General features: G+C 36.4%; 3 protein-coding genes and 1 long non-coding RNA gene across 5 annotated transcripts; 1 reads left to right on the forward strand and 3 right to left on the reverse strand.

The window, feature by feature from the left end:
• Positions 1–20,902: 20,902 nt before the first annotated feature.
• Positions 20,903–21,873, reverse strand: LOC130463038 (protein FAR1-RELATED SEQUENCE 9-like). The gene is made up of 3 exons (XM_056832056.1): positions 21,717–21,873; positions 21,381–21,632; positions 20,903–21,270 (listed from the first exon to the last, which is right to left on the reverse strand). The coding sequence occupies exons 1-3, from the start codon at positions 21,871–21,873 to the stop codon at positions 20,903–20,905; spliced, it is 777 nt and encodes a 258-aa protein (XP_056688034.1).
• A 154-nt stretch (positions 21,874–22,027) lies between these two features.
• On the reverse strand, positions 22,028–22,822 carry LOC130463039 (protein FAR1-RELATED SEQUENCE 5-like). Its single transcript, XM_056832057.1, has 2 exons — positions 22,723–22,822; positions 22,028–22,318 (listed from the first exon to the last, which is right to left on the reverse strand). The coding sequence occupies exons 1-2, from the start codon at positions 22,789–22,791 to the stop codon at positions 22,028–22,030; spliced, it is 360 nt and encodes a 119-aa protein (XP_056688035.1). The 5' UTR covers positions 22,792–22,822.
• Positions 22,823–22,827: 5 nt separating this feature from the next.
• Positions 22,828–23,280, reverse strand: LOC130463040 (protein FAR1-RELATED SEQUENCE 5-like). The gene has a single exon (XM_056832058.1). The coding sequence runs from the start codon at positions 23,278–23,280 to the stop codon at positions 22,828–22,830; it is 453 nt and encodes a 150-aa protein (XP_056688036.1).
• A 4,296-nt stretch (positions 23,281–27,576) lies between these two features.
• On the forward strand, positions 27,577–30,140 carry LOC110804714 (uncharacterized). Of its 2 annotated transcripts, XR_002537811.2 has the most exons (3): positions 27,734–28,160; positions 28,402–29,227; positions 29,512–30,140. It is a non-coding gene; the product is annotated as an uncharacterized lncRNA (long non-coding RNA). The 2 variants fall into 2 exon arrangements; XR_002537809.2 differs by having other exon boundaries at positions 27,577–28,160; positions 28,402–30,140.
• Positions 30,141–54,659: the final 24,519 nt, after the last annotated feature.

Raw genomic sequence — 54,659 nt, forward strand, 5'->3', positions numbered from 1 at the left:
CCTCAGGCTCTTGAGGGGTGGTGTCAATGAGAGCATACCCGGGCCAAGTTTCAGTGAAGAGGTCCTGGCCCGAGACTTGAGATAGGTAAATATCTTTAGCATCATCGTTCCACACACCGCACACTTCCCCCTCGATTCGATCCATAGGTACCACAGCGAGTGGTGCACCTTGAGGTGTAATATACACCGTGGGGTCGAAATTTTCTGGTTGGTCGAGAGAGATGTGACAAGAGCCGAGTGGGCTCTTGTTGTTGTTGGGTTTGCCAACGTTAGGGAGAGGTATTACTTCATCCTCTATCATGTCCTGGATCGTATGTTTTAGATTCCAGCAGTTTTCAGTGTCATGCCCATTTCCTTGATGGAATTTGCAGTAAGTACCTTCGACCCAATATTTGTTTTTGACAGGAGGGTCACGGGTGGGGCCTATAGGTCTCAACTTTCCTTGATTGGTTAGTCTTTCAAAGGCTTGTACCAAAGTTGACCCGAGTGGGGCAAACTTTCGGTCTCGGACCCATCTTACAGGGTATCTTCGGGCGGGAGCCTCTTCTACAGCATGGACTTCTTGGGCTTGGGATGTGTTACCCCGATTATAGGTGTTGGTCTTATATGTAGGTTTGCTCTGTATGGTTTTGGCGAGGTCGTCCTCGATTTTTATTCCCACATCATAAAATCTTTTGAAAGTGTCGAGTCCCAGGTACCTAAGGTGTTGTCTGTAAGCCGGGTCAAAGTTGTCAATGAATTTTTGGACCAATTCTGTTTCGGGAGGCCTATTGATTAGCTGGGCCGCCTGGTCCCTCCATCTAGCAAAGTAGGTTGTGAAACCCTCATTTTTCTTTTGGAAGAGAACTTCCAGCTCGCGCATGGTGACTTGGAAATCCATGTTCGACGAGTATTGCTTGATGAAGACATTGACAAAGTCTTCCCAAGTGGGGAAGGGCTTAGGGTCCTGGTGATAGTACCATTTGAGCGGCACAGGTTCCAAGGACAAAGGAAAGGCAGGTAGGTACATGGACTTGTCCACGCCTTTCAAGTTCATGGTATTCACAAAGCTCAGTAGATGATCACGGGGGTTGTCCGTGGCCTTGAACTTTGGTAAGTCAGATGAACTGAACTTTTCTGGTAATTTGCCAGAAAAAGGTTCAGGCTGGAGGGAGAAGTATTTGCTCCCCATGGTTTGCTGTAGGACCATTTTTTCAATCTTCTTCTCGTTTTCGAGGTCATTTTTGGCTTGCGCAGCCGCTAAGGCTTCGTTTTCCATTTTCAGTTGTCCCATAAGTTGGGTCATTTTGACCATCTGGTCTCGTAAATCTTCGATGGAAATGTTTGAAGGTGCGAATCGAGGTTGGGGAAGCGGAGATCCTTGAAATGAGGGACGACGGACGGAGCTTGGAGTTACTAAACTTGATGTTGGTGATGTATCTTCGAGACGCACTAGCCGTTGATTCCCTTATCGGCACCAAGTGGCAGGACCAGTCCTAGGCATAAGATAAGCTAAAGTTTAGGTTCCCAAAGTTTCAAGCATTACTTAGTCTAGACTTCGACTCTCTAAATTGGTGTTTTCTTTTTGCTCTTTCTTCTGTCGGTACACTTTTTGGGGGTTTTTTTTATTTTGGTCATTCTTTGGATTTTCGAAACACTTGCCCGTGTGACATTCATAGTTGTTAGCATGTTCGGTTTCGGTGCCGAGCATTGCCGTCGTATGAGGCCTAACGACGACACAAAGAGTTATTAATTTTTCGCGAGTCGCCTTTTGAAATCGAGTGCTTTTCTTACGCCCTCGTAGCAATTCTTTTGATGAACATTTTTTGTGCTACGTACTTTCTTTTTGCTTGGGCACCGAGGCTGCTGCGCCTGACCAGAAAGCCAAGCAGCAACTTCAGCGCCCAGCAGTGGGCGTGAGAAATTTTGGCGCCCAGCCAGGGGCGTTGAAAATGCGTCCCTGGCTGGTTCTCGTTTTCTGTTTTCTGTTTATGCGACTTCGATTTGCGTGCTTGCCCGATAACGTCCTTTACGCGTAACAGCGTTTGTGGGATTCGTTACAGGCCATCCCGAGCGTCGCTTATTTTGTGGCGATCATTCGGGTTTGCGGAACACGTGTTTCGGTATAACTCTTTGGCAAATTAGTCTATGAACGTTTGGGTAATTTTTAAGGTCATTGGTTTTCTAGGATAGTTTGTCACACACAATCACATATTTCGCTACACATAACTACATTACAAACATGGATTTGAAAATTAAATATGCCACGTAGTTTATGATAGGCTTCTATGGGTAGTATTTGCGCCTGGCTTGGTACCGCTTCTATCGTAGATCCGACACATGCCCCGGTCGAGGTAGTGTCTTCAACAGACGAATTTCGCTCAAGAGGCCAACCCGCAAGTGCAAGCCAAGGGGGCATGCATGTTAGGTTATGATACATATGACAATTCATAAATCATGCGGAAAAACCATAAACCCGGGAAAACATATTATTTACACATAATCATTTAGCATAGATTAGATGCATACTCTTTGTTGCGTGCCTTCCCTAGCTGCGCCCGAACCGAACAAGAACAAGTCTTTAGGACTCCAAGTGTCGTCCCTCCGTAGATAGTCCACAGCACGTCCGGATCCGCCTTAAGATTGACCAACTAGAATCGCCCTTAAGGTACTATTATTTTCGGCACTTTATAGGCAAATGTGTGACTGAATTTTTCTCTCAAAAACTCACTTTGAATACTTTGAAACTTGTGTTATAAATTGTGAGCCCTAGCCTCATATTTATAGCGGTATGGAAAGGGAATCGAAATCCTATTCAGATACAAATTAATTAAACCTAGAATCCTACAAGAACTCTAATTTAATTAATTTATCAAATAGAATTAGGAATTTAATCATTAACCGAACTCTGCATGTTTTAGGAAACGTGCACGAACACAAACACTTGCACACACACGCACGGCAGCCACGATGGGCCCCATGCGTGCGCGCGAGCAGCAGCCCACTCAGCGCCCGCGCGCGCTGCGCGCTGCGCGTGCTGTGCGCGCTGTGCGCGCTGCGCGCTGCGCGCAGCCTGCTGGGCCTGGCCTTGCGCTGGGCCTGGCGTTGCTGTTTGTTCGGCGCGCTTGGCTTGCTAGGCGATGGCCTGGCTTCGTGCTGGGCCTCGTCCAGCAGGCCTCGTCCGATGCTTATTCGTACGATGCGCTTCCGATTAAATTTTCCGATTCCGGAATTCATTTCCGATACGAACAATATTTAATATTTCCGATTCCGGAATTAATTTCCGTTTCGAACAAATATTTAATATTTCCGTTTCCGGAATTATTTTCCGATTCCGGTAATATTTCCGATTCTAACAATATTTCCGTTTCCGGCAATATTTCCGATTCTGGCAATATTTCCATTTCCGATAATATTTTCCGACACGTACCATGTTTCCGTTTCCGGCAACATCTACGACTTGGATAATATTTATATTTCCGATACGATCCATATTTCCGTTTCCGGCAATATCATCGTTTCCGGAGTATTCATTCCTTGCCTGTGACGATCTTAGCTCCCACTGAAACCAAGATCCGTCGGTTCCGAATATTCATAGATGGAGTATTTAATGCTATTAAATACTTGATCCGTTTACGTACTATTTGTGTGACCCTACGGGTTCAGTCAAGAGTAAGCTGTGGATTAATATCATTAATTCCACTTGAACTGAAGCGGCCTCTAGCTAGGCATTCAGCTCACTTGATCTCACTGAATTTTTAACTTGTTAATTAATACTGAACCGCATTTATTAGACTTATCATAGAATGCATACTTGGACCAAGGGCATTATTTCCTTCAGTCTCCCACTTGTCCTTAGGGACAAGTGTGCATTTCCTAATTCCTTTGTCGCTCGATGCTTGCTCTTGAACATAAGGTAAGAGTTGTCATCCTTATTATGTCCAGAGGTGTTCCTCGGTTTCAGAGTTCAACTGATCAAATAAACAGATAATCATAGCCTATGATTCATCCGAGCACGGCCATGCATTTCACAGTTTCTAGCTCTCCGAGTGGCCTTGTACAACTTTTAAGCATCTCATCCCGATTTATGGGAGGACAATCCCAATCTTGCGATCTTGAGATTAGACTTCGTTTGATAGGTGATTACCTGAGCGTTGCCTTTATAGCCTCCTTTTACGGTGCGACGGTTGGTCAACGTCAAAGCAACCAGTTCTCAAACAAGTAATCTCAAATCACTCAGGTATTGAGGATTTAGTGTCTAATAATTTAATGAAATTTACTTATGACAGACTTTCATCTCTTACAGTAAAGTTTCATAGGTCTCGTCCGATACTAGTCTTCCCAAAGTAAGTATCTATGCAAATGATTATGACATTGCCATGTCCACATAGTTCAAGAAACAGAACTACTAGTCATCTTGCATTCTAATCGTCTAACGTTTTCTATGCGTCCAATTTTATAGAAAACTCCGACTAGGGACCATTTTCAACTTTTGACATTCAAGTTCACTTGATAGATATTTCTTAGTCACAGGACTGGTCCTAACAGTCTATCTTGAATATATCGTCAAATTTGAAGGGACTCATCATTTAATACTAAACCAAGATTAAATGGAATATGAAAATACATTTCATATATGATAAATGTTCAACCCCAATGTTTTATAACCATGGGCCTCTAACCCATCTTTAAAACATTTCATGGAATTCAAAGCTATGCTTGATTTCCAGTGCTACAACGTGAGTGTTGCTTCTCACTTGTTGCATAGGTTTAGTTATCATGCTTTGCTAATCTTAATATCCTTTTCATCGAATGATATTCGAGATAGGATGATAAGATCTTTTCGAGTTTGTTTATTATGTGATCTAGTCTTTCTTACTTCGATGGTGGTTTTACTCATTTTGCAATGAAGAACCATCAAGTTAGCAGATGTGTTTCTTGCTTCAAGAGTGGTTCTACGCATTTTTCAATGAAGAACCATCAAGCCAGCAGATAGGTGATCTACCCAAGTTCAGTGAAGAACTTTAAACAACCCTGTTTTATTGCTTCTTAGGCAATAATTACTTTTACTTCAACTGTATAGGTTGCTAGTGATGCTTTGTTTGGATTTACCTATCCAAGCAGTTCACAGATATGTGGAATACTTTCCAGCTGTATCTTAGAACATAGAAATTAATATTTTAATATCCCACGCAACAACTCATGGTCTCCAATCCATGTTGCCATTTCAAAACACGATGCTCTATAGCTCGTCCTTATCAATGGTTAACTCCAAAGGGTCTTGCTTGATCCTTTGCCAGTGTTTATGCGTGTAGCATCAATATTTAGCATATCTTTATTTCCTTGAGTCAAGAACTAATCTTATGTACCTTTTCAAGTACCATAAGTTTTTCTTGATCTCAATCTAGTTTATCTTCACTTAGATCAATAGAGATTGGTATATGTTCGTCATGCCCAAAGTCATACGATACGTTTTTGGCGATCCTCATATTATATCATACATGATAATTCTTTTGTAGAATAATTCCCAATTGAATTCTATTCATGTAACTTTAGCTCATTCAATTTCAGTAGATACTGAATCCAGCTAAATTCTTTGACATATAATATAGGTGAAGAATCTCATTAGATTCTTTGATGTTAACTTAGTAAATGCTTATACATAGTTCAAACATCCTTTACTTAGATTTATTCACATGGGTCGAATATCTCCAATGGAGACTTTCGTGTTTGATTTAGTAAATGCCATTACTTAATCCAAAATAATATCATAAGATCTTTGTAAATAGATCTTAATACCCAGTATGTACTAAGTTTCGCCATGGTCCATCATTGATGAATAATCTCAAATCTAAGTCATTAGCATTTGAATGTTATTTTACAATAGAGAGATATGTGTGTGATACACATAGGACCAATTAAGTTTTTATGTACTCCCACTAAACTTCTTATATATGTATAAGAATCATGTATATTTTATGAAACTAAAATGCTTATTAGCTTCACTTAAAATACAGTTCCAATTCCCAATTGCTTGCTTAAATCTGTACTTAGATTTTATAAGCTAGCTTTCTCTTTCAAGCATTTATTTGGATCCACAAATCCTATGACATACCATGTACATAGTTTATTCCAACATTTGATTGAGGAATACGTTTTGTCATCCAATTGCTATATGTACCAATATGCAATCATTGCTTGAATTATAGACTTGAGCATTACGATTATGCATGAGGTTTCAACACAATTTACACCATGAATTTGCTTGTAACCTTTAGCAACTAATCTAGCTTTGTGTGTGAACACAATTCCATGTTTGATGGTTTTTATCCTTAAAACAAACTTGCAACCAATAGGTGTGAAACTATTCTTGCAAATCAACAAAAATTTCAATTTTGTCATCAAAACATTGAGTATGTTTTATGGCCTCTAACCATTTAAAACATTTGAGTCTATATATGGCCTCTAACCATTTTAGGGAATCTGGGTTTCGTCATAGCTTTCTTACAAGTCACAAACTCATTAATCTACATGATAATAGTTTGACTGCAAGTTGTAGGTTTCTTCACTATTTAATAGAAGAATCTCATAGTTTCATTGACCTGATCTCTATGTTTCTTCACTATCTAATAGAAGAATCTCATAGTTTCAGTGACTTGAATTCTATGCCTACTTGGGTATAGAACATCAAACAATAGAATATCAATAGCCACTTAAAGTCCTTTGAATATTCTGTTCTCCTTGAAGCACTTGTAAAGTCTTCTAAGAGATGTCTATTCTTTAAAGCTACTTCTAAAGTCTTAAAGAATAAGTTCGGATTTTCTGAAGCACTTCGAAAAGCCTCCGGAATGTCCGTTTATGTTTGTTGTTCGCCTCGAAGATTTTCGAGGTCTATTTTCTCCCACTTGTCATTTTGGAAACGAATCTCCAAAAGGACATTATTTCGAGCAAACAAACATTATGTTCTCAAAAATTCGTGGTAGAAACAATACCCTTGTGTCTCATTTGAATAAATCACAATGAAACATATATCTAGACTTGGGCCTTAGTTTGTTGAATAACAAACACTAAGCTCCCACTGAGTTTAGCAACTCTTTAGATATATATAATTGAAAAGATATCCTGAAATTACTTTTCAATAGCTTTGACGAATTTGGTTTAGTTTGGTGGTAGTTGAGCATTTTGTTTTAGAAATTATAGGAAAAGTCTTTATGATTCATCATTGATCGAATCAAGTACTAATTGACTTCGATCATTCCAACGTAGATATGCCATATCTTATGGAGCTAGATTGTGAAATTACAACACACAATCATTGATGATCATATTTGGTCTCAAGTAATCATCAACATGATCTAACCTAGATCTTTATGATTTCTTGCCGAGTGGATTTTATACTTCTGAATCTTTGAACTAGCCAAACAGATTCATCTTATATCACATTTGAGTAAATAAACCTATATTCACTCAAATCCATGTGAAATAATAAAGTCATAAAACCTTTCTTTAGCTTTGAACTCTATTGTCTTGGCGTTCTAACAATAGTTCATATCTTTTGTTACTTTCAACAAGTAAGACTAGTTGTCTTAAATTGATCTAGAAATCAACCAACTTTCAAAAGTCCATCAAAATAGAGCTTTTGAATGTTAACTTGTTGATATGGTCTAAGCAACAATGCCAAAGATTAGTGGAACTCAAATCAAGAAGTTGATTTGAACCTAGTAAAGTTCTTTAAAGAGTTGTTTGTTTTAATCAAGCATATTGACTCAACCTGTAATTGACCATTTCATTCAAATAAACAAACAAACATTGCTTTTGTTTTTCTTGAATGTGAGTCTTTCTGTGTTTGAAGCAGAAATTTAGGTATGCTGATTATGGAACAAAATATCCATTTAGTTCCAGCCTTGAAAGGACTTAAAACAAACTAGATGACCCTACAACTAATGTAGCATTGCCATGCTTCATTTCCCACTTGTAGGCCATTAGTGTAGCCTAGCTTCCATTATTTGAGTTATTACCGAAGTAAGAACCTCAAGCGGTATATGATACCAAGGAAGTTTGATTGCTAGGTCACTTCTCTTTAAACATAAACTTATAGGTAGAAACGGAATCGTAAATTCCTTTCATTTGTTCCTTGTTTCCTATTTCTTGTACCCTTTCTTATAGTTCTTAAGAATTGAATTCTTTAGTGTTGACTTTTATACTTGTTAGACATGTCCAATGTCACCCCAACAAGGTTCTTAACATTTAATTTATGTTGAATATTAAGTTTCAACTAGATGATCTTACCAGAAGCTTCTAAAGTTCTCTAAGCATCGATCTATTCGAATGTCTAGGGACTAGACTCATTCGAGAATTAAATGGACAAAGATATTAGGTTGTTAACCATTGGTAAAGCTGAGCGTTTAAGCTCAATGCTTTATGATCTCAAAACTACAGTGTATTTTGAATTCACAAGCACCAATTGGTTTGCCATTCGAATTTGATATTCGAAAACAACCATAAAAGTCGATATAAGAAACGTACATTTTAAATTGCTCACTTTCTCTCTTTTCCGTGAATCGTTCTTGGATTCACTACCAATCGAGGAAATTTACTGTTACCTTTCTAAAAGGATTTATTGCAGTGCAAGATATTTAATTATAAACAATAATTAAAACATACATTGAAGCATGCAAAGTCTAAACATTTATCAAGAATAATAACTTGAAATTAAAGCAACCATGCAATTCAAACAAGTTATTAGCATTTTATTCGATTTTATTGTTCCGGCAGGTGTGAATAAAATGATTCCAAGATCCTAAAACCATTGAAGAATTAAGCACAGTTTGTCGACTCAATTCTAAAACATTTTAGGTAAGCAAAAGCCTTTTGCTAATAGTCTAAAAACTACTCTTGGTTGATAGGTACGTCTAAGAACTTATTAGGTAAACCTATCGATTTTGCCACGACATAAAAGGACTCCTTACTTATATCGTTGACTACTCACCAAAACTAACATGTACTCACAATTATTTGTGTACCTTGCCCCTTTAGGACCAATAAGTAACACCTCGCTGAGCGAAAACTATTACTAGATTGATGTAAAGGATATCCAAGCAAGTGTATATTTTGGCATGGCACCTTTTAACTCAATTTTTAAGTTTGGAACTTAAGGCTCTTACTATGTTGGTTAGATTTTAAGTGAACTAAAATCCTTAATCATGCAACATAATCAAGCTTTTGATCTCATGCATTTTAAGACATATTTAAAACAATAAATAACTTAAAACATGCATAAGATATTTGTGATCTAGTATGGCCCGACTTCATCTTGAAGCTTTGACTTCAAAGTCCGTCTTGAAAATCTCCGTGGGAGTCACCATTTTCTTCAAATAGGATAAGCTATAACTAATTACAACTATTTGATGGTTCGCAGACCATATTTGAATTGAAAAATAACTTTGGTACTTTAGACCAATTACATTCAAATTAATGGTACGCAGACCATATTTTCTATCCTATTTGGGCCATACTAGTCACTTCATAACCTGCAAAACAGTACATATACAATATATACCATTCACCCATTCATTATCATGAATGGCCCACATAGCTGGTTAGTAAAAAACATTATGCATCACGTAAACATTTGCTGCAATTAATCAAGGGCACCAATAATCTACCAATTATTCAGTCCTTATTAATTCTAATCAAGTTGTTTTAACCTTAAGGATTTGTAGACCTAATCAAGAGTTTATGACTAAAAAGCGCTCCCACTTAACCAATAAATTCATATGCTTTACCAATTTTAAACATAAAAATGTATTTCTAGTCTAACCGGAAACATACAAATTTAATTAAAATTTAAAGCTCATATCAATTTATAATTGAATCCAAAAGTTTAATTTAATTTCAGTCGTATTTAAATTAATTCATGATTTTAATTTTAGTAAAATAATTAGAATAAATAAAATTTATTATAATTACAATATTCAAAATTAAAATCCAAGAAAATAATTTAAATTATTAATTTTAAAATTAATTAAAATTACGTGAACTGAAATTTTCAAATTAACCATTCAAAACGATCTAATCGTAACGCAAACACCCTACGCGTTGCACGCCCATGGGCCGCACGCACACAGCCATTGCTGGCCATGCGCGCGCAGCCCATGCGCTCGTCGCATAGCTGCTGCATCCCTATCGCAAGCCTCCGCACGCATTGGTGCTCGCTGCGCGCGCCAGCGCTCATCGCACGCGAGCTATCGCTCGCTGGGCGCGCGACATCGCTCGCTGGTCGGGCGACATCGCTCGCTGTGCGCGCGAGCAATGCTAGGCGCAGCGCTCGTGGCACGCGAGCTTGCGCTCGCTGCGCGCGAGGCTGCGCGCTCTTGTGCGAGGCAGCGCGCGTTGTGGCGCAGCTCGCTTGCTGCCCACACGCGACTGCCTTGGCTCGCCCTTCGCCCATGCCCATTCGTCCATTGCTCGTGGCACACGACACAAGGCAGGGCTGCTGCCTTGTGCTCGTGCGCTACGCCCTTGCTCATTGCATTCGTGCCGCACGGGCGACGAGCTCCCTTGCTCGTCGTCGCATGCCCGCATTATACAACACCCCTTAAGGGTAACACGAAGCGTCCATTGCTTCGTGCGTGCAAGTTTTATGAACGAATCGCATAAAAATTTAAAATTTATATTTAAAATTAATGACAAATTAATAAATAATATTAATTTCATAATTTTAGGGCGAAAAAATCGAAAATTTATTATCCAATTGATTTCCGATTGTTATGGATTCAAGTCTAGGTCATAAAAATTTAAAATTTATCGTAAATTTACAATTTTTATGGTGGTTTTTAATCATAGGTTTCTAATTAAATTACAATTAATTATGAAAATCAAATTAATTCTAAATTATTCTAATTTTCAACAAATTAATCATAATTACAAATTAGATTGCATAATTAACAAGACTAGGCATTCAAACTTGTTAAACATATGCAGTAGGTCAATCAAAAATTCAAGATTTATCAACAAGAATCGCAAATATTTAATTTAACATCTTAAATTTACGAAATTTTGCATTCGAAAAACTAAAACCTTCGAAAAGTCATAGTTAGGCTTCGAATTTGAGAATTCTGGGTTCGGCAGAAAAAAAATATTTTTGTCAAAATTTTAGAATGCCTTTTACATGCGGAATTGACACAAAAATCACTCAATTCGGATGAGTAACGAAGAAACTGCCGAAAAACTGCGTACGTATAATTAAATAAACGCAATTTGCAATTAATTAACAATTACGAAAATTAACCTTTTAATTCTTGCAAATTTGTAATATTTAACCATGTTCATGCAATTTAGATTATGAAAATAATAAGGGGCTCGTGATACCACTGTTAGGTTATGATACATATGACAATTCATAAATCATGCGGAAAAACCATAAACCCAGGAAAACATATTATTTACACATAATCATTTAGCATAGATTAGATGCATACTCTTTGTTGCGTGCCTTCCCTAGCTGCGCCCGAACCGAACAAGAACAAGTCTTTAGGACTCCAAGTGTCGTCCCTCCGTAGATAGTCCACAGCACGTCCGGATCCGCCTTAAGATTGACCAACTAGAATCGCCCTTAAGGTACTATTATTTTCGGCACTTTATAGGCAAATGTGTGACTGAATTTTTCTCTCAAAAACTCACTTTGAATACTTTGAAACTTGTGTTATAAATTGTGAGCCCTAGCCTCATATTTATAGCGGTATGGAAAGGGAATCGAAATCCTATTCAGATACAAATTAATTAAACCTAGAATCCTACAAGAACTCTAATTTAATTAATTTATCAAATAGAATTAGGAATTTAATCATTAACCGAACTCTGCATGTTTTAGGAAACGTGCACGAACACAAACACTTGCACACACACGCACGGCAGCCACGATGGGCCCCATGCGTGCGCGCGAGCAGCAGCCCACTCAGCGCCCGCGCGCGCTGCGCGCAGCCTGCTGGGCCTGGCCTTGCGCTGGGCCTGGCGTTGCTGTTTGTGCGGCGCGCTTGGCTTGCTGGGCGATGGCCTGGCTTCGTGCTGGGCCTCGTCCGGCAGGCCTCGTCCGATGCTTATTCGTACGATGCGCTTCCGATTAAATTTTCCGATTCCGGAATTCATTTCCGATACGAACAATATTTAATATTTCCGATTCCGGAATTAATTTCCGTTTCGAACAAATATTTAATATTTCCGTTTCCGGAATTATTTTCCGATTCCGGTAATATTTCCGATTCTGACAATATTTCCGTTTCCGGCAATATTTCCGATTCTGGCAATATTTCCATTTCCGATAATATTTTCCGACACGTACCATGTCTCCGTTTCCGACAACATCTACGACTTGGATAATATTTATATTTCCGATACGATCCATATTTCCGTTTCCGGCAATATCATCGTTTCCGGAGTATTCATTCCTTGCCTGTGACGATCTTAGCTCCCACTGAAACCAAGATCCGTCGGTTCCGAATATTCATAGATGGAGTATTTAATGCTATTAAATACTTGATCCGTTTACGTACTATTTGTGTGACCCTACGGGTTCAGTCAAGAGTAAGCTGTGGATTAATATCATTAATTCCACTTGAACTTAAGCGGCCTCTAGCTAGGCATTCAGCTCACTTGATCTCACTGAATTTTTAACTTGTTAATTAATACTGAACCGCATTTATTAGACTTATCATAGAATGCATACTTGGACCAAGGGCATTATTTCCTTCAATGCAGGCGAGAGGGACCTAATGGGCGAGCGATTGGGTTCGGGATAGGTGTACTACCTGCACAAGTACCGAGTGGGAAACATGCGCGGCGTATGCACCCCCCTATTGGCGAAAAAAGGTATCCTTAGTCCCAACTCCCGAGGGAGCCGAGATTCGTTATGATGTTCTGCCCGTTCACATTAATATGCTGATTTTCAGGTCTTCCCAACTTGATGGGGAAATAAACGCGGGGTAGGATCGTTTCACCCTTTGGCTATTTTGATTACCTACAAGCACGAGTATTTCCTTCACTATCCCCAGTGGAGTCGCCACTGTGAGGGGGTCGAAAAAGCGCGAGGCTAATGCGTGACCTTGTCCCTCGTGGGCGTGACGATTCTTTTTATTCAATCAAGTGTAATTGTATTTCCTGTGAGTATACACCCAATTGACTAGTAATATAGGAGTCGCCATTCAGTTTTTAACGACAATGAGAAAAACTGACAAAACCCGGTTATCGTGACATAAAGGGAGTGCAATTATGTTTGACCACGATGGCCGTAGGTTCCCTTGTGATCCCTGGTGTGGGGATCTCTCAATATACACCCGCAAGGTAGAGATTGAGGGTTCGGGGGACTGTAACTACCGAGAGGAGTAATTCGCTCGTCGATAACTCCAGAGGCAGGATATCCTTACTAGCTCAGCATAAATAATTGAAGGGACATGCATTAACTATTAAACTAATCTGAATTGATTTTAGTAATATGCAACATATAATACTAATTCGATTGTGATTATCTGATTTAAATAGCATTAAGGGACCTAGCATGATAATCCAATTTCCCAAAAATATTATATTTGTTAGGCGTGATAGAACAATCATATTAGGTTAGTTTAACAGTTCATAAAAAGGGCGAGGAAAGCAGTTAAATCATCGAAAAGGGACACATTACGACGCACCCTTGAGAGGTGCGTCACGGTTCTCAGAAAACTAACCACTTTGACTTTGCTATTTATCCTTTTTATTTAACGAATCTCAATTATGGGACAGGATACGTTCTGTTCGATTTATGGATCGATTGCGACAGAACGCGTGAACAGTTTCGCGGCGAGAGGCTTAGGCTAAGGGGTTTAGAGTCAATACTCAGAATATATTATGTGTTGTTGTGTCTTTTCACGTCGAAACTAGGGGCCTATTTATAGGGAAGAGTTCGTGGAAAGATAGAATTGCAGAGTTCTAATCCACAAAGAATTAGGAAAAGAGACGTACCTAGGTATTTTCAGCGCCCAGACCTGGGCGCCGAAGATTTCAGCGCCCAGAACCAGGCGTTGAAAATAGGGTCTGGGCAGTTTTGTTTAGTCAGATTCGGATTCCTAAAATCCGTAGAGTTTGAGATTAATTCGAGTCTTTTAGCGCGTATCAATTTTGTGACGGAATGCGTCTGGGCCCGTTACGAACTCTAGGCTCGTTAGGATTTTAATTAATACATAACTCTTATTTCCGGATCCTATTAGAAATAGGATTCTCGCAGTTTTCTATCTCATTTAGGATTTATGTTGGAATGCAACACCTAATTCTGACAGGTTTCTATCTTTTATGATTTGCCACTTTTAGAAGTTACCTTTTACGGCAGTTACTATTTTTAGCAGGTTTCCATAAATAGCAGGTTTCGGGTGAAATGAAATGGGGAATCGAGATTCGTTTATTTTATAGGAGATGCGTTGTCAAGTGGAGTTTTTATGCTTTCATCGTCGAACCTTTCCCTTGCGGGAATGGGGACAAAAGTAGGTGTCTACAGTAACCGATCGGATTCATGCTGAAAATGCCAATATGAGTGCATTATATGGTTCTGGTATATTGGAGAAGGAGAAGTATCCAATTTCCAAAAAGTTTGTTTTTGTTGATGGTCAAATATATTTGACCCAAATCAAATCTATTTCGAAAGAAAATGAAGCTGGCAGCAGTGGGGGAAGAGCTGAACAGCCGTATGTTGGGCGTCGAATTCCAAGTCGGCGTCCTAGGATTCTTCAGTTTGAAATCCCTAATTCTCATCCTACAGATGAAGAAATTTTCTCTAAAGCCACTGATGTAAGTTTACTTTATTATTGATATATTTGTCAATATATAGTATAGTTATTTTTTATATGCTATAGTTATCTTTTATACACTATTGTTATCAATATCTTTGGTTTAGTAAATGTAGGTATATATAGTTATCTTTTATATTCTATAGTTATCTTTTATATTCTATAGTTATCTTTTATGTACTATAGTTATCTTTCATACACTAAGTTACCATTACTTTGTTTATTAAATAGTAACTATATGTTTTAAACAGTTACTATATGGTATAAATAGTTACTATATGTTTTTATGTACTATAGTTATCTTGTGTATACTATAGATATCTTTTATATACTATAGTTACCTTTTATTTACTATAGTTATCTTTTATTTTCTATAGTTATCTTTTATATTCTATAGTTACTTTTCATATACTATAGTTAACTTTTATACAGTTATCTTTATATACTATAGATACCTTTTCTTATAATATTTTTTGTATTTTTAGTTAAATTTTCATATTATGTTCCATATTTAAATTTATGTATTTTGTTATTAGGATTTTCATGGTCAGTGGTTGTTGATGAAGAGAGATCTGGATGTAGTTTCAGCCATCCATGCTGAAGAGCTGTTCAAATTAAAGGCTTCAATGCCTTCGCAGAACCATGGCGATGATATTTTGGAAAATTCCACTTATCAAAAGATGGTTGATGAGTTGGTGGAGATTCATCAATTGGTGAAGAATCTACCAAATGGTTGGGATGACATTTTTGGTTCAAGTAACAATCCAGTTGTTACTGCTGCCCCTCAACCTTCTGCCGTTGTTCCAACTGAGCCTGCAGTTGTTACAGCTGCTATTGTTGATGCAACAACATCTACCGAAGCAATTATTCGAGAAGTTGATCCTGACACTCAAATAAATGCAGTTCTTGATTATTTGAAAAGCAAAGCTAAATAAATTACGGAGGATGATGATGAAGAAATAGAAGAATATGAGCGCGTGTGGGCTGCATTTCAAAAATGCATCATTAACAACCATGCTGTATCAAGAGTGAATGTCAGTGTCTATGGCATAGAGGAAAATGTGATGTTTATGTCTCCGTTTATGATAGCATTTGAAGATTTAATGAGGCATCTTCCAGCATTTGTTCAAGAAGTTGTGGACTTTGCTGCTCTGACTGATGGAGAGGGTATTTTGACTGAGTAAGTAGAAGTTTTCTCATTTAATAATTTATAGTTACCTTTCATATAATATAGTTACCATTCATATATTATAGTTACCTTTCATATAAAATAGATACCTTTCATATATTATAGTTACCTTTCATATATTATAGTTACCTTTCATATAATGTAGTTACCTTTCATATAATATAGTTACTTTTCATTATTTATAGTAACCCTTCATATAATATAGTTACCTTTCTTAAAAGTGAAGTTGTTGCCCTAACTTTATAGTAACCTTTCATATAATATAGTTACTATTTGTATACTATAGTATCCTTTTGTTTACTATATTTACCTTTTATATTCTATTGTTACCTTTTATTTATTATAGTAACCTTTATAATTCTTCTGACATATTTATTGTTTCTTTTTATGTTTTTCAGTGATAAAGTTATAGAATACAATCATTTTATTGCGGTAGGAAGAGATGACATGTGGAAACTTCCTTCCACATTTGATATTCTTTTGATTCATATTGAAGCTTGGGCTTTTTTATTGAATGAAAATGAAAGGAATCCTGCTGGTTCTCCTCAGAAGCTGTTTTTAGGTGGCACATATTGTGTAAGTTATATTTTTAATAATATAAAATGTTAATTATTTGGAAAATTTGGTAATATTAATCCAACCTTTGGCCGATTTTCTTTTATTAATCCCACCTACGACATATTTTTTAATAATCCCACCTTTACTACCCGACGACTTTTATTGGGCTTAAGTGGCCGGTAATCGGTGAAAAAGTCAACGAGATGGTGATGAATTGATGATGATGACTGAATATATCGAGAGAGAGTACTGCCATGTAGAGAAATAATGCCGCTTACAACAGTTTTATGACCTGTTGGGCCCAATAAAAGTTGTTGGGTAATAAAGGTGGGATTATTAAAAAATATGTCGTAGTTGGGCTTAATAAAAGAAAATCGGTCAAAGATTGGATTAATATTACCAAATTTAAATTTTTTTGGCCTTTGTTTAATTTTTCTTTTAATATTGATTTGCAGAAATATGTTGCTGATTTGATTGAGAAACCAGGCAATGAAAAAATCTTGTCTGAATTGTGTGTTTGTCTTAATTATGGTGTGAAAGATGTAAATGGAGTTCAATCGTTGAAAGATTGTAATATGGTATGATTTATATTTTCTTTATATAACCATATTATCTTTTTTTTTTTGTCTCCTTTCTTGTAGTTGTAATCTGTTGTTTTTCTTTTTTATATAGATTTTTGCTCCTGTTCTGATTGAAGACCCAAAGCATTATTACATGTTTGTCATTAGTATGAAAGACAAAAGTGTCTATTTCTTTGATAATATGCTTCTGGAACCAAAAGATATGGAACAAAGGAAGAAAGCTTATTCTGTCTTGGTAAGTTTTTTTTATAGTTACCTTTTTTGTTGTTGTAGTTACTCTATAAATGTTATAGTTACCTTTATATTAGTCTTTCTTTTTTAGAGGAACTATATTTTTGACAAGGTTACTATTTGTTTAAAACAGTAACTATGTTTTTAAAACGGTTTTTTCATGAAATACCCCCGAGGTTTACAAAAACGCACCAAATACCCTCGCGTGTTTCGATTAACATAATATACCCCTATTTATCCGTATTGTTCATGAGATGCACCTAACAGTTAACGGCGTTAGTCTACCGTTAGTGGAGTTTTACTATTTTGCCCTTAATTGTGTTATGACCCCATTTACTTACCTTCCCTTTGACAGAAACTCAAAAAAAAAAATCTCATATTCTTCTATTTCTCTCTCCTCTCCCCTGTTCTTCAAGCTTCAACCTACTCGAAACCCAGTAATTCTGGGTAGATCCTCCTGCTCTCTGGTCGCCGGCGACGTCCGATCTCCGCTCTCTGGTCGCCGGCGGAGGCCGATCTCTGGTCGCCGACAGTGATCCGGAGGATCACTTAAATCAGATGTTGATGGTGGTCGACTTGGCTTCGCGGAGGGTGGTCGTTCTCCGGTGGCCGCATTGGGAAGGTTGTCGATTCTCCGGTGGTGCGGAAGTTTCGCGGCGGTGCAAAAAACGAAGTTGTTCTTCCTCCTGCTCTCTGATAGCCGACGACGTCCGATTTCCGTTCTCTGGTCGTCGGCGGAGGCCGATCTCGGCCCAGGGTTCAACATCCTCGGTTGCACCGTCGATTCATTGACCCACTCAAGTGCAACGAGCAATAGAGAAAGAAGGGATTCGGAGGACGAATCCCTTAGTTTCTGCAAAGGTAAGGGAGTTGAAGAAGATGAAGAGGAGAGAGAGTCTTCAAAAGTTTCTGCAATTTGAAGCACAAAAGGGTCAAAAAGTGCTGCATTTAGGGTTAGAATTGAAGCTGATTTTGACGAAATTGGGTATTTTGATTTGCAATTGAATGAAATTCGAGAAGTTGAGGGTGTTGGGAATTCGGAATTGGGAGAGTGAGTTAAGGAATTCTCTGTAAATGTTGTTGTAAGTGTTGTTGATCTGAATATCTTTGATAAAGTGGTTTAATTCTTGCAGCCTTTGTGTTTTAAGTAGCTCAATCCCGTATGTTCTTCTCTGGGTCCGCCCTTCTTGTTTCTCCAATCTCAGTCCAATTTGTGGGCGATTAGTGTGAATGGAAGTAATTGATTTTTCGAATTTGATTGTTTGCACGTTGATTCTTATGTTGGCGGTTGTAGAACAATGGAGTGCACCGGAGAAGATGGATCAGGAAAAGAGAAGGAAGGGATGGAGAGAAAAGAAAAAAAAAAAAGCAGTTTGGATATTTAGTGCAACTTAGTTTACAAATAGGTGTATATTGTGCAATAAGTTTAAAAATAGGGGCATTCTGTGAATTATAAACATGACTTAACGGAGGACTAACGGAAGGTCGGATTAGGGGTATTTGGTGTAAACTTAGGCAAAAATAGGGGTATATTATGTGATTCGAAAGACACGAGGGTATTTGGTGCGTTTTTGCAAACCTCGGGGGCATTTCATGAAAAAACCGTTTTTAAAATAGTTACTATCTTTATAAAATAGTTACTATATGATTCCAAAGGTTACTATATGTTGGTAATGGTTACTATATGTTTTTAATGGTTCCTATATGATTCTAATAGTTACTATATGATTTTAATAGTTACTATATGATTTTAATAGTTACTATATGATTTTAATAGTTACTATATGATTTTTAACCAACTGGTAATAGTTACTATATGATTTTAATAGTTACTATATGATTTTAATTCTTACTATATGTTGGTAATAGTTACTATATGATTTCAAAGGTTACTATATGTTGATAATACTTACTATATGTTTTGTACAGTGTTCTTCATTGGAAAAACTACTGAAAAATATGGATAACATTCATCATGAAGATATTAAAAGCTTCAAATTTATCCCGGTCGGTGGTAATTGGAAGCGAGGTGCTTATGACAAAGACTGTTGTGTCTATTTGATGATGTTCATGATGGTTTTTCATGGTGTTGAAACGGTACAAGATGGTGTTGGGATTTTTGACTTTGATCCCTTGGCAGATGTAAGTTTTTGTGTTAAAAATAATTAATGTTATTCATATTTTTCTTTTCATTCTTTATAGTTATTGTTTTGTTATCATAGTTACTGTTTTTATTCTAATAGTTACTGTTCAAATATTTGCAGGAAGATTTCAGGAAGTTTCTCAGGGCTTGTATTTGTGGCACCATTGTGTTGTCAGATTTGAATTGTTACAGAGATGAATATCTGAAACGAATGGTTGCATTCAGGAAATACAGGAAACAAGATGTTTTGGATGCCCTAATTAAACAAAGGGAAGAGTTGACGCAGAAATACATGAATGATGCTTCAAAAATTGAAATTGTTGCAAGAAATAGTTCAGCAAGGAAATCCAAACATGTTGAAACAGAAGATGAAGCTGAGACAGATGTCAATGTTGAAGGGAAAGGACGTGGCAAAGGCGGGAGACGCACCCGAGGAGGCAGACGCGGGAAGGCACGTGGACGAGGTGCTTCACGTGGTTAATAATTATTGCTGAAAAAACAATTTAATTTTTTGTGTTTGTATGTAGTCGAATTACTACTTAGAATGTACAATTAATTCTAAGTTTGATATAGTTACTCTCAATGATTTTTAATTGTTTGATATATGAGAGTAATTATAAATTTTGCAGTATTTGTGTCATATTGTTCAATTTACTTATTTTAAATATAGTTTCTATTTGAATGAAATAGTTACCTTTCTTCAAATATAGTTACTTTTATAAATTTGTAAGTCATATGATTGCATAACGAAAGTTACTATATTATCAAAATAGTAACTATATTTTATATAGAGTTACTATATGTAAAGAAGGGTGACCACTAAATGTGAAGAGTTGGTATATATAAAAAGTGAATAATTTTGTGTATAAATTCAAATAGTTACTATCTTACAGATATAGTTATCTTTAATAAGATACAATTACTCTCTTTTTTATGGTATTTTATTATTTGAGTAACATATAGTTACTATAAGTCATTTTGATTGCATAAAAAACGTTACTATATTTTTTTAGAATAGTAACTATATTCTTCTAAGAGTTACTATATTTTATAAAAAGTTACTATATTGTAAAAAAAGTAAGTATATTTTATAAAGAGTTACTATATTATCAGAATAGTAACTATATTTTATTAAGAGTTACTATATTGTCAAAATAGTAACTATATTTTATAAAGAGTTACTATATTTTCAGAATAGTAACTATATTGTATTAAGAGATACTATATTGTCAAAATAGTAACTATTTTATAACGAGTTACTATAAATAAAAATTGTGTGTTTATAGAGAGTTACTATACTGAATGTATAGTAACTATGTATTGTAAAGGAGAACTATAGTATAAACACTCAATAAATTTGTTTAAAAATGTTGAAGTAACTGTATATGATAATAAAACAAGAACATCACTAAAATAGTTGTTCTTTAGGTGTAAATAATTGAATATTGGGTGTCTTGGATCCAAATTCTTTGTGTTTCTTTTTTCCTTTCTTTGATGGCTGCTTGTAATTGTCATATTGACCCTTTATTCTCTTCTTACTCTTTCCTTTAGTATTAGCACGATCAGGATCAAGCACAATTGTTATTTCAAAATTAGTTGATTCCCCGTTTTGTGTTTCTCGTTGTGCTTCACCTTTTGCCTTTTCTTGTTCTGCTATCTTTGCAGCTTCTTCTTTTGCCTTCCTTTCTTCTTCCTTTTTTATGATTTCATCAACTGCTTTATTATCCATTTTAAACTTCTCCTCGATAAATTTTCTGGCTTTTGCTATCTTATGCCCTTTCAAAATTAAGTTATAGTATCTGTGGTATAAAGTTTAAGTGTTAAGTAAAATATCAACTGTAATTGTAACTATATGAAAATGAACTAATGTATATTGAAAAAATTACTATGTAATCTCCAACCAGTAAAATTGTTGATTTCACCTTTCTCCCTTTTTATTGTATCAACCCTTTCCCATATCTGTTTCTTTGCATATCTAGTCCATCTTGTTGTTATGTAACGATCTGGAATTGTATTGATTGAATGTAAATGCAATATTCTTAAACAATGGAAGCACAACCATCCATATTCTTCAAAGTTTTTGCATGTGCAAGTGACGGTTGAATCTTCCATTTTGTATTGAACTTCTTGCCTTGATCCTGTTAGATTATTTACATATAATGTAATATTATTCAAAATAACATCTACTCTAAATATTAAATAAAGATTTATAGTTTTTTTACCTGTTATTCCTTCTATCCACACTTCAAAAAACACTGTTCTTCCTACACTTTCCTTGAACATTGTACTACTTGCCACAGAAAGCTTGAACTCTTCTTCAAAATCACGGAAAAGTGTTATCGTGTATACATTTGTTGCCTGTTTTAATATAGCACTCATACTTAGCTCTGAAGTTGGTATTCCCCTTGTACAGTCAAAGTCGTCTTTTTCTTCTGTTTTTCTCCATCGATTTATTGTAGCTTGAAAAATACTATAGAACTCTGTTAATGTTGTACTTTTATTTGCTTTAAAACCAACAGTATGGTTTGTACTTTCACTTCTTTGTGAAGAAAGTATACCGGCAGAAAAAAAAATCTTTACTTAAAGATGTACACCATTTTTCTTTAAGACCATACAATCTGTTGAACCAGTAATCTTTTTCCAGCTTAAAAGTGTTGATCATAGATTTCCAAGTTTCTTCAAAATCATTTGGTGTTATACACCCACTTAAACACTTGTAGAATGCGTTTTTGAAGTTTTTATCAGACTTCAATAAACCAAACCTACTGTTTGCATTTTTACTCAAGTGCCACAAGCATAACCTGTGTCTTGAAGAAGGAAAAACCTGAAAAACAATAATGAATATATATAGTTCCACAAAATAGTAACTATATTTTATAAAGAGTTACTATACTTTATAAAGAATTACTATATTGTCAAAATATTAACTATATTTTAATAAGAGTTTCTATATTTTCAAAATAGTAACTATATTTTATAAATAGTTACTATATTGTCAAAATAGTAACTATACTTTATAAAGTGTTACTATAATTTCAGAATAGTAACTATATTGAATTAAGAGTTACTATATTGTCAAAATAGTAACTATATTTTATAAAGAGATACTATATTGTCAAAATAGTAACTATATTTTATAAAGAGTTACTATATTGTTAAAATAGTTACTATATTTTATAAAGAGTTACTATATTGTCAAAATAGTAACTATAATATATGAAGAGGTACCTGTTCTATTCCAGCAGCAATAGCTGCATCTTGATCAGTGAAAATTGATATAGGGTGCTTTCCTCCCATAGCCTTCAGAAAAGTTTCAAACACCCAAACGAAAGATTATGTGGTTTCATCCCCAATGAAAGCACAAGCAAACATTGTGTTTTTCCAATGGTTATTGATACCAACAAATGGAGCACATATGAGATTGTACTTATTGGTTCTGAATGTAGTATCAAAAACTAGAACATCTCCATATATTTTGTAATCTTCTCTCATCATAGAATCCCTCCAAAATAGGCACTCAACTTTTCCTTCAGCATTGAGTCTTACTCTGAAAAAGAACTCGGGATCTATTGATTGTATGTCATACAGTTTGTTCACTAGTGTTTGTGAATCCTTGCCATCAATTTGCTTCATTTTTAACTTGTAGCAGTAGTTTAGATGATCAATCATCGTATGACCTACACAGTCGTCTCCGCCAGTTTCTGTTGACATATACCTATAAGACTCCATTGGTCTTAGACCACATTCTGACATTGCCTCAATAGCTTCTTTTTTAGGTTCTGTCATTTGTCGTTCCAATCGGTTGAGATAATTACTTATTTCTCTTGTCAATGGGTGATTATGTACCACTACATGCTTTTCTATTTCAAAATCTCCATTTTCATTCTTCTTTGCAAATATTTGAGCTTCACATTTTGTTCTTGTTATCATAACCCTCTTTCTCCTTTCTTTCTTTTTTGCATCTGATTGATCATCTTCATTTTTCAGTTCTTTGTTTTTAGGAGGGTCTCTTATTCCAGCAGCAGAGCAGTAGAAGTATTTTCCATTAACAATTGTGGTTCCTTCTTTATATCTATTCTTCCCTTTTCGTACACTAAAACCAATAATAGCAGCATGTTTGCAATATAGATCATAAATCTCATCGGTTGTTTTCCTTGCTTCTCCAATTAAACTGCCATCTAATTCTTTATCAATGTTTTCTTCCTGCTCATTATTTGGATTTTCAAAGATGTTGTGGTTTGTATCAATTGAATGTATTATTGAACTTGTACTAATACAAATATAGTTATCATTAAATGTGATAGTTACTCTTAATATTTATATAGTTACTCTTTATATGTTATAGTTACTATATATTTAACATAGTTACTTAAGATCTATTGATTTTTATAGTTACTCTACAGTTCATATAGTTACTCTTTATTTGTTATAGTTACTCTATATTTAACATACTTACTTAGGATCTATTGATTGTTATAGTTACTCTACAGTTAATATAGTTATTCTTTATATGTTATAGTTACTATAAGTTAAATGTAGTTTATTGCTTATATAGATTATTTCGTTATGTGAAGTTACTCTATAATTAATATAGTTACCTTTCATAAATTATAGTTACTTTATTATAAATATAGTTATCATTATATGTGATAGTTACTCTTCATTTTATACAGTTACTGTTTATATATTATAGTTACTCACAGTTAATATAACTCCTTTTTATATGTGATAGTTACTCTACAGTATATAGTTCTTCTTTATATGTGATAGTTACTCTTCATTTTATATAGTTACTTTTTATATGTTATAGTTACTCTATATTTAACATTGTTACTTAAGATCTATTGATTGTTATAGTTACTCTACAGTTCATATAGTTACTCTTTATATGTTATAGTTACTCTATATTTAACATACTTACTTAGGATCTATTGATTGTTATAGTTACTCTACAGTTAATATAGTTATTCTTTATATGTTATAGTTACTATAAGTTAAATGTAGTTATTTCTTATTTATATTATTTCGTTATGTGAAGTTACTCTATAATTAATATAGTTACCATTCATAAATTATAGTTACTTTATTTTAAATATAGTTATCATTATATGTGATAGTTACTCTTTATTTTATATAGTTACTGTTTATATATTATAGTTACTCACAGTTAATATAACTCCTGTTTATATGTGATAGTTACTCTACAGTATATAGTTCTTCTTTATATGTGATAGTTACTCTTCATTTTATATAGTTAGTCTCTATAGTTTATAGTTACTCTACAGTTACTATAAGTCCTGTCTATATGAGATAGTTACTCTACATTAAACATAGTTTCTCTTTGTATGTTATAGTTACTCTACGTTAAATATAATACCTCTTTATATGTTAGTTACACTACTGCAATTATAATATGTTAACTATATCAACATAACAGTTACTATATATATATTAAGAGATACTATATCATACCTTCTTCAATACATTGATTTGCAACCATAACTTGCTGAGATGTGCCTTCATCTTCATCTTCAACGTCACATACTTCTCTATGATTCTCTAAATTTTCTAAAATAATAATAATTACTCAATGAGTATGAAAGTTACTATAATTCTTCGTAGTTAGTTATTAGGATTCGAATATTACCGTCATAATTATACAATTTTTCTTCTATTGCGCGATTTAAATCGATATTCAAATCGATTAAATCGTCGTCCATTGTTGAAGCTCGAAGAGAGAGAAGCTGTTGGAGGAGAGAGAAGCTGCTGGAGGAGAGAGAAGCTGCTGGAGAATAGTGATTTTAGGGTTTAGTTGGGTCGTGCGTTCTGTTTTTTTGGATCACGTGATTTTCTAACGGTATATGCGCTGCAAATCACCTAATTACCCTGCCCAAATTTTTGGCTGCATAGCTATGCATGCAATTTTGCATGCATATGAGCTTCAACTGCTTTGTTTCAGCAGTTTCAGCATTTCTTTTTTAATGCATTATTCTGTTTCCTCTTTTTTTTTTTTTTTTTTTTTTTAAATATTTTAATTTTTAATTTTAATTTTTTTTAAAAATTTTGTATAACGCTTGTTTTCCCCAAAACAAATCTCATTATTTGAGTAAGCTGCAACCACACATAAGGAACAAACAAATGGACATTTAAAGTAACTTAATGAACATTCATGTTCAAAAACTGAACTTGTCATCTATTTTTCTATACGCTTCTTCTATTTTAGTTCTATTTCTATATGCTTCTAAATTTTCTGCTTCTTTCCTTTCGGGTTTCACTTTTTTTGCTACACCGGTCTTTTTCCTCTTTCTACATGCTTCCTTATTTGCAGATTCTTTTCTTGTTGTTTTTGCCTTCAATTCTTGCAGCCTCTCTTAATACCACATATTCCATTTCGGTTTATTTCTTTTGTTGGCGCATTCATATTAACCTTTTCCTTCCTGCATGAAAATCATAATGTTGTTAGTTGAACATTGTTCTGTATAAATTGAACATAAGACTTGAGAAACTGAACATCACACAAAGTGTTCTTATTCATGAACATATGATAGTTTTATAAGTTGAATTTAATTGAACATGATTCGTTATAAGTTGAACACGAGACTTGAGAAACTGAACATCACACAAAGTTTTTCTTCTTTGTGAACATCATCTTTTATAAATTAAACATCATCTTTTATAAGTTGAACATGATGAGTTATAAACTGAACATGACAATATTTAGAAGGTACCAATTTTGATATTTTAGTAAAGAATAATGAACACCTGCTTATAAAATATGAACATGATCTTTTAGTAAAGAATAATGAACATTTGTTTTAAAGAATGCTTTTGGCTCGTTGTTTGATGTTGATGCTTTTTTATTAATGTTGATGCTTGCCTTTTAGTTGAACATGATCTGTATAAGTTGAACATAAGACTAGAGAAACTGGACATCACACAAAGTGTTGAAGATGTCATAGTTTTATAGGTTAAATTTAGTTGTACATAATTCTTTATAAGTTGAACATGAGACTTGAGAAACTGAACATCACACAAAAGTATTGAACATATATTATTTTTATAAGTTAAATTTCGTTGAAAAACATCACACCAAAGTGTTGAACATATCAGTTTTATAAGTTGAATTTAGTTGAACATGATTCTTTATAAGTTTAACACGAGAGTTGAAAAACTGAACATCACACAAAAGTGTTATTATTTGTGAACATCATCTTTTATATGTTGAACATGATAAATTATAAACTGAACATAACAAATTCAAAATTAATATTCAGCAATAACTACCACAACCACCACGAACAACAATCCCAACAACAATACCAACAACAACAACAACACAATACTAAGTTACCAAATGTAGTTCATTCTACAATTCTGAACATCGAACTTTATAAATTAAACATGAACGGTGATAGATCTAAAATCGCAGCATAAAATTGTTGTTCAAACTAAATGAGCACCTACATATATTAATTTGAACATCTACATATATTAATTTGAACATCTCCAACCACGAAATCAATTAACGACAATATGTAAGTTAAAGTCACAATCAAATTTGGTGACGAAACTAACAAATTATTAAACACGAATTCACAACAAATGAACCTTGAATAAATGCGTATTAAAGATCAATTTACAAAGGAAACTCACGAATTTCATACAAATAAACATGGATTGGCATAAAGAGAGGAGAGAGATATTCGACGGATCTGATCAAAAATTCGCCGGAACTGATGAGAAATTTGGCAGATTCGACCAGAAAATCGATAGATCTGACCAAAATTTGACATATCCGACCAAAAATTCGATAGATCTTACCAGAAATTTGACGAATCCGACTAGAAATTCGCCAGAATCGCATGAGTAACCGTCACTGTGGAATTCATTAGAGTCAAATTGGAGGTTTAAATAGAGATAAATATGTAATTTGATGAGAGAAAATAGTAGTTTGATGAGAGAGAATGTGGAGGTTTTGATGAAAGAGAAAATGGTGAGAGAAAAATAAAATGGGGTTTGATGAGATAGAAAATGGGGAAAGGTTAGAGGAGAGAGAAAAATGGGTATAATATAGTGTGTTTTAGCTCATATGCATCTAGAGATAGATGCATACCTATGCAACCATTAATTATTAAATTACCCTGATCCATGGTAACCTTATGGTGGACCGAGTCCATGCAAGCGGAATTGTAAGATGTCGCCTCTAATCAATCCCTAGTATTGATTATCAACATTTTAATTAGAAAACGCCTCAAAGAAACCCAGTATGATACAAAGGAAAAAGGCACGCCTTTATCGGTTTCTTCGTCATATTTACACTTATTGTTGAAACCCTACCTTTCTCCTCCACTGCCGATTTATCTCTCCCTTGAGAGGTGCGGCTAATAAACAATGGATGAATAATTGGAGTAGTAGTTGGACCTTCATTGCATTAGACTAATCCTCTTCCAGAGCTCGAATTGTTGGAGCAAGCAATTGTTTTAGGGTGCTGATTTAGTTAGGATTCTCTCCTCCGGCGGCCAAATCCCACCTCCTCCGACTTTAACGACTACCTCTCCATCAATGGCGTCAAGCTCAACGCATCAACAACTTCCTCATCTTCGACAACGGATGTTGATTTAGTTAGAGTTGAAGTTTATTGTAATACCGAATTAGATCTCATCTTGGTAAATGTTTCTTTTTTCTCTCTTTAGATTATAGATCTTCTTTTGTTTTAGGGTTTGTTTGCACAATTTTGGGTTTTTTCAATATTTTGTTGTTCAATTAACCCTAACAACACACAACAATAAACGCAAGAATAACAGTAGAACCGTGTGATCTTCTTCTTTGCCTATCTTCAATTTCTCCATTTTTCCTTATTTCATTCAAATGCAATCTTACATCTATGGTCTATGGTGTTTATTTTAGGTCGAGCAAGTGATAAATTGAGGAAACATCAATCTGACTATCAGAGGAAGCCTAAACGTAATTAAGGGAAGTTGAAAATCATTTAAAATTCTATTTGGGAGTTTGGAACAAATTCTTATACTCAATTGCTCTTGTTATGAAGACTCTGTTCTGTAGAAACTAGTAATAAAGCAGGGTACAAAAAAAAATCAACCTTGCTAAAATTCATTAGTTTTTGTTTAGTATAAAATCAGATTATGTGAATGAAGTTATGTTTAGTTTGATACTGATTTCATGTCTCATATTTTGATCGACTTATGTTTAGTACGAGTAACTATTTAAGGTTTCTCTAGCTTTTAGTTTAGTTGCGATGAGTGATTGAACTGCTAGTCGTGGTATTATAGTGTACTTGCTTATGTGCTTATTGTTAGCTAACTTTTTTGCTATTCATGTTCGTTAAATTGATAAGTTGCAAATGTTCTGAAAACACAAGAACCACAACTGATTCTTCCGATTGCTCTTTTTCATGCTACTACCTTTGGGATTGGTTACTGGATATCCAAACTTCCTTTTGGTGAATCCACTTCTCATAATACTTTTATAGAATGTGGAATGCAGGCAAGTCGCTTCTCCAAATTTTCTTGAAACTCAACATATTCGACAAGTTTTGCTACTTTTTACCTCCATGATATATGTTTTGTTTTGTAGGGGTCGTAGGGCTACCTATTCCATTGGTGGTTTTTTGGTGGGCATATGTATTTAATACAATGTTTATGGGAATATGTTACATAACATGAAAACTGCATTGACGCCCTAAACATGCTTTGACCCCCCCCCGTGTATGAACGTATGTTAACTAGCCTTTAGCCAAACTTAATTTGTCTTTTTATGTAACTTATTTGCTGTTTGAATTACTTTGTACCTATTTTAGTTTTGAATTAAGCTAGGATTAAGGAAAATAACCAGGATAATTCTGAGTTCTAAGAACTAATGAGTAATGACCTATGAAATGGATGCATTGGCCCTAATTTAATCCGAACCACTGCTCAAAGTGCTGAACTAAAATTAATTTCTAAGGTGAAAAGAATAAAACATAATTTAGTTAATATTTCTACATGCATGTTGCTGCAGAGTGTTGCACTCGGGTTTTTGTTGGCTCGAAACATTTAATGATCCTAATTGTTGCCATCCCTTCAGTTGTGAGCGTGCTTTTCATGGCGGTTATGAGTTTTAGTTTTGAATATCTCGCTTAAATTTCATGTCTTTTCGAACATGTACAGTCCAGTTACAGTCTTGCAGACATCAAACTGAACCACTGCTCCCTTCTTTTGTCCTTTGCAGCTCGGTGGTAGTTCTCTTGTTGTTTATTGGAGAACCATGGGTCCATGCATATCCCTGTTGATGACACAAATGATTTCAAGGGATAGAAAAATCTCGCTTATGTGCTTATATCTTATAAGTAATTCAACATGTGATGTTTGGATTTGGCAGCATAGGGTTTTTGTAAAGATGCATTTTGCCGGTGATATTTTATGTTTTTGTTAATTTAGATGGTGCTAGTCAGTAGCTTATCCATTTGATAGCGGTAAGTGGAATTTGAGGGATTTAGAGTTTTTAGAATTGACTGATATAGCAACAAAAAGCAATGGATTTTGACAAAAATGCATTTACATTTTTTGTTGCATAAACTTTAAACAATTTGGTGTTGTGTTATGGGGCATTTCTGTCTATTATTTAATTTGCCTGGGATTTTTCTCTGACTCTGCTGGATTTATAGCTGAAATATTATATTCATTTTATTTCTTTTATTTGTATCAATCATGAATCTAGACTAAGTTTCTAAATAGAAGTTCAGTTACGGAAGTCAGATAAGCTAAATAGCATGTTGGGCGTGTAGTTTACAATGAACTCATCATCAATTGTATTATATTTTGCCCTAGGTCTGTCAGCTCATTCCGTTTATAAGTAGCATATAATTTTTTTGAACTGCATAAACATTTACGAAAATCAGTGAATTGAATCTTAAATGTTAATTAGCTTAGGTTGAGTGATTTGGATTTCAAAGGGTGAGAAATACACATCAGGGGTTGGGCTGCATAGAGTTACAGAACCATTGTTGTAAGTCTTTGTGAATCATTTAAAACTCTTAGATAAATCGATTAGGACATTGTGATTATTTGTTCAGGACAGAGCTCCATCAGTTTTGTCGAATGTCGTCATTTTTATGATATCCTAGCCTTTTGTACCTGAATAACCTTTACTGAAGTTGTTCCCCGCATTAGTTGCCTCAAAAAAAAAATACTCATTTAATATGATGCGTTAGTATGATGTTTAGGAAATTGTTTTTTCTCTGATTCTATTATATTACTCTATAAGATCCAACAACGTTTTCCCAAAATTTCTGAAAAGATGATGAATTCAATTTTTTTTCTCTTTTGTGTGTATATTGTATAGATATTATATCATTTTCTTTATGGTTCTTACTATGCTTATGGATAGATTTCAGGTTCCCCTTTGGGTTGGCTATATATTGAAAACATCTTATCTTTCAGTCAAGATACTAAAGCCTCCGAAATAAAAGTTATGTTGAACGACTTCCCGAGTGACTTCATAACTGCAGATTGGGCGGAGTCCCGTCCAAGACCAAGACACATTATTCTCATTTTTTTATATGCATGTGTAGACACCTACTTTTGTCCCCATTCCCGAAAGGGAAAGGTTCGATGATGAAAACGTAAATCTCCACTTGACAACGCATCTCCTATAAAATAATGAATCTCAAATCCCTTTTTCATTTCACCCGAAACTTGCTATTTATAGAAACCTGCTGTTTATGGAAACCTGCTAAAAATAGTAACTGCCGTAATAGGTAGTTGTTAAAAGTGGCAAGTCATAAGAGATAAAAACCTGTCAGAATTAGGTGTTGCACTCCAACATAAATCCTAAATGAGATAGAAACTGCGAGAGAATCCTATTCCTAATACGATTCGAAAATAAGAGTTACGTATTGATCGAAATTCTAACGAGCCTAGAGTTCGTAACGGGCCCAGACGCATCCCGTCACAAGGTTAATACGCACTAAAGGACTCAATTAAATCTCAAATACTCCGGATTCTAGGAATCCGAATCTGACTAAGAAAAACAGCTCAGACCCTATTTTCAACGCCTGGCTCTGGGCGCCGAAATCATCGGCGCCCAGGCCTGGGCGCTGAAAATACCTGGTACGTGTTTTTCCTAATTCCTCGTGGATTAGAGTTCTGCAATTCTATCTTTCCCCGAACTCTTTCCTATAAATAGACCCTTAAATTCGACGTGAAAAGAACACAACAACACACAATTATATTCTGAGTATTGACTCTAAACCCCTAAGCCTAAGCCTCACGCTGCAAAACTGATCACGCGTTCTGTCGCAATCGATCCATAAATCGAACAGAACGTATCCCGTTCCATATTTTGAGATTCGTTAAATAAAAGGAGAAATAGCAAATTCAAAGTGGTTAGTTTTCTGAGAACCGTGACGCACCTCTCAAGGGTGCGTCGTAATGTGTCCCTTTTCCATGGTTTAATTGCTTTCCTCGCCCTTTTATGAACTGTTAAACTAACTAAAATCTGATTGTTCGACCACGCTTAATAAATATGATATTTTGGGAAATTGGATTATCATGCTAGGTCCCTTAAAACAATCTAAATCAGATAATCGCGTTCGATCTAGTACTATATGTTGCATATTGATAAAATCAACTCAGATTAGTTTAAAAGTTAACGCATGTCCCTTCAATTATTTATGCTGAGCTAGTAAGGATATCCTGCCTCTGGAGTTATCGAAGAGCGAGTACTCCTCTCGGTAGTTACAGTCCCCCGAACCCTCAATCTCTACCCTGCGGGTGTACGTTGAGCGATCCCCACGACCAGGGATCACAAGGGAACCTACGGCCGTCGTGGTCAAACATAATTGCACTCCCTTTATGTCACGATAACCGGGTTTTGTCAGTTTTTCTCATTGTCGTTAAAAACTGAATGGCGACTCCTATATTACTAGTCAATTGGGTGTAAACTCACAGGAAATCCAATTACACTTGATTTGACAAAAAGAAGCGTCACACCCACGAGGGACGAGGTCACGCATTAGCCTCGTGCTTTTTCGACCCCCTCACAGTGGCGACTCCACTGGGGATAGTGAAGGAAATACTCGTGCTTTTAGGTAATCAAGATAGCCGAAGGGTGAAACGATCCTACCCCGCGTTTATTTCCCAATCAAGTTGGGACGACCTGAAAATCAGCATATTAATGTGAACGGGCAGAACCGCATAACGAATCTTGGCTCCCTTGGTGTTTCATCTTGGGAGTTGGGACTAAGGATACCCATCGCCAACCGGGGGGTGCATACGCTTCGAATGTTGTCCACTCGGCACTTTCACTAGTAGTACACCCGTCCCAAACCCAATCGCTCGCTCATTAGGTCCCTCTCGCCTGCATGCCCCCTTGGCTTGCACTTGCGGGTTGGCCTCTTGAGCGAAATTCGTCTGCTGAAGACACTACCTTGACCGGGGCACGTGTTGGATCTACGATAGAAGCGGTACCAAGCCAGGCGCAAATAACTACCCATAGAAGCTTATCATAAACTACATGACATATTATTATTGCCTCATGATGGAATGTTAGTTATGTGTAGCGAAATATATGATTGTGTGTGACAAACTGTCCTAGAAAAACCAACGACCTTAAAAATTGCCCAAATATTCATAAACCAATTTAACAAAGAGTTATACCGAAACACGTGTTCCGCAAACCCGAACGATCGCCACAAAAATAAGCGACGCTCGGGATGGCCTGTAACGAATCCCACAAACGCTGCACAACGCGTAAAGGACGTTATTAGGCAAGCACGCAAAATCGAAGTCGCGTAAACAAAAGTAGACGCAAACAGAAAACGAGAACCAGCGAGGGACGCATTTTCAACGCCCCTGGCTGGGCGCCAGAATTTCTCACGCCCTACGCTGGGCGCTGAAGTTGCTGCTTGGCCTTCTGGTCAGGCACAGTAGCCTCGGTCCCCGCGCGTAAAAAAAATATACGTAGCAAGAAAAAAACTTTTCGAAAAAATTGCTGCGAGGGCGTAAGAAAAGCGCTCGATTCTAAAAGCGACTCATAAAAATAAATAACTCTTTTTGTCGTTGTTAGGCCTCCTATGACGACAATGTTCGGCTCCAAAACCGAACATGCTAATTAAATGACCTTGAATGTCACATGGGCAAAGTATTCAAAAAATGATGTTCGAATAAAGTTTTCAAAGAAAAAAAAATAATGTTCAAATGAAAAATAAGTAAATCCGAGTCTAGACTAGGCTATGACGAAGTACAATCTAAATCCTAAGTCTTAGTTGTCTTATCCATAGAATTGGTCCTAATAGTTGGTGTTGTTCTGCAAGCTAAAAGGTTAAACCATATTGAGTCTCCCTTCCTAACATTTAAATCAATGAGCACCCATATGTAATTGTCATCCCTTGCTAGGAATCCACGGCCTAAATACTCTCTCTCACCAATAAAAAGAATATATTATAGTATTTGCAAAATGGGAACGGTAACATTCTGGAAATCATTCCCCCATAGTCTCACAACCCCCAAAGTGAACCTAAGGTGTTAATACCATTGGCAAAGAAAAAATTAATGGCCCCAAGGCTTATAAGCACATTGGGTCACGACTATCATAGTCCTCTCGAGTCACTCGCTCCTTGAAATACTACTAAGTACGGACTAAAAGATTTTCCATGAATGCGACATGACCAACCATGAAAATACCCAAATCGGTATACCATAAAGCTACCATTGGGGTAAAGCAATACACACTAAGAGAGAAGCCGCACTAATGATTCTAGTCTTGCAAAAATAATAATTCGATCTCCCCAATTAACTAACTTGCCAACATTAAGCAAAATGGCACATGACAAATGAACACCCAAGGGTTAAAATCTAAAGTGTCAACCAACGAAAGTTATGGTCCAATTAGCCTATGTCTGAGAGTCGCTTGGTCAAGTGTTATAGGCTTACGCCATGTCATTATTTTGAGTCTAGGCCACCTCCTTGTATTCATACACGGGTTATAATCAGAAAGATTAATGAAAGTTTGAGTCTAAATCACAACTTTCAATTAAATCCCGTAAAACCGGAATCTGAAAAGAAAAAAAATTATTTTCGATGTAATTCTTTCGTTAAATTTCAATAAGGTAAAAATAACATTTTGAATCTACGCTATTTGCACATTTTAAAAACGACTAAAAACGCTTGCAAAGTAAGACAATTTAAAGGTCCACCCTAGGCCCGCTAAAATTGAAGGTCCACTATAGGCCTACCAAACGAGGCTCACTCAGTCTCGCCTCGTGACTCAAAGACCACAACCATCTACCTCTTAGCCCAAATAAAAAATTGAAGGATTTATGTTGGGGAGAAATCCCAAGCAAAAAAAAAAAAAAAAAAAAGAAAGAGAAAAGGGAGAACGAAAAGAGCGAGCCATGAAATACTTAGCCCGTACCTCCCAAAGTACGAAATTTACCCAAGTAAACGAAGGAAAAGAATTGAGTCAACCAATCCAAATCATAAAATTCTACAATGTCTACCCTTTCCAATCTTTATGTTCTTAGACGCCTTCGCTCTGGGGCCCCTGTTCAGCTCATCCATGTTCTCATTGCCATAACCCAAGAAACCATTACCTCGACTCTTGTTCTTGAACTTGTTGTCAACCGCAAACCACGCACGGCCATTGACACGTGCGTCATACCCGTTATTTCCAAAGCCCAAACCCATTATTACACCACCGTTAGCATAATGACCTTATAACTTGTTTGAATACATCCTGTTGATATACCCTTGAGCCGTCCCCATGCTATTCATTGGCCTTGGTTGATGTAATCCTCGTGCTTGACTAATACCTATACAACTCATTCAACCCATCTTTCAAGCCGTCTTGAGTCACGAATAAAAAAGAAGACAAATGAAAAGTACATTCTACACTAACGCTTAACAAAAATAATAATAAAAAAAAAACATACTTTGCAAAGCGCCTTTAAAAGTTCGTCTAAAAAGAAAAAGAAGCATTTAGCGCACCAAAAAAGATCCGCCCAGAAATTATTTTTAGTGCCCACAGCTGGGCGCCGAAATCTTTAACGCCCCAGCCTGGGCGCTGAATCTCTCTGCCTGCCAAATTTTTTCCAGAAGTGCTCGTCATTTTATCCGCACATGCACGGAAAAATAACGAACACTTGGAGGGGTACAACACATATTCAAATATACGTACCAAAAAAAACACATGAAAAGATTTTTGTGCAAATACATGTACTTAAAAAATAATAATAAAACAAATTTTTGGCTTACGGCAAAGCGGCAAATTAAAATAATAATCAACTTCACTTATTCTACCGTTTCAAATAATATGTTTCCACCTCAGAACGTACTTGTTTAAAATCGGCATTCTAAGAAACCATTTTCTAGGCTAAGAACTACGCAAGACCTGATTCCAAATTAAATCTATTTAAAGCGGATACGTAGGCAATCCATGATTCGGTCCAACCAATTCGCAAAAATATTAAAGCCTATAGAATAACAAGAATAAAAATAGAGTCCCTTATTGAAATTTAATTACTTGCAATCCAAGTCGAAAGAAAACTTTAAGTCAAAGGAAGAATCCAATTCATCAAGATGCCAAAATTAATGAGCACACATCGAAAAATAAAGGGCACGTACCCTTGCCAGAAGGAGCACTCACACTCCTAGGCACTTAGCCAAGACTCAAAAAATCGCTTTGCCTCAATTGAATGGGGGCTAGCGCAAGCGTCCATGACCTCTAAAATACTCGACTTGACCCTTCCTAAAGCGAACTAACTCACTTAAAGACCTTCTTTCACCACTAGACACAGTCATGATCGCCAACAAGTAGTAAAGGCAGTAAGCTTGCAATAAAAAAGATTGTTCTACGGCGTCGCCCCATCGTTCCCTCGACCTCAGGGCACCCGTTCATGGTAATTCAAATGCTTGCGAATCCCCTTTGAAAAAAAAACAGACATTGTCAATAGGACTTGGCACTTAACCAAGGCTCACCCTACTCAGACATATGACACGGGCATCTAAAATCGAAATCTGAAAACATTATTAATGAGAAGACATAACAGCAACTGGGGGCTAAAAATTGAAATGAAAGAGATAGGGAAGGAACTAAGTATACCTCGACCTTTTATACAGACATACACCAAGTAAATCTAAGTCAATTTGAAAACGGTTTATATTCCCGCAATTTTGGAAAAGATGGCCCTAAAAGCCTAAAGCATATGCCAAACGGGCACAAGTATATCTTGACGCCTGCACCCTGGCTTCCAGCAAATCCTTAGACAGCATTCCAAAAATCGGATTGTAATCCTGTACGAACCCTTCTATAAGTCAACCTACTTAGGACACCTCGGATTGTACACAGTAGGACTCGGATTTTAAATAATTTTCAAATGATTTTTAAAAGACTTCTTCGAACATAATAAAGTGTCGTTGGTTTAAGCTAAGTATGCGTTTATCTCGATGTTGCAAGTGAGTCAAAAGATTTCTAAATATGGTTATGGGTAAAGAAAGACACCTAACTTTTGGTCAAGGCACACTTCAACATGTGACTACCTTGACCATGGCAATGTCGCACAATACGATATTTACAAGAGAAGTAGCAAATCACTACGCGAACGTACCTCGCACTAAACGAGTCTGGTCCAAACTATTCATGATCCATGTCACCATGAATGCATAAAGACGTATGCAAAGCATTATAGCACCAAGCCAATCCCGTAGCTACAATTAGGGCTTGAGAAAAAACACTCTAAAAATGCTCGAAATGACGATTTTATCGCAAATTCTCGACGCTAATGCTATACATACGTCATAGGGGCACGATCCTAAGGTCTAATCATGTAAAACGAACCTTAGAATGGCTACAACCCCTCCCGAATTCTAAAGCACTACTTAGAATATATAAAGTCACCCCACTAACAAGGGTAACTGAAAATCGCGAGTCACCAAAACTCCGATCAAACTACTGCACCTAACGCTCGCCCTATAAGCGCCTGTTACACAGTCTACCTCGTTCCAAACAAAAGCGAAAGAATAAAAATCAAGGATAAGAACTGTCAAAATATACCCAGAAATCATTTTCAACGCCCAGAGTTGGGCGCCGATATCTTTAACGCCCCAGTCTGGGCGCTGAATCTTTCTGCTAGCCAAGTTTTGCCTAGATATAAAAATAAGAAAGAAACACCTATGTATCCTCGCATCGAACGAAGTAATAATCCGTGCAAACCCACGCGGAAGGTGCTACACTTGTTCGAACACCTGAACGAGGCATGACGAAGTACTCCAATGCAAAAAAAATAATGATATCCTAACACCTGGAGAAATTTTCTAATACATGTTGTTAGGCCACACAAGCCTACGTTGCACCATAAGTTTAACCATCCCACAGTACAAGTCTAAAGAAGGAGAGTAAGGCATATTGCGCTAATGCGGGAACAACCAAGAACATGTGTAAAAGAGGCAAAGACTACTTATCGCCCAAATTCAAAATGCAAGCCACATGACTTCTACATTAAGGATTGAAAGTAACAAAACGTTACCTACCACGGAAGAGATAGCTCGCACCTACACGAGCGGAACCCCAAGACATCTTTCTCGAAAGAACCTACAAAAATCGTACGCCAAAAGGAAGCATCCCAACATGCACACTTGGGGGCTCCAAGCTACGAAACGACCATAGCAAAATAAAAAAAATCTCGAAACAAATGTTTGAACAATCGGAAGGGCACGATGTTTGAGCCCACTTCATGAATAGGCCTGAACCCTAGCAAGCTTCTAAGCAAACTATTCAAAATCAGTCATTGCTCAAAAAAAATATTCAAGCAAACTGATTAATGGACCGCACACAACGACCATTCTATGAACACTCGTTCGCACATACATATCATCATTCACGAACGCATTCAAAAGAAAAAAATATATATATACAAGAGCGATCAAAGTCTTACACCTCAAGGTATGTTCCTCGGGCCAAATAGACTCGCCCAACGATTGCAATAACTGTACGCCTTAAGAGCAACAGTTCCTTAAAATAATCGCCCCAAAACGACAAGCACCGTAGTCCACCAATCGGCTACGGCTTCTCAAGAAAATCATTACGTTCTAAAAATAAAGAATAAACAAAAGAGAAGAGGATACATAGAACTTCCAAGAGGCCAACTGTGTTATCAAAAGACCAGCCCAAACAACATTTTTAACGCCCTAACTGGGCGTGAATTATTTCAACGCCTAGGCCTGGGCGCCGAAAATGAACCCAGGCTCAAAAAAGGCCCTAACTTCTGTTGGGCCCTGCTGCATCCATTCGACTAAAAAATTGCCGATTTCCTTACTGAAAGTCGCACCTCACGACTTTGTTAAGAGTAGCACACCACTACAAAGATCGCTCGCACTTACGAGCACAATCCCGAACACGATCAAGGACATTACAGAATGCGTATCCCCAAGGAACCTCTTTTACAAGAAATGACCGTCAAGCACGAATGTTTGGGGGCTCGAAAGAAAATATATATTTCAAAAGAGAGTATGCAAAGTTAAAACAATATTCCCAGACTACGCTGTACGAAGTCCCGTGTTTGGATAACCTCAAAAAAAATAAAACCGGATTACGACCTCAAGACAAAGGTCGCCGTTGATACTTATACATAGTCCCCTAATCAAGGACCCATGTAATGGCAAAATTGAGCCATAAAGACTAGCTCAAAACCATGAAAGAAGATGACCACAAGACAATGGTCCGTCTGAACACGTTGTCAGCCCACGTTCAGGTTACAACTAAATTAGAGCATCCCTCGAAAGAATTCGCTCTTGCAAGAATGAATAAAAAGAAATTCCCAAAAGAAATCACAAAGAACAAAAGAAATAGGAACTTGCCCATCTTCAGTTGGCAAGATCGCGTCACAAACCACGCGAGTTCCCAAATCGAAAAAACGAATTCAGGGATGTCCACCCTTAGCGGACAGGGCTCGCCCACCTTCAGCGGGCGGGGTCTGCGTCACTAGCCGCGCAGGTCTTCAGTTTTCCAAAAATAAAATTTTCAAAGTTCAAAATAAAACAGGCTCGCCATCTTTAGCCGGCGGGGTCTACGTCACAAGCCGCGTAGGTCCTTATTTTCAAATTTCAAAAACAAGATTCGTCCACTTTTTCAGACAGGGTGTCCACCCTTAGCGGACAGGCTCGCCATCTTTAGCCGGCGGGGTCTACGTCAAAAGCCGCGTAGGTCCTTAGTCGCTGCAGCGATAACTTTTTCGATTTTCCCTTTTTCCAAAAATTAAAGGATCGGTTTTCCCTTTTTCCAAAAATTAAAGGATCGGTTTTCCCTTTCTCCAAAAATTAAAGGATCGGTTTTCCCTTTTTCCAAAAATTAAAGGATCGGTTTTCCCTTTTTCCAAAAATTAAAGGATCAGTTTTCCCTTTTTCCAAAAATTAAAGGATCGGTTTTCCCTTTTTCCAAAAATTAAAGGATCGGTTTTCCCTTTTTCCAAAAATTAAAGGATCGGTTTTCCCTTTTTCCAAAAATTAAAGGATCGGTTTTCCCTTTTTCCAAAAATTAAAGGATTGGTTTTGCGTTTTTCCAAAAAAGAACGATGTGCTGAATTTTCCTTCGTTTTACGTCCCATAAAAAACAAACCCTGAAAATGAGAATCTTTAAAAACATTTTTACCTCGTAGTTGGGCTTGGCCAGGCCCAATTACACTTTATAGCTTTGATTTCGGAAACATCTGTAGCTACTCCCAATGACAAAGTGAGGGAGTTTCTACGCCTCTTTAGATACTTCCAATGACAAAGTGAGGGAGTATTCTATACTATCCGTTGACAAATCCCAATGACACGTGAGGGATATGTCGACATTTCGAGTGATGACCCTTAAGTCAAATGTTATCACTCGGGGGCTCGTGCGACCCTCGCAAAACAGGTCACATACACCATGGCTTGTGTGGCGCACTCCGTCCAGTACTTTGACCATCGTCTCATTCCGAGACTCGGTCAAAGTGGGGGCTAACTGTAGACACCTACTTTTGTCCCCATTCCCGAAAGGGAAAGGTTCGATGATGAAAACGTAAATCTCCACTGGACAACGCATCTCCTATAAAATAATGAATCTCAAATCCCCTTTTCATTTCACCCGAAACTTGCTATTTATAGAGACCTGCTATTTATGGAAACCTGCTAAAAATAGTAACTGCCGTAATAGGTAGTTGTTAAAAGTGGAAAGTCATAAGAGATAGAAACCTGTCAGAATTAGGTGTTGCACTCCAACATAAATCCTAAATGAGATAGAAACTGTGAGAGAATCCTATTCCTAATACGATTCGAAAATAAGAGTTACGTATTGATCGAAATCCTAACGAGCCTAGAGTTCGTAACGGGCCCAGACGCATCCCGTCACAAGGTTAATACGCACTAAAGGACTCAATTAAATCTCAAATACTCCGGATTCTAGGAATCCGAATCCGACAAAGAAAAACTGCCCAGACCCTATTTTCAACGCCTGGCTCTGGGCGCTGAAATCATCGGCGCCCAGGCCTGGGCGCTGAAAATACCTGGTACGTGTTTTTCCTAATTCCTTGTGGATTAGAGTTCTGCAATTCTATCTTTCCACGAACTCTTTCCTATAAATAGACCCTTAAGTTCGACGTGAAAAGAACACAACAACACACGATTATATTCTGAGTATTGACTCTAAACCCCTAAGCCTAAGCCTCACGCTGCAAAACTGATCACGCGTTCTGTCGCAATCGATCCATAAATCGAACAGAACGTATCCCGTCCCATAATTTGAGATTCGTTAAATAAAAGGAGAAATAGCAAAGTCAAAGTGGTTAGTTTTCTGAGAACCGTGACGCACCTCTCAAGGGTGCGTCGTAATGTGTCCCTTTTCCATGGTTTAATTGCTTTCCTCGCCCTTTTATGAACTGTTAAACTAACTAAAATCTGATTGTTCGACCACGCTTAATAAATATGATATTTTTGGGAAATTGGATTATCATGCTAAGTCCCTTAAAACAATCTAAATCAGATAATCGCGTTCGATCTAGTACTATATGTTGCATATTGATAAAATCAACTCAGATTAGTTTAATAGTTAACGCATGTCCCTTCAATTATTTATGCTGAGCTAGTAAGGATATTCTGCCTCTGGAGTTATCGAAGAGCGAGTACTCCTCTCGGTAGTTATAGTCCCCCGAACCCTCAATCTCTACCCTGCGGGTGTACGTTGAGCGATCCCCACCACCAGGGATCACAAGGGAACCTACGGCCGTCGTGGTCAAACATAATTACACTCCCTTTATGTCACGATAACCGGGTTTGGTCAGTTTTTCTCATTGTCGTTAAAAACTGAATGGCGACTCTTATATTACTAGTCAATTGGGTGTAAACTCACAGGAAATCCAATTACACTTGATTTGACAAAAAGAAGCGTCACACCCACGAGGGACGAGGTCACGCATTAGCCTCGTGCTTTTTCGACCCCCTCACAGCATGCGACTCTTAATTTTTGGATGATAAAAATCTTATACTAACTTTGTTTTCTTTTATATTTGGTTATGAAAGAGAAACTAGTGTGTGCCCCGGGCGATGCCCCGATTACAATGTTGGATAATATACGAAATTTTTACACATTGTTTACATGTGTTGCGTATGCGAGTTTGACCTTTTTTTTAATAATCGGAGATCGTTTATTTTATTTAGATTTGATGTATTATATGTAGTACGTAACAATTTTCAGGAATATTGTTCTTCCCTTTTTGGGTTGTGAATTAGTATTTGTAAATCATGTGCATGATATCTAACAAATGTTTTGTGTATATGTTATGATCCACATATGCTAACACAATTATTGACTAATTAATGGAAAAACGTGTTCTATTATATGTAGAAAATGGACAAATTAAAAATGCAATCATTATTCAAAACCATTTTCAATAATGGTAACAAAATTAAATTTTCTTGCAGTCACTATGTGGTGGAATTAGAAAGTTAATAACATAAACTATGTGAAAAAAATAGTATAAACACACATACACTAATCCTATCCAACTTAAATATATTTAAATAGAGTTAAAAGGCATAAATAATAGTATAGTTAAAATGGTAAGCTTTCTACTATATTTATTGCTGGTTCCATGTTCGAACCCTAACAATAACATTTTATCTATCAATATAGAAAAAGCACATCCTCCATGTCATTGTTGATGTGGCACCTTGTAATGTTTAGAGAAGGTGACGCATGGCGGCATGACATGATTTGCCTTGAAGATTTAATAATAGTATAGATTTTATAGTTACCATTGTAATATTTATTTGAATTGTGTAAATGTGGTGGTGTAAGCTATAAACTTCTGAGTTTAGAATGAGGCATGAGTAAAATTGTTGTTCTGATATTTATACTTGTGTAGTGTACAAATTCACAACTTTGTGGTTTGTTGAAGATGTTACTTGGAGGTTGCAATTTATGAATGATGGATGATTTTATGTAAGTTAGATGGTAATAGATGTTGGTAGGTTGCTGCTAGCCTGCTAGCAGATCCTGCATTTCTGTTTTTTTTAAATGAAGATTTGCTTATTTGAGGTATTTTTTTAGAAAATACCTTATTTATTTGGGGCGTCTATACAAAAAAAGGTCCCAAACATAGTATTGTTTTGAGGCGTCTATGCAAAAAATGAAGGAAATAATGTCCTTGGTCCAAGTATGCATTCAATGATAAGTCTAATAAATGCGGTTCAGTATTAATTGACAAGTTAATAATTCAGTGAGATCAAGTGAGCTGAATGCCTAGCTAGAGGCCGCTTCAGTTCAAGTGGAATTAATGATATTAATCCACAGCTTACTCTTGACTGAACCCGTAGGGTCACACAAATAGTACGTAAACGGATCAAGTATTTAATGGCATTAAATACTCCATCTATGAATTTTCGGAATCGACGGATCTTGGTTTCAGTGGGAGCTGAGATCGTCAAAGGCAAGATATGAATACTCCAGAAACGATGATATTGTCGGAAACGGAAATATGGATCGTATCGGAAATATAAATATTATCCAAGTCGTAGATGTTGCCGGAAACGGAAACATGGTACGTATCAGAAAATATTATCGGAAATGGAAATATTACCGGAATCGGAAATATTGCCGGAAACGAAAATTTTGTCAGAATCGGAAATATTATCGGAATCGGAAAATAATTCCGGGAACGGAAATATTAAATATTTGTTCGAAACGGAAATTAATTCCGGAATCCGAAATGTTAAATATTGTTCGTACCGGAAATGAATTCCAGAATCGGGAATTTAATCGGAAAGCGTACCGTACGAATTAGCATCGGACGAGGCTTGCTAGACGAAGGCCCAGCATGAAGCCAGGCCGACGCCACGCAAAGCCACACGCATCCAAACACGCCAAGTGCTCGACCAGGCCCAGCGCAAGGACAGGCCCAGCTAAGCCTTGGCGCGCGCGACAAGCTCAGCGATGGGCTGCGAGCATGGGCCTCAGCGCTGTGCGCTCGGCGTGGGCTGCAAGGCCTGCGTGCGGGCGTGCGGTGCTTGTGCGCTGCTCGTGTGCGTGACGAATCCTAATGTTATCGGAATTCGTGCATTGATTAAATCCTAATCCTAAAAGATTAAATTTATTATTTAGAGATCTAATAGGATTCTAATTAATAAATTAGTATTCTAACAGGATTCGAATTCCTTTTCCATAGTCCTATAAATATATGCCTAGGGTCATATTTTTAGGCACGAGTTTTCCATAAGTATTCATACAATAAAACAGTGATTTTTTAGTAGAAAAATCTGATAGGTTATGATACATATGACGAAACATAAATCATGCGGAAAAACCATAAAGCCAGGAAAGCATATTATTTTCACATAATCATTTAGCATAGTTTAGATGCATACACTTTGTTGCGTGCCCTACCTAGCTGCGCCCGAACCGAACAAGAACAAGTCTTTAGGACTCCAAGTGTCGTCCCTCCGTAGATAGTCCACAGCACGTCCGGATCCGCCTTAAGCTTGACCAACTAGAATCGCCCTTAAGGTAGTATAGATTTTCGGCTGATTAGGGGCAAGAGAGTGGCTGGTTTTTCTTCAAAATCTTACCTTTAGAATACTTCAATTGTGTCTATAAATTATGACCCTAGGCACCTATTTATAGAGGTATGGAAAAGGAACTGGAATCCTATTGGGATACGAATTAATTTAATTAGAATCCTGCTAGGACTCTATTAAATAAACTTTATCTAATAGGTTTAGGATTTAATCTTTTATCGAATCCCGATAGCTTTAGGATTCGCACAGGAGCATCGCACGAGCACCGTACACCCGCGCAGGCCTTGCGGCCCACGCTGAGCGCACAGCGCCTCGGCACATGCCCGCTGCCTTTGTCCGCGCGCGCGCCCAAGGCCTTGGTTGGGCCTGGCTTGCGCTGGGCCTGGTCGAGGCTTGGCGTGTGTTGTTGATGCGAGTGGCTTGTTGGGCGACGGCCTGGCTTCGTGCTGGGCCTTCGTCTAGCGAGCCTCGTCCGATGCTAATTCGTACGATACGCTTCCGATTAAATTTCCGATTCCGGAATTCATTTCCGATACGAACAATATTTAATATTTCCGATTCCGGAATTAATTTCCGTTTCGAACAAATATTTAATATTTCCGTTTCCGGAATTATTTTCCGATTCCGATAATATTTCCGATTCTGACAATATTTCCGTTTCCGGCAATATTTCCGATTCCGGCAATATTTCCATTTCCATTAATATTTTCCGATACGTACCATGTTTCCGTTTCCGGCAACATCTACGACTTAGATAATATTTATATTTCCGATACGATCCATATTTCTGTTTCCGGTAATATCATCGTTTCCGGAGTATTCTTTTCTTGCTTGTGACGATCTCAACTCCCACTGAAACCAAGATCCGTCGATTCCGAATATCCATAGATGGAGTATTTAATGCCATTAAATACTTGATCCGTTTATGTACTATTTGTGTGACCCTACGGGTTCAGTCAAGAGTAAGCTGTGGATTAATATCATTAATTCCACTTGAACTGAAGCGGCCTCTAGCTAGGCATTCGGCTCACTTAATCTCACTGAATTATTAACTTGTTAATTAATACTCAACCGCATTTATTAGACTTAACATTAAATGCATACTTGGACTAAGGGTATTATTTCCTTCAGTCTCCCACTTGTCCTTAGGGACAAGTGTGCATTTCCTAATTCCTTTGTCGCTCGATGCTTGCTCTTGAACATAAGGTAAGAGTTGTCATCCTTATTATGTCCAGAGGTGTTTCTCGGTTTCAAAGTTCAAATGATCAAATAAAACAGATAATCATAGCCTATGATTCATCTGAGCACGACCATGCATTTTACAGTTTCTAGCTCTCCGAGTGGCCTTGTACAACTTTCAGCATCTCATCCTGATTTATGGGAGGACAATCCCAATCTTGCGATCTTGAGATTAGACTTCGTTTGATAGGTGATTACCTGAGCGTTGCCTTTATAGCCTCCTTTTACGGTGCGACGGTTGGTCAACGTCAAAGTAACCAGTTCTCAAACAAGTAATCTCAAATCACTCACGTATTGATGATTTAGTGTCTAATAATTTTAATGAAATTTACTTATGACAGATTTTCATCTCTTACAGTAAAGTTTCATAGGTCTGTCCGATACTAGTCTTCCCTAAGTAAGTATCTATGCAAATGATTATGACATTGCCATGTCCACATAGTTCAAGAAACAGAACTACTAGTCATCTTGCATTCTAGTCATCTAACGTTTTCTATGCGTCCATTTTATAGAAAACTCCGACCAGGGACCATTTTCAACTTTTGACATTCAAGTTCACTTGATAGACATTTCTTAGTCACAGGAGTGGTCCTGACAGTCTATCTTGAATATATCGTCAAATTGAAGGGACCCATCATTTAATACTAAACCAAGATTAAATGGAATATGAAAATACATTTCATATATGATAAATGTTCAACCCTAATGTTTTATAACCATGAGCCTCAAACCCATCTTTAAAACAGTTCATGGAATTCAAAGCTATGCTTGATTTCCAGTGCTACAATGTGAGTGTTGCTTTTTACTTGTTGCATAGGTTTAGTTATCATGCTTTGCCAATCTTAATATCCTTTTCATCGAATGTCTTTTCGAGATAGGATGATAAGATCTTTCGAGTGTGTTTAGTTTGTGATCTATTCTTTCTAGCTACAAGAGTGGTTCTACGCATTTTGCAATGAAGAACTATCAAGTCAGCAGACATATGATCCACCCAAGTTCAGTAAAGAACTCTTTAACATAAACAACCCTGTTTTATTGCTTCTCAGGCAATAAGTACTTTTACTTCAACTGTATAGGTTGCTAGTGATGCTTTGTTTGGATTTACTTATCCAAGCAGTTCACAGATATGTGGAAGTCTTTCCAACTGTATCTTTGAACATAGAAATTAATGTTTAATTTCCCACGCAACAACTCATGGTCTCCAATCCATGTTGCCATTTCAAAACACGATGCTCTATAGCTCGTCCTTGTCAATGGTTATCTCCAAAGGGATATTGCTTGATCCTTTGCAAGTGTTTATGCATGAAGCATCAATATTTAGCATATCTTTATTTCCTTGAATCAAGAATTAATCCTATGTACCTTTTCAAGTACCATAAGTTTTTCTCGATCTCAATCTAGTTGATCTTTACTTAGGTCAATAGAGATTGTATATGTTCGTCATCACCAAAGTCACACGATACGTTTTTGGCGATCCTCATATTATATCATTACATGATAAATTCTTTTGCAGAATTATTCCCAATTGAATTTTATTCATGTACCTTTAGCTCATTCAATTTCAGTAGATACTGAATCCAGCTAAATTCTTTGACATATAATATAGGTTAGGAATCTTATTTAGATCCTTTCATGTTTAACTTAGTAAATGCTTATACATAGTTCAAACATTCTTTAGTTAGATTTATTCATATGGGTCGAATATCTTCAATGGAGTCTTTCGTGCTTGATTTAGTAAATGCCATTACTTAATCCAAAACAATATTATAAGATCTTTGTGAATAGATCTTAAAACCAGGTATGTACTAAGTTTCGCCTTGGTCCATCATTGATGAATGATTTCAAATCTAAGTCATTAGCATTTGAATGTTATTTCACAATAGAGAGATATGTGTGTGATACACATAGGACCAATTAAGTTTTACGTACTCCCACTAAACTTCTTATATATCTATAAGAATCATGTACATTTTATGAAACTAAAATACTTATTAGCTTCACTAAAATACATTTCTAATTCCCAATTGCTTGCTTAAATCTGTACTTAGATTTCATAAGCTAGCTTTCCTTTTCAAGCATTATTTGGATCCACAAATCCTATGACATTCCATGTACATAGTTTCTTCCAACATTTGATTTGAGGAAGATGTTTTGTCATCCAATTGCCATATGTACCAATATGCAATCATTGCTTGATTTTTAGACTTGAGCATTATGATTATGCATGAGGTTTCAACACAATCCATGCCATGAATTTGCTTGTAACCTTTAGCAACTAATCTAGCTTTGTGTGTGAACACAATTCCATGTTTGATGGTTTTTATCCTTAAAACAAACTTGCAACCAATAGGTGTGAAACTATTCTTGCAAATCAACAAAATTTCAATTTGTCATCAAAACATTGAGTATGTTTTTATGGCCTTTAACCATCTAAAACATTTGAGTCTATATAATGTCTTTAACCATTTTAGGGAATCTGGGTTTCGTCATAGCATTCTTACAAGTCACAAACTCATTAATCTACATAATAGTTTGACTGCAAGTTGTAGGTTTCTTCACTATCTAATGGAAGAATCTCATAGCTTCATTGACCTGAACTCTATATGTTTCTTCACTATCTAATAGAAGAATCTCATAGTTTCAGTGACTTGAACTCCATGCCTACTTGGGTATAGAACATCAAACAATAGAATATCAACAGACACTTGAAAGTCCTTTGAATATTCTGTTCTCCTTGAAGCACTTGTAAAGGCTTCTAAGAGATGTCTATTTTTAAAGCCACTTCTAAAGTCCTTAAAGAATAAGTTCGGATTTTCTGAAGCACTTCGAAAAGCCTCCGGAATGTCCGTTTATGTTTGTTGTTCGCCTCGAAGACTTTCGAGGTCTATTTTCTCCCACTTGTCATTTTGGAAACCAATCTCCAAAAGGACATTATTTCGAGCAAACAAACATTATGTTCTCAAAAATTCGTGGTAGAAACAATACCCTTGTGTCTCATAATGAAACATATATCTATACTTGGGCCTTAGTTTGTCGAATGACAAAACACTAAGCTCCCACTGAGTTTAGCAACTCTCTAGATATATATTATCGAAAAGATATTCTGAAATTACTTTTCAATAGCTTTGACGAATTTGGTTTAGTCTGGTGGAAGTTGAGCATTTTGTTTTAGAAATTATAGGAAAAGTCTTTATGATTCATCATTGATCGAATCAAGTACTAATTGACTTCAATCATTCCAACTTAGATATGTCATATCTTATGGAGCTAGATTGTGAAATTACAACACACAATCATTGATGATCATATTTGGTCTTAAAGTAATCATCGTCATGATCTAACCTAGATCTTAATGATTTCTTGCCATGTGGATTTTACACTTTTGAATCTTTGAACTAGCCAAACAGATTCAAACTTATATCACTTTGAGTAAATAAACCAATATTCACTCAAATCTAGGTGAAATAATAAAGTCATAAAATCTTTCTTTAGCTTTGAACTCTAATGTCTAGGCGTTCTAACAATAGTTCGTATCTTTTGTTACTTTCAACAAGTAAGACTAGCTCGTCTTGAATGATCTAGAAATCAATCAACTTTCAAAAAGTCCATCAAAATAGACCTTTTGAATGTTAACTTGTTAATATGGTCTAAGAAACAATGCCTAAGATTAGTGGAACTCAAATCAAGGGTTTGATTTGAACCTAGTAAAGTTTTTATTGTCAAAGAGTTGTTTGTTTTCAATCAAGCATATTGACTCAACCCGCAAATGACCATTTCATTCAAATAAACAAACAAACATTGTTTTTGTTTTTCTTCAATGTGAGTCTTTCTGTGTTTGAAGCAGAAATTTAGGTATGCTGATTATGGAACAAAATAACCATTAAGTTCCAGCCTTAAAAGGACTTAAAACAAACTAGATGACCCTACAACTAATGTAGCATTTCCATGCTTCATTTCCAACTTGTAGGTCATTAGTGTAGCCTAGCTTCCATTGTTTGAGTTATTACCGAAGTAAGAACCTCAAGCGGTATATGATAGCAAGGAAGTTTGATTGCTAGCTATAGGTCACTTCTCTTTAAACATTAACTTTTAGGTAGAGACGGAATTGTAAATTCCTTTCACTTGTTCCTTGTTTTCCTATTTCTTGTACCCTTTCTTATAGTTTTAAGAAGTGAACTCTTTAGTGTTGAATTTTATACTTTGGTTAGACATGTCCAATGTCAATCCAACAAAGTTCTTACCATTTAATTTATGTTGAATATTCTGTTTCAACTAGATGATCTTACCAGAAGCTTCTAAAGTTCTCTAAGTATCGATCTATTCGAATGTCTAGGGACTAGACTCATTCGAGAATTAAATGGACAAAGATATTAGGTTGTTAACCATTGGTAGGGCTGAGCGTTTAAACTCAATGCTTTATGATCTCAAAACTACATTGTATTTTAAATTCACAAGCACCAATCGGTTTGCCATTCGAATTTGATACTCGAAAACAACCATAAAAGTCGCTATAAGAAACGTACATTTTAAATTGCTCATTTTCTCTTATTTCCGTGAATCGTTCTTGGATTCACTACCAATCGAGGAAATTTACTGTTACCTTTCTAAAAGGATTTACTGCAGTGCAAGATATTTTAATTATAAACAATAATTAAAACATACATTGAAGCATGCAAAGTCTAAACATTTATCATGAATAATAACTTGAAAATTAAAGCAATCATGCAATTCAAACAAGTTATTAGCATTTTATTCGAATTTATTGTTCCGGCAGGTGTGAATAAAATGATTCCAAGATCCTAAAACCATTGAAGAATTAAGCACATTATGTATTTTGACTCAATTCTAAAACATTTTAGGTAAGAAAAAACCTTTTGCTAATAGTCTAGAAACTACACTTGGTTGATAGGTACGTCTAAGAATATTATTAGGTAAACCTATCGATTTTGCCACGACATAAAAGGACTCCTTACTTATATCGTTGAGTTTCACCAAAACTAACATGTACTCACAATTATTTGTGTACCTTACCCCTTTAGTATCGATAAGTAACACCTCGCTATGGCGGAAAACTATTACTAAGATCGATGTAAAGGATATCCAAGTAAGTGTTATTTTGGCATGGCACCTTTTAACTCAATTTTTAAGTTTGGAACTTAAGGCTCTTACTATGTTGGTTAGATTTTAAGTGAACTAAAATCCTTAATCATGCAACATAATCAAGCCACAATCTCATGCATAATTAAGACATATTTAAAGCAATAAATAACTTAAAGCATGCATAAGATAAATGTGATCTAGTATGGCCCGACTTCATCTTGAAGCTTCAACTTCAAAGTCCGTCTCGAAAATGGAAACTTCGTCTTGAATTTCACCGTGGGAGGCGCCATTTTCTCCAAATAGGATAAGGTATAATTAAAACTAATTACAACTATTTGATGGTACGCAAACCATATTTAAATTGAAAAACAAATTTGGTACTTTAGACCAATTACATTCAAATTAATGGTATGCAGACCATATTTTCTATCCTATTTGGGCCATACTAGTCAATTCATAACCTTCAAAACAGTACATATACAATATATACCATTCATCCATTCATTATCATGAATGGCCCACATAGCTGGTTAGTGCATCACATAAATATTTGCAGCAATTAATTAAGGGCACCAATAATCTACCAATTATTCAGTCTTTATTAATTCTAATCAATTTGTTTAACCTTAAAGGATTTGTAGACCTAATCAAGAGTTTATGACTAAAATGCTCCCACTTAAACCAATAAATTCATATGCTTTACTAATTTTAAACATAAAAATGTATTTCTAGTCTAACCGGAAACATACAAATTTAATTAAAATTTAAAGCTCATATAAATTTATAATCGAATCCATTAATTTAATTTATTTCAGTTGAATTAAACGAATTTAAATTAATTCAAGATTTAATTTTAGTAAAATAATTAGTATAAATAAAATTTATAATAATTATAATATTCAAAATTAAAATCCAAGAAAACAATTCAAATTACGAATTTTAAAATTAATTAAAATCGTTTCCGAACTGAAAATTAAAAATTAAATTCAAAGCGCATCAATCGGGCCAAGACGAGGCCTCGAGGCAACATCGCCCCACGAGTTATCGCACATCAAGGCACGAGGAGCTGCCACGCGCAAACGCAGCAAGCCGAGCCACGCTTGCGCGCAGCAGCTGCTTGGCGAGGCTGGGCGAGGCAGCGCTCGTGCTGCGAGGCACTGCTCACTGCTCGCTGCCCGCGCGCGCGCGCCTGCGATGCTCGCTCGCCTTGCTTCATCGCCCATCCGCCCATGCGTCATCGCAGCACTCGACGCAAGGCAGGGCTGCTGCCTTGTGCTCGCGTGCTACTCGCCTTGCTCGCTGCATTCGTACTGCATGGGCGACGAGCTCCCTTGCTCGTCGTCGCATGCCCGCACTATACAACACCCTTAAGGGTAACACGTAGCGTCCATTGCTTTGTGCGTGCAAGTTTTAAAAATTTAAATCTAGGTAATAAAAATTTAAAATTTAATACAAATTAACAATTTTTATGGTGGTTTTTAATCATTGGTACCTAATTAAATTATTAATTAATTATGAAAATCAAATTAATTCTAAATTATTAGAATTTCAACAAATTAATCATAATTACAAATTAGGTTGTATAATTAACAAGGCTAGGCATTCAAACTTGTTAAACATATACTGTAGGTCAATCAAAAATTTAAGATTTATCAACAAGAATCGCAAATATTTAATTTAACATCTTAAATTTACAAACTTTTGTGTTCGAAAAACTAAAACCTCCGAAAAGTCATAGTTAGGCTTCGAATTTGGGAATTCTGGGTTCGGCCGAAAAGTACTATTTTTGTCAAAATTTTAGAATGCCTTTTACATGCGGAATTGACATAAAAATCACTCGATTTGGATGAGTAACGAAGAAACTCCCGAAAAACTGCGTACATATAATTAAATAAACGCAATTTGCAATTAATTAAAAATTACGAAAATTAATCACCCCTTTTAATTCCTTGCAAATTTGTAATATTTAACCATGTTTATGCAATTTAGATTATGAAAATAATAAGAGCCTCTGATACCACTGATAGATTATGAAACATATGACGAAACATAAATCATGCGGAAAAACCATAAAGCCAGGAAAGCATATTATTTTCACATAAGCATTTAGCATAGTTTAGATGCATACACTTTGTTGCGCGCCCTCCCTAGCTGCGCCCGAACCGAACAAGAACAAGTCTTTAGGACTCCAAGTGTCGTCCCTCCGTAGATAGTCCACAGCACGTCCGGATCCGCCTTAAGCTTGACCAACTAGAATCGCCCTTAAGGTAGTATAGATTTTCGGCTGATTAGGGGCAAGAGAGTGGCTGATTTTTCTTTAAAATCTTACCTTTAGAATACTTCAATTGTGTCTATAAATTATGACCCTAGGCACCTATTTATAGAGGTATGGAAAAGGAACTGGAATCCTATTAGGATACGAATTAATTTAATTAAAATCCTGCTAGGACTCTATTAAATAAACTTTATCTAATAGGTTTAAGATTTAATCTTTTATCGAATCCCGATAGCTTTAGGATTCGCACACGAGCATCGCACGAGCACCGTACACCCGCGCAGGCCTTGCGGCCCACGCTGAGCGCATAGCGCCTCGGCCCATGCCCGCTGCCTTTGTCCGCGCGAGCGCCCAAGGCCTTGGCTGGGCCTGGCTTGCGCTGGGCCTGGTCGAGGCTTGGCGTGTGTTGTTGATGCGTGTGGCTTGCTGGGCGACGGCCTGGCTTCGTGCTGGGCCTTCGTCTAGCGAGCCTCGTCCGAAGCTAATTCGTACGATACGCTTCCGATTAAATTTCCGATTCCGGAATTCATTTCCGATACGAACAATATTTAATATTTCCAATTCCGGAATTAATTTCCGTTTCGAACAAATATTTAATATTTCCGTTTCCGGAATTATTTTCCGATTCCGATAATATTTCCGATTCTGACAATATTTCCGTTTCCGGCAATATTTCCGATTCCGGCAATATTTCCATTTCCATTAATATTTTCCGATACGTACCATGTTTCCGTTTCCGGCAACATCTAGGACTTGGATAATATTTATATTTCCGATACGATCCATATTTCTGTTTCCGGTAATATCATCGTTTCCGGAGTATTCTTTTCTTGCCTTTGACGATCTCAGCTCCCACTGAAACCAAGATCCGTCGATTCCGAATATCCATTAGATAGAGTATTTAATGCTATTAAATACTTGATCCGTTTACGTACTATTTGTGTGACCCTACGGGTTCAGTCAAGAGTAAGCTGTGGATTAATATCATTAATTCCACTTGAACTGAAGCGGCCTCTAGCTAGGCATTCAGCTCACTTGATCTCACTGAATTATTAACTTGTTAAGTAATACTGAACCGCATTTATTAGACTTAACATTAAATACATACTTGGACCAAGGGCATTATTTCCTTCAAAATCAGTCACTTTCTTGCCCCATAATAGCCGAAATTTATAGTACCTTAAGGGCGATTCTAGTTGGTCAATCTTAAGGCGGATCCGCACGTGCTGTGGACTATCTACGGAGGGACGACACTTGGAGTCCTAAAGACTTGTTCTTGTTCGGTCCGGGCGCAGCTAGGGAGGGCACGCTACAAAGTGTATGCACCTAAATTATGCTAAATGATTATGTGTAAATAATATGTTTCCTGGCATTAAGGTTTTCCGCATGATTTATGTTTTGTCATATGTATCATAACCTAAGTGGTATCACGAGCCCCTTATTATTTACATAATCTAAATTGCATGACATGGTTAAATTTTACAAATTTGCAAAGAATTAAAAGGGGTGTTTAATTTTTGTAATTG

The sequence above is a fragment of the Spinacia oleracea genome, chromosome 6, assembly GCF_020520425.1.
Source record: "Spinacia oleracea cultivar Varoflay chromosome 6, BTI_SOV_V1, whole genome shotgun sequence".
Taxonomy (NCBI): domain Eukaryota; kingdom Viridiplantae; phylum Streptophyta; class Magnoliopsida; order Caryophyllales; family Amaranthaceae; genus Spinacia; species Spinacia oleracea.

What these genes read in the sequence shown, in the direction of transcription:
- LOC130463038 (XM_056832056.1), bottom strand. Translation starts at nt 21,873, where the DNA reads ATGAGTGCTATATTAAAACAGGCAACAAATGTATACACGATAACACTT. An exon ending in GTGGATAGAAGGAATAACAG is followed by an intron (nt 21,633 to 21,716) that starts GTAAAAAAACTA and finishes ATAATCTAACAG; the next exon opens with GATCAAGGCAAGAAGTTCAA. An exon ending in TACTGGTTGGAGATTACATA is followed by an intron (nt 21,271 to 21,380) that starts GTAATTTTTTCA and finishes TAATTTTGAAAG; the next exon opens with GGCATAAGATAGCAAAAGCC.
- LOC130463039 (XM_056832057.1), bottom strand. Translation starts at nt 22,791, where the DNA reads ATGGGAGGAAAGCACCCTATATCAATTTTCACTGATCAAGATGCAGCT. An exon ending in TTGCTGCTGGAATAGAACAG is followed by an intron (nt 22,319 to 22,722) that starts GTACCTCTTCAT and finishes ATTGTTTTTCAG; the next exon opens with GTTTTTCCTTCTTCAAGACA.
- LOC130463040 (XM_056832058.1), bottom strand. Translation starts at nt 23,280, where the DNA reads ATGACAGAACCTAAAAAAGAAGCTATTGAGGCAATGTCAGAATGTGGT.